Source organism: Atractosteus spatula, chromosome 2, assembly GCF_055471065.1.
Source record: "Atractosteus spatula isolate fAtrSpa1 chromosome 2, fAtrSpa1.hap1, whole genome shotgun sequence".
Taxonomy (NCBI): domain Eukaryota; kingdom Metazoa; phylum Chordata; class Actinopteri; order Semionotiformes; family Lepisosteidae; genus Atractosteus; species Atractosteus spatula.
In genome coordinates, this window is record NC_142707.1 from 68,952,195 (window position 1) to 69,024,283 (window position 72,089).

At 41.1% G+C, this 72,089-nt stretch overlaps 2 protein-coding genes across 6 annotated transcripts in view; one reads left to right on the plus strand and one right to left on the minus strand.

Annotated features, from left to right (window-relative positions):
- The first annotated feature begins 2,743 nt into the window (after positions 1-2,743).
- On the plus strand, positions 2,744-43,518 carry nt5e (5'-nucleotidase, ecto (CD73)). Its single transcript, XM_088909402.1, has 9 exons — positions 2,744-3,331; positions 5,220-5,442; positions 6,130-6,318; positions 27,487-27,684; positions 30,877-31,031; positions 32,332-32,440; positions 32,557-32,706; positions 33,861-34,061; positions 41,924-43,518. Exons 1-9 carry the CDS (start codon positions 2,981-2,983, stop codon positions 42,085-42,087), a joined length of 1,740 nt encoding a protein of 579 aa, XP_088765528.1. The 5' UTR covers positions 2,744-2,980; the 3' UTR covers positions 42,088-43,518.
- A 9,366-nt stretch (positions 43,519-52,884) lies between these two features.
- Positions 52,885-72,089, minus strand: part of snx14 (sorting nexin 14) — a 36,473-nt gene continuing 17,268 nt past the window's right edge. For 2 of the 5 annotated variants that reach the window (XM_088927435.1, XM_088927466.1), the window contains 16 exons: positions 70,998-71,122; positions 69,512-69,570; positions 68,661-68,687; positions 63,818-63,950; positions 63,169-63,355; positions 62,711-62,794; positions 62,336-62,436; positions 61,295-61,406; positions 61,123-61,163; positions 59,819-59,938; positions 59,058-59,172; positions 58,169-58,333; positions 57,817-57,912; positions 55,050-55,141; positions 54,443-54,499; positions 52,885-53,119 (listed from right to left, as the gene is read on the minus strand). In XM_088927435.1, coding sequence (XP_088783561.1) covers positions 53,078-53,119; positions 54,443-54,499; positions 55,050-55,141; positions 57,817-57,912; positions 58,169-58,333; positions 59,058-59,172; positions 59,819-59,938; positions 61,123-61,163; positions 61,295-61,406; positions 62,336-62,436; positions 62,711-62,794; positions 63,169-63,355; positions 63,818-63,950; positions 68,661-68,687; positions 69,512-69,570; positions 70,998-71,122 — 1,556 coding nt within the window. In that variant the 3' untranslated portion in view covers positions 52,885-53,077. The remainder of the gene's footprint in view (positions 53,120-54,442; positions 54,500-55,049; positions 55,142-57,816; positions 57,913-58,168; positions 58,334-59,057; positions 59,173-59,818; positions 59,939-61,122; positions 61,164-61,294; positions 61,407-62,335; positions 62,437-62,710; positions 62,795-63,168; positions 63,356-63,817; positions 63,951-68,660; positions 68,688-69,511; positions 69,571-70,997; positions 71,123-72,089) is intronic. The other 3 variants (XM_088927443.1, XM_088927458.1, XM_088927450.1) reach the window with 3 other exon arrangements.

Here is a 72,089-nt window from a genome sequence, read left to right on the forward strand (position 1 = left end):
CTTGAATAATGAATTTACACTGTAGTATTTAATAAAAGACTCCATTCTTCCATTCCCACTCTTCTGTGTGTTTATTGTCTGTGCTACTGTCGCAGGATGTGAGCCGTTGAAGCAGTAACAGACTGTGATTAATTGGGTTGTGTCGATGGCCAGGATTGTATCAATGGCTCTCGAACGCAGACAGTGGGTCGGGGAACAATTCGTAACAATTTTTTACACCCAGGTCATCCAGACAGGAAGTAATTAGGTGCCGACGCACGGAGATGTGAGGGGTTGCTGAGCCAGTTTGCACCAGACCAGGGGCGGAAGGTGGGAGCAGTAAAGCAAGGGAAGATAAGTGCCCATCACACCTAAGGACTCCCAGTTCTCAAACGGCCCAAGCTCCCTCCTCGTGACGTCCTGAGCACACCCGCCACTGACAGAGACAATGGGAAAGCCCCTGAGGGGGAGTGGCTTTCTTTCTCACGAAGAGGTGTTGCCATACCACACGGTGATCCTCACCAGCGGGATCACCGTGTGGTATGGCAACACCTCTTCGCGAGAAAGAAAGGCACTGCAGAGAATGGTCAATATGGCCCAGAAGATCATCGGCTGCAGTCTCACCGAGATTAAACAGCTCTATGAGGACCGCTGCCGTGGTAGAATTCTGGCCATCACAGAGGACAGTCACCACCCCGGGCATGAGCTCTTCACCCCACTGCCCTCAGGCAAGAGATATAAGAGCATACGGACACTGACCACCAGATTCTTCAATAGCTTCTATCCACAAGCAGTGAGATTGGCGAACACATTTAGCCATCCCCCTCGGACCACACCTATCACCATCTACCTCTTTATGATTTCTTATCTATTGCACATCTCCAGTCATTGTTTACATGTCTGTTTGTTTACATTCAAACTGTCTACATGTTTACTTGCACATTGTCTACTGTTTGTTTGTCTATTGTCTTGATGCACTGTTTGCACTTTGTTTTGTTTTTTACACTTGTTTTACAATCGAGAGACTTTCTGTAAGAATTCCATTGTACCGGTACCGGTTACATATGGCAATAAAGTTCAAGTTCAAGTTCAAGAAGGGATAAAAAGATCTGAGCCTGAACTGAGGGAGCGCTCTCTCCTCCTGAGCCCCATGACGGGAGACAGGCAAGCTGCAGCCCGTGAGACGGCAAGGGGAGATTGGCCCAGGACCTGCAGACTAAGGGAGTCATTGGCAGAGGAACGGAGGCACTGCGCAGAGATGTTTGATACTTGGAGGCAAGGAGCAAAGCAACTGGCCAGGTGAGTCGATCTGAACCAAGGGGAACATAGTGCAGCTTCAAGGAGGACTCCTGATATAGCCCAAATGGAGACTGGGGAAATTGGACTCTTTCTGTGCGTAGCTGTCCTCTGTAACACAAAGATTTCTAATGCCCTCTCCTCATCACCTAAAAGGATAGATGACCCTCATGAATTTATTATAACCCTTGGAAGCCCCTTTCATTGCTGCAAATGCTGTTTTCTTTATGTCGTGGGGTGATAGCAAATGTTGACGTACTTAGAAAATAAACAGGGCACTTATATATACTTATATGATACTTGCTTGTTGCTGGTCTGTGTGCGCATTTGGGATTCTGGGACGAACAGAAGCTATCGTTAAGTAGAGGGGGCCTAGCACCCCGTTTGTATTGCTAGGTGGCGTAGTCGTATAGGAGGCAGGTAATAATGTAGAGTAGAGCCGTGGTTATGGATCTGTGCCTGTGGCTGGAAGGTTGCTGGTTCAAATCCTGCAGCTGGCAGAGGAATCCTACCCTGTTGGGCTCCTGAGCAAGGCCCTTAAACCCAACTGCTCCTGTGCTCTGACCCCAGGCTCTCTCCCTATCTGTGTGTCTCATGGAGAGCAAGCTGGGGTATGTGAAAAGATAATTCCTAATGCAAGAAATTGTAAAGGGTTAATAAAGTGATGTTATGTTAATTATTGTTTGAATGGTCACCTCACTGTGACACTACATTATGTTTCTCATATTTGCATGAAAAGGCTGCACTTGTCAACATTAAAAATCATCTGCCCATTCCTGAATTTCTTCTTAATCTTTTTGAATTTACCTTACATCTTCTTAGTTCTGTAACTTTAGATGTAACAGAAGTAAGACTTGGCCTATAATTGCTACATTCAGTTCTGTCTTCCTGTTTTTGGATGGGTGCTACTTTAGCAATTTTCCAGTCAATGGGTACAACCTCTTTCTTGAGTGATTTTTGGTAGAAAACTGTGAGGAAAAAAAAATCTGTAATAAATTTCAAGTACCTTCTCAGGATAAAATTGAAATGAGAAAAGTCAAAGATTACGCATCTTTTTGGTCCTACTCATTATCAAAGTTCTACAAGTCCTAAATAATTAAAAGCTTTATTATCTTAACATATTTCGAGGACGCTATGAGATACTGAATAATAACTCACGTGTGTCAAACCCTCTGGAAAACTACTTTAGAACTACTGTATGTGTGGGAGAAGGAATTCTCTAATGGCGTAGTTTACATATACCTAAACAACTACAATTTGATTGATGATGCCTGCCACAGATGTAATGTGGGGGAGTTACGCGGTCCGACAGGGGAGTCCTGATACATGACGCATTAACTTTAAAAACACTTACTAGGAAGTCGCGTGCGCTGTGCAGACGCCTGCATTTACAGTGTCACGCGCGCGCGTGTTCCGAGTGATGCGCACCAGTGTTTAACACTTGACCACGTTTCCATGTCCCTGTACTATCCACAAGCAACGACCTTCGTACTGCTCTTACAGGCTCGACACAGCCTTCGGACTCGGCTATTGCGACTTGTCATTCACAGCGCTTAAGAGAAAGCACACGTTAAACCCGCGCGTCCCGCGGACCTTTTTCTCTGCCGACGCCTACTTTTTGCGCAGCCGGGTTTGGCGATTGAGGTCGACGACTCATACTGTAGTTCGTCCATTCTGCGTGAAATGCCTGATTACTAGCACTGGGATGGGAAGGTCGGCAGGACAGCGGCGGGCGACCGCTTTAGTTTGCGTTTTCCTGGGCGCAGCCGGCTGCCTGTGCGCCGTGGCTGGGTTCGAGCTCACCCTGCTTCACACCAACGACGTGCACGCCAGAGTGGAGGAGACGAACGTGGACTCGGGGGCTTGTACCGGCGACCGGCGAAAGTGCTTTGCTGGGGTGGCCAGGCGCTTTACCAAAATCGCCGAGATCAGGAACACGGGGCAGAACGTGCTGCTGCTGGATGCAGGCGACCAGTATCAGGGCACCGTGTGGTTTAACTTCTACAAAGGAGCAGAAGCGGCTTATTTTATGAACTTGCTGAAATACGATGCGATGGTGAGAAAGTTACCCATTCCACGTTTCATAACGCCTTTTTTTTGTGAGAAAAATAAAATACTGAGTTATTATGTTATGACTATTTTAATGCGTAACGATACCACAAAACTGTCTGCATCATCACCAGTTTTCAGCATTGATAGTATCAGTAGTCAAATGGTTGAATCATAAAAAGTAAAAAATGACAATCAGGAAGGCAGTGTAGTGAATACTAGTCTCTCTGAGACTGATCGTGGAATGAATAAAATTTAATTGTACTGCATTTTAAATCAGACGTTTCCATGCGTCTTACTGGGTTTTAGGGCATTTTAATGTGCTGTATGTGCTTTTTCTGCTGTGAACGATTTTACAGACCTGAATACTAAGAACAGAAGCTGATCATACTTAATATACTGTTTTATTTTGATGTATTTAAAGGACACAAATGTGGACTTGTACAAAACTAAGTTAGCGGATTGCAGCCAAAGAAAGAGCCCGAGAAAGAGAGAAACTTCTAAACATTCACAAACTCTTATAAAGTCAACATACCTTCAGCGACGAGACGCTTCGGTCTGTTTTCTGCTCTTAAGTCTAAAACCTGAAAAAATAACAAGCTGTTAGAACACAGCTACTGTACGCTGCCGAAAGATAATTATGGAAAGGGTATGGTTTTGCGAAATCTACCTCTAAACACAACAAAAGCCGATGTCTAGACAACAGCAGAAGATTGTCATAAAAAAACAAACAGTTGAGCTTTGAACTGCTGTAGATAATCACGATAGGGCATTTTATTAGGACTCTTGTACCGGTGCTGAAGATGATTCTGAGTGACGCGCTGCTCAAGTGAAATAGAACTGTGGTTGCCGAATGAAAAATGTTGTAACATGTAAAAGGTAAAAAGGTATTGCAGTAAAATAACTATCTTTTAGAGAATTATTTTTGTTTATGTTTATTCCCTTGTTGCCTTACAGGCTTCAATAAGTAAGTGTGAATATACCCTGTATTGTAATATCTAATTTGTGCATAGAAAAAAACCCCATAATGAGAGTCGCGCTGTGGTCTCTGTGAGACACAGACGCTGTGAGGGAGCTGCAGGAGTCCGGCTCACGCTCCGTCACGCACTGTGGACGGTGAGCACGTGCCCTTACACAAGATGCTGGGACGCCTGTGAACTTCTGAGCCGATCAGAACTCGGGGATTTGCGGGATCGGAACTGGTTAGAAATGGTTACATCTGCAAGTCGACCCCTCTGTGTTTACATCTGAGCCTTCTCCAGTGTGAGTTTCCACTGGTGCCTGTGCTGCTTTTTGGTGTGAGAGGTCTGGCTCCCATAGGTGGAAAACATGAGTCAGGTCATGTGCTGGAGGAGATTACTATTCTATTACTGTATACAGTATAAAGTATAAAGAGCGTGGGTAGGTTTATACAAATGCATCTACAGATGGGAACAATGAGAAAGACCCTTTGGGAAATCATGGAAAGGGCAGTGCTGTTTGAGTTTTAACTGAAGAGCTGACTTTCCCAGAACCTGCTCCCAGACTTTTTTCAGTTTACAAGTTTTCTCTTATATTGCTAAATTAACTTTTGGCAGCAATTTTGGGAGTACATTTCCATGCTTTCTTTTTAATGTCCTGTGATAAAAATGCCGTGGCCTGGAGTATAATCCATTTCCAAAACTGTACAACTGGGGATTGGGCATTTAAGCGCCTGTAATCTATATGAATTAAGTGCAAATGAGGGTGAAGTTTGATGCATTGATTTAAGAATTCATTAACTTTGTTTAAAATTGCAAATTTCAAATAATCTGTAATTTTCAACCTGTAAATCCTATATTAAGAAAGCCGAGGTATGAGATTATTGTTATGAAGTTTTTATTGTTGTTGTTCTTGCTCTTCCAATTAACCGTTAGGCTTTGGGAAACCATGAATTTGACAATGGACCAGAAGGATTAATCGACCCTTTTCTGAAGAATGTGACCTGCAAAGTAGTGAGTGCTAATATTAAGCCAGATGCGACGTTAGCTTCAAAAATAAGTGGACTTTACTTGCCCTATGTGATAATTAATGTTGGCTCTGAAAAAGTGGCAATTGTGGGATATACCTCAAAGGAAACACCAGCATTGTCGCAACCAGGTAAACACAAATTCATTCATTTCTTTTGTAGTTGTTGTGAGCCCATTAGACAGAATGACAGAATATTTACCTAAGCACAGTCCTTTGTGGGTTGTTCCATCCAGTTTTGTTTACACCAGCAGAACAGAGCATTGCCATTGTGCCTTCCAGTACAGTGCTTACTACATGTGATGTTGCTGTTACTGCAATTAGTGCATTTTATTTTCTAAAAATGAAGAATGGGGGGTGAACAGGGTATCAGTCTGCCATGTAGCGAAGGGGTACAGCAAACATAGGACTAATACATTAGCCATGAGATATGTGACGTACTGTAGCATACGTTACACTACATTTTGTGACCCCATTTGGTATTGAGTCGTTAGGGAAAAGGCAAACTTCAGAAAAAGAAATACATAAAGTTTGCATTGTCTGAAAAGTCCTGCATATAAAAAAGTGTTGCATGTGGGAGTTTTAAGGTATGTATTGAAGTTATCTGTTAATGTTAAATTGAGAAACTTCTAAAGTTGGCCCTTGGTGACTTTGTTACAAAAACCAATGTCGAACATTAAATAGAACAGTGAGAGGAATCCCTTTTTACAAAAAGATATGAAAAAAAGATATTATTTTAATTGCTATCTGCTTCTCCAGACATGACAAACCTAACTGTTCAGGAAAAGTGAAGTCTTATATTTGTGTCTGTTCCCGAAGGTCCCCATTTAGTTTTTGAAGATGAAATTCAAGCCCTGGAAGTACAGGTGCAGAAGTTAACAACACTGGGAATTAATAAAATCATCGCTCTGGGGCATTCTGGATTTGAGACTGACAAAATGATCGCCAAGAAAGTGAAGGGGATCGACGTGGTTGTTGGGGGACACACAAACACATTCCTGTACACAGGTATGGTCCGCATTCCACTTTTCGTTTCGGTTTTCTTGGTTGGCAGTTCTTTTAGTTCTTTTACAGAAACCAAAAGGTTCAGGTTCAAATAAACGTCGATATTTCTCCTGATGCAAAAACAAAGACCAGTAGCACAGAAGGTGATGAATTAGAGACCAGTTCTTACACGCAGACAGGCTCACTGAGTTTAACAGTACTGTGTAATGACTCATCTAGGTAAGGCCTTTAACCAGGGCAACAGACCGGATGCACACACATTCTAGGTTGAAATCCAAGTTAAACTACTCTGTCACTGTGGTTAAGCAGCTACAGCTAATCCTGCAAATGTCATGAGAATGACAGATTTAAGATTACCTCTTAGAATTTCTGATGTAATTACTGACTACTGAGACTAATTACTGACTGATAATTACTGATGAAAGAGAGCATTCCCAAGGATAGAATAGAAAGTACATATGCTTCACATTGACAGCAGTCAATGCAAGATCTCACCCGAACATGTCGGATCTCAGAATCACGTGGTCAATACAGGGAAGGGAGTTTTTCAGTCTGCTGATGTAACAAATGTAGTTGGACTAATGTGTCCCAGTCTTCCCTCTGGTCCAGGATTTCTACAAACAATGTATAGTGGCATTGGGTGCCACTTCTTCAAAGATGTGCCATTCTTCAAAGATGCCATTCTTCAGATGAGACATTTAAGTTGTGACCCTGAGTATGTTCAGTGGCTCTGTTTGTACGAGTGTCTTAAACTCGGAGCCCTGGGTAAACTCCAGTCTGAGCTAGCACAATCTATCCTATCTAAATTTTTCCCTTTAATTCAACTGGCGAAGTAATTTCTCTCTTCTCTACCTGATGTGAAATGTAGTTGTCAGGGAACCGATAGGTAGAATAGGAGGATCTTTATGCGTAACCATGAATCCTGCAGAGTGTGGAGTAGCACAGGGACAATATCTGAAACACGTAATCCAGGGGCTTGGTCGATCGGAGAAGCAATGAGTCCGGTAACCAGGGAAATCCGAGAAAGACAATCCGAAAAAGAGCGTGGTCGAAAAAGGCAGGAGCAAAGATTAGGAACCGGGAGATCAGTCAAAAAGGTTTAGAAACGCACACAAGAGAATACTACGGGAGGTTTCTCAATAGTGAGCATGGGTTGGTGCGTGAGGGAACTTTAAATACTGAAGGGAGAGGGACATGGTTGGATAATTGGTCCAGGAGTGAGAATCTGTGGAATCTGGTGCCTGTGGGAATGTGATGGGCTCAGTTAGGAATGGGATTGTGAAACAGTGGGTTTGGGAGTGTAACGGCGTTGGCGAGGGAGAGTGTGGGGAGTGACAGCAGTGTGGTTTATGGCACATCATGGCATCTGTACCTCACCCAGGTGCACTTCACTTCACTTTGCACTTCAGGAGTGGTGTATGTTAACTACATTAGAACTGGAAGTCCGTTCAGTCGGTACTTTCATTACATGTACTGGTCATATCACTGTAACTGACTTACAGAATCAATACATATAGTTTTCAATACAATACAGTTTCAGTTCAACATTTATTACCATCTGGGGGAAATTCATTTTGCAGCAGGGTCTGACACAACAATAGAACAGAAACAGACATACTGTATACAGTTCAGCGGTGTTTCAGGAAATGAGAGTTATTTTATACTGTTTAAGAGTGAGATTCAAGAGGGGACTAAATATTTTTTGAGTCTACTGTCATGATACTTGGGGACACACAGACGTCTGCCAGATGGGAGTAGTGTGAATTCACAGTGGAGAGGATGAGACTCACACTCCATAAGGCTCTGTCCCGGATGCTGATCATGTTTACCGATGTGAGGACTGCATCGTCTACTCCCTTCCTTTCTCTGTATGCAGGCTGAATGGGGTCAGTAGATTCTATGTGCTGCTTCACTATTCTCTCCAGACTTTACATTGGGAGAGATACAAAAGCAACTGGCATGTAGCTGTTGATAACGGATTTCTTCCACAGAGAGAGGGTGATTTGTGCATTTTAAAAAGCAGATCAAAAATGTCCTGATCTGCTCAAGATTGCAGAACTCTTCCATATACATTACCTGGACCTGCCATCTTCCATACATCCATCCTGCTAAATTGCCATGTAGATTTTAATACACTCTTTGGATACTGTGAAAACAGTATTGTGGGTTTCAATTCAAAATGGATAATAAATATATGTAAAGGAACAAGTAATAGGTTTATTCCATGCTGAAAAAAAGAAGAAAGAGAACACAACGTTTCGGCCGTGGAGCCTTCTTCAGGTGTGAGAGAGACAGGGCAGTAGGCAAAGGTAAAGTAGCGGGAGAACAAAGGTTGGGAGGGAGGAGGAGTGAGAGGCGGGAGCAGGGGACAGAAAGAGAGGCCAATCAAGAGGTGTGAAGTCAGAATGGGTGCAGAGAGGTGTGAAATGAAACTTCCAATGAATGGAGAAAATTTAAAAGAACAGTAGTCTGTCGTTAAGGGAAGGGAGAAGGTGTGATCCTAGCTGCAGAATAATTTTAGTTTCGGTGGTCTTTCTGATGTATGAGTTTGGAAAACCATCTTTGAGAACACAGACGGAGAGATTAGAGTGGTCGTGGCCGTCAGAGGTGAAATGAGAAACAATGGGCTTGGAGAGATCTTTAATCTTTACAGCCCTGACGTGTTCTCTGAAACGGCCTCCGAGTCTCCTTCCTGTTTCTCCAATGTAGATGGCTGGGCATTTACTGCAAGAGATACAGTAAATAAGGTTGCTGGAGGTACAAGATGCTGTCTGGGTGATCCGGAATTGTCCTGAGGGGCCTTGAATGAGTGTGGTGGTGGCTGTGTATTTGCAGGTGATACAGCGAGCTCTGTTGCAAGGGAAAGTGCCTGGTGTGGATGGTTGTTGAGGGCGGTCAAGGGAACTGTGAACAAGGAGGTTACGCAGATTAGGTGGTCGGCGATATGAGATGATAGGGCGATCAGAAAAGAGGGCCCCAATGGAGGGATCATCCTGTAGGATGGAAAAGTTGTGGTTAATGGTCCTGGGGATAGGAAGTGTGTTAGGGTGGTAAGGAAGCACCAGAGGAATGCGGTTGTTACGGCGGGAGTTCCTGATCGGGTTGATGGTCCGGGGGGTGTTTTTGGCTCGGGCAAGGGCCCTGTCAATCACACTGCTGGGGTATCCTCTGTTGATGAAAAATGAGTACATTTCGAGGGCTTGGTTCTCGAAGTCGATGTCGTCGCTGCATAATCGTCGTAACCTAAGGAACTGTGAAAAAGGAAGAGAGTTTTTAGTGTGGTTGGGGTGAAATGAGCTGTACAGGAGGTAGCTGTGTGAATCCGTGGGTTTGTAATAAACTGAAGTGGACAGTCGGGGGTAGTTGATAGACAAGTGGATGTCTAGAAACGGAAGAGTAGTGGAAGATACGTTAATCGTATATTTGAGGGACGGGTGGAAGTTGGTGAAATGGTGCAGGAAGAACTCAAGCTGATCGTTGGAGCATGTGGCGGCACCGACGCAGTCATCAATATATCGTTTGTAGAGGTCAGGGACATAGCCAGTGTAGGAAGCGAAGAAGCGTTCTTCTACCCAGCCGACAAAAATGTTGGCATAGCTGGGTCCCATTCTGGTGCCCATGGCAACTCCACTGACCTGTTGGTAAAAAAGATTATTGAAAGAGAATGCGTTCAGTGTGAGGACCAATTCTGCAAGGCGTACCAGGGTGTGGGTGGGTGGATCAAGCACTGTGCGTTTGTCCAGCATGTGCTTGAGTGCTGTAAGGCCATCATTATGGGGAATGACGGTGTACAGAGATGTGATGTCCATGGTAAAAATGTAGCATTCGGTACCCTGAAATTGGAAATCATTAAAAAGTTGGAGCGCGTGGTTGGTGTCTTTGATGTATGAGGGAAGATCTTCAACCAGCGGTCTCATGAGGCTGTCGAGAAAGGCTGAGATGTAAGTAGTTGGACAGTTACATGCTGATACGATGGGGCGTCCAGGGGTGTCCGGTTTGTGGATTTTGGGGAGGAGGTAAAATTGAGATACCTTTGGATGTTCCATGATGAGCCGGTTTGCCTCCTGGGGGAGCTCATTACTGCTGATAAGAAGAGAAATGGTGGATACCACTTCCTTTTGGTAGTCAGTGGTAGGGTCCTGTTGGAGAGGGAGGTAGGCAGAAGTGTCAGTTAGTTGTCTAGAGGCTTCAGAGATGTATAGATCCTTACGCCACACCACAACAGCGCCTCCTTTTTCCGCTGGTTTGATGACGAAATCATCCCTGTTGCGGAGAGACTGGAGCGCCTGATTTTCTCCTTGGGTGAGGTTAGACCTATGTTTACTGGGTATAGAGAGTGCCTTGGGAGCTTGATTAGTGCATTGGTTGATGAAATAATCAACTGGTGGAAAACGGCCAGAGGAGGGAGTCCAACAGCTCTGTTTGGGATTAATGTTGTTAATGACATCAATAACCGGACTGTTATCAGCTGCCTGTGAAGAGGAATTGTCGGCAAAATGTGCTCTGAGACGGATCCTGTGGTAAAAGCGGTTAAGGTCGACATTGGTCTGGGGGATGTCCAGCTTCCTGGGAACTGGTACAAAACTGAGCCCTTTGCTGAGGAGGGATCGCTCATCCTGTGAAAGGGAAAGGTCAGAAGGTATGGTGACAACAAGGTTAGGGTTGGTGAGGGTGTTCGGGGTGTTGATGGTTTTCTTCTGTAGAAGATGACTGAGTTTTTTGTCCTTCTCTGTAGTGAGAAACTGGTAGAGTTTAGAGTTGAGAGATCTAATGAGGTTAGTTATGAAGGGAAGATGATGTGGAGCTGTAAGCCGTAGAAATTCCTTAGCCTCTTTGATGTTGTTGTCGGAAAGGATAATCTGTTTTTTGAGGGAGAAAATGGTAGAGAGCATTAGTTTCCTAGAAAATTGTTTTAGAAGTCTCTGAGTGTTACTCTGGGTGGTATCAGAGTCAAAAGAAAAGGTATTAAATTTAAGGCGAAATCCTTTAGGGATGATATTATGTCGACGACATCTGTAAAGGAATAGAAGGTGGTTAGAAAGCCTGGTCTTGGAACAGATAGCTGTGAAGAGACGGAATGCTGGTTTAGTGAGAGAAGAGGGCAAGTGGCCCAGGGAGGAAGAGAAGGTATGACGAAGAGATCTAGAAAGAGATTTGGAGGAAGGCATAGTGGGTCGCAGCAGCTGTAGGTGGTAGTAGTTCAGGTGGGTAGCTGCGTCAGCATGCGTAGGCTGCAAAGGAACAAGTAATAGGTTTATTCCATGCTGAAAAAAAGAAGAAAGAGAACACAACGTTTCAGCCGTGGAGCCTTCTTCAGGTGTGAGAGAGACAGGGCAGTAGGCAAAGGTAAAGTAGCGGGAGAACAAAGGTTGGGAGGGAGGAGGAGTGAGAGGCGGGAGCAGGGGACAGAAAGAGAGGCCAATCAAGAGGTGTGAAGTCAGAATGGGTGCAGAGAGGTGTGAAATGAAACTTCCAATGAATGGAGAAAATTTAAAAGAACAGTAGTCTGTCGTTAAGGGAAGGGAGAAGGTGTGATCCTAGCTGCAGAATAATTTTAGTTTCGGTGGTCTTTCTGATGTATGAGTTTGGAAAACCGTCTTTGAGAACACAGACGGAGAGATTAGAGTGGTCGTGGCCGTCAGAGGTGAAATGAGAAACAATGGGCTTGGAGAGATCTTTAATCTTTACAGCCCTGACGTGTTCTCTGAAATGGTCTCCGAGTCTCCTTCCTGTTTTTCCAATGTAGATGGCTGGGCATTTACTGCAAGAGATACAGTAAATAAGGTTGCTGGAGGTACAAGATGCTGTCTGGGTGATCCGGAATTGTCCTGAGGGGCCTTGAATGAGTGTGGTGGTGGCTGTGTATTTGCAGGTGATACAGCGAGCTCTGTTGCAAGGGAAAGTGCCTGGTGTGGATGGTTGTTGAGGGCGGTCAAGGGAGCTGTGAACAAGGAGGTTACGCAGATTAGGTGGTCGGCGATATGAGATGATAGGGCGATCAGAAAAGAGGGCCCCAATGGAGGGATCATCCTGTAGGATGGAAACGTTGTGGTTAATGGTCCTGGGCATAGGAAGTGTGTTAGGGTGGTAAGGAAGCACCAGAGGAATGCGGTTGTTACGGCGGGAGTTCCTGATCGGGTTGATGGTCCGGGGGATGTTTTTGGCTCGGGCAAGGGCCCTGTCAATCACACTGCTGGGGTATCCTCTGTTGATGAAAAATGAGTACATTTCGAGGGCTTGGTTCTCGAAGTCGATGTCGTCGCTGCATAATCGTCGTAACCTAAGGAACTGTGAAAAAGGAAGAGAGTTTTTAGTGTGGTTGGGGTGAAATGAGCTGTACAGGAGGTAGCTGTGTGAATCCGTGGGTTTGTAATAAACTGAAGTGGACAGTCGGGGGTAGTTGATAGACAAGTGGATGTCTAGAAACGGAAGAGTAGTGGAAGATATGTTAATCGTATATTTGAGGGATGGGTGGAAGTTGGTGAAATGGTGCAGGAAGAACTCAAGCTGATCGTTGGAGCATGTGGCGGCACCGACGCAGTCATCAATATATCGTTTGTAGAGGTCAGGGACATAGCCAGTGTAGGAAGCGAAGAAGCGTTCTTCTACCCAGCCGACAAAAATGTTGGCATAGCTGGGTCCCATTCTGGTGCCCATGGCAACTCCACTGACCTGTTGGTAAAAAAGATTATTGAAAGAGAATGCGTTCAGTGTGAGGACCAATTCTGCAAGGCGTACCAGGGTGTGGGTGGGTGGATCAAGCACTGTGCGTTTGTCCAGCATGTGCTTGAGTGCTGTAAGGCCGTCATTATGGGGAATGAAGGTGTACAGAGATGTGATGTCCATGGTAAAAATGTAGCATTCGGTACCCTGAAATTGGAAATCATTAAAAAGTTGGAGCGCGTGGTTGGTGTCTTTGATGTATGAGGGAAGATCTTCAACCAGCGGTCTCATGAGGCTGTCGAGAAAGGCTGAGATGTAAGTAGTTGGACAGTTACATGCTGATACGATGGGGCGTCCAGGGGTGTCCGGTTTGTGGATTTTGGGGAGGAGGTAAAATTGAGATACCTGTGGATGTTCCATGATGAGCCGGTTTGCCTCCTGGGGGAGCTCATTACTGCTGATATATATATGTATATCATTTCCCAGGTGTTGCTCATCCATGCCATTAAACACAGGTTTGGTATTACCATTACATTTCTGAGATAAACTGACCAATGATTTAATGCACTGCCCTGCCATCCTGGTATCACCCATAGCACTGGTATTCTCTATTTTATTCTTGTACTGATCTCCCTTTTCATCTTTTTCTGTTCTACTGTCCTGAGCTCTGTGTCCCCTTGAGAAAGAAACAAGTTTCTTTTCCTAGGAGTACTCGATTGAGGCTCCTGGTTACTCCAAGTTTATTGGGAAATACCCCAGTTACCAATACCGCTTTTGGTAGGAATTATTGAGTCCACTCACCAAGAAATATACTGCGACACTGCAGTATCCTTCGATGTGTCCTTAAACACATCCCATTGTGTGCAGCATATCGGATTGTATATCAGTCTAAATGTGTGACAGTATTAGCTTTGAAGTAAAGACTTGGAATTGCTTTTATATATAAAGCTTGTACAGAAGTATAGCTAATCACGTATTCATAGAGGAGAACTATTGTAAAATGTCTTGAAAAATAGCATATGAATGGCAAGTTAAACAGCTGGGATAAGAGTGTACTGGGATGACTGAGAGTTGATCTAAGATTGTTTCAATGTTTGCGTTACCACCACTATTTTTTGTTCTTAAAGAATGTCATCTTAAAATGGGACAATTTTTTAAATTATGCGTTTCGAGAAGACACTAGTCACTAGGAAATAGTGGTGAGGACTCTGTGCAGAAAACCAGGGCGATCTCCAAAGGCATAGTCGAAAGAACAATCCGAGGTCCGAAAGCCGAAGATAAACTAGCCGGCGCAAAAGTGCAAAAACCAGAAGCGCAGCCGGAAGCCGTGAGGAAGCCGAGAGTCAAAAACCAGAACGAGAACTAAAGTAGAAAAAACCGAAACCAGGAGACGTAGACGGAGAAGGAAGCCAAAAACCAAGTAGTTAGTATTGTAGCGTTTACAGGTTCTTTTCAGAACAAAGGACCAGTGGAGACGCGATTAACAAACCAAGCGCTAGCTTTATTCATTAACAACCACACAGGATATACACGCACATGAGGAGACTGACGGAACACGTACACATCTTTAGGGTGGTAATTACTTAACAGCACGCTATACTTTTATAAGACTACACAGGGCACTAGAACTACTAGGACATTATTTACACAGGTAGGGTCAGCCGCTGGTCATCGTGCTGACCCTCAGACTCTCCCCGGCTACCACTCCCAGCATGCCCAGCGGTACTACGAGCGCCTAGGGGCGCTTCCTCCTCACCACCAGGCGAGGGCGTTACAGTATTAACGGAGTAGCTCTAGCCAGGAAAAACCCTAATACTGAGCACAGCGGAGAGTGTAAAGCAGCATTAAATAGGCTGGCGTAAATAGGCTAACACAGGCATATGGTTCACAGGAAATGTTGAGGATTTTGTGGTTGAAGACGTGCCTTCTAAATGCTGTATTTAATTTTCACCACGGGAAATTTAGAGATTTAGTTTTTGCAGTACCATTTTTTTTTCAAAAGCAAACATCTGTTAACTTCTAACAAGAATTGGCACTACTAATTTTCTCTAACTGTTCAGTTTTATTTTATTTAGTATTGTAACACAACAGGGTTCAGGTGGGTGCCCTTGCCTTCTGCCTACACAGGTCGGCCCCGCACCGTGGGGGACGCGAACCTGGGCCTCCGGCGTCACTCAACAGGGACCCAGCTTGGTGAGCTAAAGAGAGATCGCCGACGGTGTAGGGCCAACCTGATGTGGCAGCAGGTGAGGGTTCCCACCTGAACCCCGTTGCGTTACATTGGTGTCAGAAGCGGGGTGGGATAGCCCTTCGCCGGGGACGGCGAGTTAAGCGGGGGAGAGTGTAACACTTACGGCCGACAGGTACTGTGTAAGAGCCGGCTTACCAGAGCGGTGACGTCACCGCCCTTCCCTGTAATAGCAGGACCACAGCCGCTGGGTTGAGGGGAGATCTCTCTTTAGCTCAACAAGCTGGGTCCCTGTTGAGTGACGCCGGCGGCCCGGGTTCGCGTCCCCGACGGTGTGGGGCCGACTGTAAGCGGCGACGGCAAGGGTGCCCGCCTGAACCCTGTAGCGTTACAGTATGTTTCAGAACTATTGTTTTGTTTTGTTTTTTTAGAAAAGCGTTTTTGTGTCGCACTATGATGGTATACCCAGATATTTCATTTGCCAAGAGGCACATTTTACAGAAGAAATTTTCTCTGATGTTACAACCATTTGGTTCGATATTAGTCTCAGACGCAAACTTTGCCATTTTTTATTGCAAATATACTGACTTGCACCTTGAACCTTTTGTCTAGCATTTCTTTGAATTGATTCCTATAATGAGTGACAGTTGAAGTGCATTTAAAACCTATAGCAGTAGATGCGTATTTATCCAAAGGGCTGGAGGAGACTTGAACAAGCTCCCAACCTAGTTTTTGAAGCCGATATCCTGGCTTTGTTTAAGGAAGAGCTGGATGTGATCCTGGGGTAAGTGAACTACAAACTACTAACCAGGGTAGAGTTATCTTTGTTGAACTCTTCTGTTCTTATGACAGTAAGAGTTCTCCCAATCAGTGTTTGCAACAGCAGAAGAAAGGAGAAGAAAAATAAATAAAAAGTGATAGAGGGCAGAGTAGGTTTGCAACCTACCAAGCGGGGAATCTGCCAGCCAGCTGTTTGGTTCGTCAGGAATGCGAGCTGGAGACATTCATAACAGGACAGAATGTCCTCAAAAGGCAAAGTCAATGTAGTGGATTCAGAATGAGCAGTGAAAAATGAACCAAAGAGAGCAAGTGGAAACTATGTGGAACTAGGACTGGGCGATATGGCTTAAAATTTATATCACGGTATAATTTTAATTTTGAACAGTAACGATATATATCACGATATAGATTTGTTCTCATAATTTCAATAGAACATGCTTTAAAAAGAGTGCAAGACTTGGATAGTAAGTTTGTATTGGATAGAGTTAACTAGTAGGTTATTATTAACTGTTGGTTAGCTACCGTGTTGTTCCTTTAGTATTTTTGATATTTCACATTGAACTAAAGTAGAAGTCAAACATTTAAATAACATTTTTTTTGCAGAACTGAAACAATGCAATTAACTTATGAACATGAATTAAATAAGTAAATATGTAATACTTCAAATAAAATTCTTATAAACTTAAATATGTAATGCTTCTTAAAACAAAATAAAATAAGTTTAAAAAATATTCAAGTATTAAAGTAATAACTCCTCAAGTATTCAAACAGCTGCTTCATGTAAAAATTTGCGGTTTGGCTTACAGCCATCTCTCTCAGTGGTTTGGGATGGACACCATGTCCTTACACGGTGTCGTGGAATTATATCAAGAGCCAGGAGAGGTGATCTCATTCACTCAGTAAGGTCTTTATTCATATTGCAATGTGGGAAAAAGCCGTCACCCATCTGTGCAGAGAAGTGAAGGCTGATTCCAAAGCAAGCAGGGAGAGCCCTTGTTTTATATCTTTTTTAAGCTGATGCAACACTTCAAGGACAGGCAAAGCAGTAATTTTCCATTCCTTATAGGTTTTTGCTTTACGCAAAGAAGAGCAGTTATACAAATAGTTTCTAATACTCCCTTCTTCAAGCAGCAGAGATAAACATTATTAAATCATCCCGTGCCCTTGACAAGCTGGGTGCTATCACACTTTGTTCTGAGAATCCAGCTGCTTCTGCAACACAGCTCTGCCCGTAAACAACATTTTTAGGATAAAACACTTTTTCTCAGTAACTTTCCATCACAACAGGTACACCGTTATGGCGTGTGTAATGTCCTTCCACCGCTGGCTTTTCTTGTCATAAGGACAACGACTAGTTAATGACTCAGGCAGCAATGTCTGCTTTCTGGCTTTTCTTTTCACACCAACACTAGATCTGCTGGATTCGGGGCGCATTCTCGTACTTTCCTCATACTCGCATACATGTTTCATCTTTAGGCCCTTAGGTGCGGTGGCTCTGTGGCTAAGGATCTGTGCTTCCAGCAGGAAGGTTGCCAGTTCGTATCCCACAGCCGGCAAAGGAATCCTACTCCCTTGGGCCCCTGAGCAAGACCCTAAACCCCAGCTGCTCCAGGAGCACCATATAAATGGCTGACCCTGTGCTCTGACCCCAAGCTTCTCTCTCCCTGTCTGCGTGTCTTGGGGTATGTGAAAAAGACAAAATTCCTCATGCAAGAAATTGTACATGGCCAACACAGTGATCTTAGAAGAGGTTGTTTGTATTACCGCCTCTGGCTAAAATCGTCACCCGACCTCATCAGCAGATAACCGTTTTCTCCTCGTGGTACAACTTTTTAATTTCGAACCATTTCCCAACAACCGATGACGCACCCTCCTTTTCAACAATTTAGTCGCTTGTTCCCGTCTCGCTAACGGTGCCTCTCTCCATTTCTCCATGTATGTGTGTTTGCAGACGAGCGCACCGAACACGTGCGTTTGGTTTCACGGAAAATGGGAGAGGACGCCCGCCTGTTTTTATTGGCCACAATGACCTCAGATAACCCGGACGTCTGAACCACGAAGATCAATAATTCTGAACCTATCAGATTTCCAAATATCAGCAAGATGAACATTTTCAGAATGATATAATTGGAGCTAAAATACGGCAGAATTTGAAACTGTGATTGGTCAATAGTAAAAATTTCCAAACCCCGTTTTGCGACGATCCTGGCGGCGCAATCTGTAAACATCAAAATCCATTCTCTACCGGTATGAACGCTATAGCCAAATCCATATCGTGGCACAGTATACCATCTATACTGGTTATACCGCCCACCCCTATGTGGAACTGCATATAAAATCGCAAAAAAAGAAGGCTCTTCCTTACACAGAGATTTGTGAGAGTATGAAGCTAGCTACAAAGCCATGTTGTTGAAGCTGATACCCCAGCTTCATTCAAGAGACATCTGAACGAGATCCTCGAATCAAATAAATACTAACTAGCGCACGGGCTGCATAGACTGAATGGCTTCCTCCTGTTTATAACTGTTCTTTTTGTTCTTATATTAAAACTGTTACTAGTTTTTAATGTGTTTAGTAGTTTATGAATAGTTTATTTATAACTATATTAGTTCATAAGTGTGTTCTTATGTTAAAACTGTTACTGGCTGTTACTAGTATAGCATTTTTCAACTTGACAGGCAAATCACACAGTTCTTTAACACTGTCTGTAGCATGGTGGGTGTTTATGTGAGGAATGAAAAATGAGTAGAGAGTAGAGAATAAAGACCATTCTTATCAGGTTATTAAGTTGTACCTTCAGGGTGTGGTAAAGCAAACATGTCAGAGGATGTTAGTAATACTAAAAGGGAAAGGGGAGATTGAAGTTAATATCTGATGTAGTGTGCTGTATTTTTTTAGGTTTTGCTTAACAGTTGATATTGATCGCTAACACAATGCTAGAAGACCAGGAGAAACGTAATGAGCAGGATTACCTGCGACATGTGAAAGGCTTCCAAGTGTTTTAACTTGACTTGAGACACATCTGCTAGGGAGGAGTGTTTTTTTCTTGCGTGTTTTTGATGTCAAGCTGACTAAAAGAAACAATTACTTTGCATACAGTTCTTGTGTTGTTTTTGCTGTAAAGACAAGAAAATCGAATTTCCCTGCACAGCACAATAAACCACGTGTCACCTGATACAGCAAGACATATGACCAGACGTGGTTTGACTGAAATTGTTTAAAAGCTGCACCATGCACGTTTCCATGAGAACATGGGTGAGGATCATACTTCCCTGTCTTACATCATTCCCATAACTATATAGAATTGACTGTGTTCCTGTCTGTGGTTATTTCTTCAACCACAAAACTGATTCCATCATGCTCTCGTCATTACTTTAGTTTTATGTACAACAAAGGGGGAAACTCCCTAATCTGGAGAAACAGACAACCTAGTGAAGCAACAAAGCTTGCAACATTCTCTGTTCTCTGAGAATATTGCAAACCATTAAACATCTGCTGTATCCAGTATTTTAAAACCACTGAAAAAACATGTTTAATAAACAAAAAGATTAAGTTACCACGTTCCCTTCCAATCTACAGCACTAACACTCTAAGCACTGATGACATGACCACCAGACAAGCTGTCACCCATAAAAATGCACTGCAGAAAATAAGATGTGGCTGTTCTTGTGTTTTTGATAGGTAATGTTTACTGTAGAATATTTCCTAGAAGCCCGGTTATCTTGAGAGGGTGTGATATATCTTACCTGTGATATTTCAGAGCACCACACAACAGAAATTGAGAGGACTTTGACCAGCTGTGTCACTGTTTGGTTTGGGAATCGCAGCGCTTCAGACCACAAGACCCTGCAACGAGTTGTGGAAACAGCTGAAAAGACCTTTAGAGCCTCCCTCCCTTCCATTTCTGCCACCCGTCACAAACGCTGCACACACAGGGCCTCCAGTATAGTAGATGACCCCTCCCACCCCTCCCATAAACTTTTTGCCCACCTACCATCTGGGAAAAGATATGGCAGTGTACAGGCTAGCTCAACCAGACTCTGGAACAGCTTCTTCCCACAGGCTGTCAGGCTCCTCAACACCCTGGAATCTACTTGCACCCACCGCAATTCCAGAAACAGGGTCTAAATCCCCCCAGTGTGCTGTGTATATTGTATTATGTATTTACCTTAGTAATTTGCACTATCTGCACTTTGCACTATGTGTATCCTGTCTACAATGTCTAAGTCAGTGTCCTGTCTCTATTTGCACCATGGACAAGAAGGAAAGATATTTCGTTCCACTGTATACTTGTACAGTATATGGCTGGAATGACAAATAAACGTGAACTTGAACTTGCAACACAGGAGATATTAGAAGTTGTTGCTGTCTCAAGAGCGTATCATTTTGTATTTAGTGTGTGTATGTGATACATTGTACTTTTTTAAGCCCTCTTCCCTTGCTGTAACTCTGTTTTCCACCAGTTCACCAGATCTCAGTTCATCTGCATAGGGTTACCTTGGTTTCCTGCTTTCAGTTTGAGAATTTTCAGAGTTAACAATTATGTGGATCTTTGTCACAGACATTCTGAAAATGTCCATCTTTCCTTCTACTCATTTGTACTGTAGCTTGTTTGTTGGATGTAACGCTTTTGATAAAATCAACAATCATTTCAGTTCTATAAATTGCATTTGTATTAGTGTCAGTATAATTAAGAAAAATTTGTATTTTGTACATAGTATCTTGTGTACTCTGCTTCTTCAATTTATGTGAATCCCTCTACTATACAACGCCCCAGTATAAAGATAGCACATACACTGAAACAATACCATCATAATACCATGAAAACATACCATACTAATACAGCATAAGTCAGTATTCCTGGAGAAAATCCTGTTGCATGATAAAACACTTTTGGCCTCAAATATGTCTGGACTTACTGTAGTAAAAAAGCAGACAATATTGAGCAACACAATCACAAGACAGCATGTCTTCCTTTACAGCTTGCAAACCAATGGGAAAAAAATGCAAAATTAAAAGTGCATTCTAAGAAAAAGTCAGCCCAAATTTAAAGGAGATCTCATCTAACGTCATGAATGTCTTTAAGCAAGTCAGTGCAAATTTTAGACAATATATGTGGGATACTTTTAAATTAGGAATTGTTGGTCCTGTTTGTTATACCCACCTATTTTGAAAGAGCCATTTGATGTTTTTTTTTTACATGGCAGCTTGCAGCTATGAACCCTGCAGTCGCACACAGGGGAGAAAGTACAGTACGGTTAGTCAACCTGTCAAGGTGTTCCGAAGGTGCAGCAGCTAGTGCTGTCTAAAGTCCTCTTGTATTGCTCATACCGCTGATACAGAACTTTTAAATGTTCAAGTCTGAGAAGATACTTGGCAAATGACTTTTAAAGTGGTTAAATGCAAAATTGCATTCTCCAAATATCAAAAGGTCGTCAATGGCTTGGAGGAAGCAAAACACGAGAAAGATATTGAAGTTTATGTCTTACCATTATTTTAATCAGCTAGCCGAGTGGTCGCATATCTAAAAAAAATATTGTGAGTCGACTGTTTAAGAAGGTGACTCTTTTGTTGTACTGCTACACGTCTCTCAATTATGTTAGCATGTCTTTTATTTCTGTCATAATTACGGCCTTATTTCCAGACGAAGTGGTTAGATGTGGTTGACATCATCTCAAAAATATAATTTTTTGTCTTTGTTGTGGCCTGCTGACAAATGGTATGCGGATGACTGTTAATTAGATTGCTAACATCTTGTGGGTATCAGTCATTGGTAGTAGGTCCAAGCATCTAATATGTAATCCTGAAAACTGAATTGGTACTTTTTTCAATAAAATATATACAGGGCGTTTCCATTATACATCCACCCACCTTATGTCTCCCTAGACTTACATCTGACAGTTTTTATGACTATCAACATAAACTGACTCTCCCTTTACTTAGGTCAGCTGGATGCAAGTTGCTGGAAAATCTGTCTTGCTTAAGAGTTAAAAAGACAAATGGACTTTTCTCGCTAAACATCTTACAAATAGGCTTTGTAAAACGGTCAGAATCTTCCTCTCGTCCTTTCAACGATGACGGGAAAATGCAGCACTAGTAATAGCGCAAGTAAAATAGGTCCCTTTAAAGAAGATTTTAAAAGGTGAACGTGCCCCTGATGTCGTAAACAAATTGGGTCTCCCTTCAACCTTAAAGGACTATTTTCAAGAACAAAGACAAAAGAGAACAAAGACAGCATAATAAAAACTGCCCAACATGCTTTTATGCAAGATAACAAGAAGTAAATGTGAAATTATGGGAAACATGCAGAGGTATTTGGCTGTGTAGCTTAAGGATCTTTTCCAAAAACATACACCAGTAAGCTGTGCTGTCAAGCAGGTACAGGCTGTTAGCTTTGATAGGGAGAAGAAGGAAGAGGTGCCAGAGGAGGCAGAAAAACAGCTGGTGTTCAAGGCCACCCATGGATGGTTTCAACAATTTCAAAGGCACTGTGGTGGGAGTTACTAGTACACTGTCTGCTCTCTTCCGGCTTAAGTCGGTATCTTTCGCCTGGATGTTGTCATGTTCGTTGTTGTATTCAACACCGTTTCAGTAAACACGGTACATTGTCATTATTTTACACATCAGAAACATGGTTTCAGAAGTGGTCTAACCCTCACCCTACAGTCAATTTCAGTCAGCGGCGACACAGCTGAAATCAGCATCCACCCCGAGTGGTAACCATAGTGTACACTGAGACCCGAGTTGAGTTTGAAGATATCATTCTATGGACAAGGTCTGAAGACAGGCTGGAAGAAGTGCAGACAGACCCTCTAAGGCGATTGATGGGCAGTGAATGCTGCCATGTTAACAAACATAGCCTGAACCTCACTGAAGACCAGAAAATTATGTCAAGTCAATCCTGGATGCTTTACAACAATATTTTAAGCTAACAAAAAAATGGAAAGACTAGATCTAGACCACCAGAGAGCCTCAATCTATAACATAACAGACAGCTGGACATTTTGTTTGTTTTGATCAATTGTTCAACCAGTAGAAAGAACATTGATTTGAGGGGGTGGTTTAGCCCATTCAATGCCAAACCTGGTAAAAATGAAGAAACAAACACAGAATGGAACCAGCATGTGGTTGTCTGTAGTGCCTTTGTGCCACCAGCATGGTGGAGGCTGGACTGAATCACTTCTGTTGAATCAATCCTGGTGAATATGGTTATGGTTTTGTGCAGACCACCCTGATGGATGTCAACAAGTGTAGTTTGGACTTGCACAACAGTACAGTAGTTGTTATGTGGAACAGACCAATCAAAGTGAAGCTAATGAAGCGTGGAGGTACTACAGAACTATATCAATGATGCCAGCCTGACTCCATGGTGACACATTTATCAAGTGCCGGCGGCCGCGTTTCCTGCAGGCGTATCCTGTTGCTGCTTGTGTAACATCGGCTTTCGTGAGAGGCGAGAATGTGACGATTATGTGCGTGGCCTACACATCAGACATGAGCCGTGTTGGGTATCTTGAGGAAGAACTGGGACAACATGTGGTGAGGCCAGTGAAGAGGCACATCTTTGTTCAGGCTGCACAAGAGGAATGAAACAGAATCCCACAAGAGAGCATCTGCAGCCTGGCGCGGAACATGAATTGCAGATGTACAACTTGCACCGTTATGCATCAGGACCGACACATGCTACTAGCCCTGTGATCAGACCTGTTGATGACAAATGTTAATCCGAATGATGCATTTCCTAGCTCAAATGTCAATCTTTTGCACTTGCTGCAAAAAGATTTGGTCAGTTTCCTCACAGCAAATATTATTATCACATATTTCAACAGCATTACAGCAGTGAATCTCTCAGCTGTGGTCTGTTTTTATCTGGTCCAGTTTAGACCAGCTGGTAGTGATAATTTGTTGCAAAGGAACAAGTAAAGGTTTATTCTATGCTGAAAATAAAAGAAAGAAAATAATGTTTCGGCTGTGGAGCCTTCTTCCAACCTCATCAGATCCCTCAACTCCAAACGTTACGAGTTCCTCATTGCAAAGAAGGATAAACAACTTAACCATCTTCTACAGAAAAGAAAGAAGGCTCCACAGCCGAAATGTTGTGTTTCCTTTCTTCTCTTTTCAGCTGGAATAAACCTTGACTTGTTCCTTTGCAGCCTCCGCATGCTGACGCAGTTGCCTACTTGTGTTACGTAGTTTACAACAGCGAGCTGCACTGGGCAGGGGAAGCATTAATGTTTATGATCCTGAAGAAATCATGAGCAAATATATTGTTTTAGATTTAAGTTTGGATTGAGTCCATTGTCCATGTCGACAAGGAGTACTTGCAGTAGCAATGGCGCCATCCAAGGTAATTTGGCACTCAAAATGAAAACTTGGAAGTGGACTTTAAACTAGCAGAATTCTTTGAGAGAAAGTGCACTTAAGGTTTACAGTATGTAGAAGGCATTGACATTACTGTACATTAGCTGTATGTGTATCATTCAGGTAACAGCAACATCACATTTCTTTAGAAAGGCAAAATGTTTTTTTAACAAAAGCGCCTGCTACGAGATGATTGCATTACTATAGTAGTTTAGGTGGGGAACTGCATCAGCATGCTTAGCCTGCAAAGGAAAAGTGATAGGTTTATTCCAAGCTGAAAAGAGAAGAAAGAAAACATAACGTTTCGTTTGCTCACACCTGAAGAAGGCTCCACGGCCGAAACGTTGTGTTTTCTTTCTTCTCTTTTCAGCATGGGATAAACCTATCACTTGTTCCTTTACATTACTATAGTTTAATGTATTATAGACTTTAGTAGCCTGAATGGCCTCTTATTTGTACCTCTGTCTGTTTTCATAAGTTGTAGTTTATCATCTTCTCATTCATTTTTGTAGTTGGTATTCAATGAACCTCATCTTGTGATCAAACCTGCTCATTTTTACACATATTGCTATATTATTACATATTGGTTGGCCCCTGTACAACAACTTTCAATGTACAGAGGAATTTCCGTAGAGCCGTAGACTAGTTTGTGTTCTGACTTCATATTTCAACAGTTTTGTTTTTCCTATAATATAATTTATATTTATGTAAGTGAATCAGTTTGACTGTGTAAGATCAACTCTCATACAATTTGTGAAGTTTTGTCTCATTTTGTGTAAAAGAACTAATGTAATCAGCAGGACTGATCTTCATTGTGCTAGTTTTTATGAATGTTTTAAGGTTACAAGAAAAGACATTAATTATCATTTTATGAATCATTATTTTACAATAAAGTTCAGCGAAAAAATGCACATTGTACCCATAGTACATGCTTTAATTTTTAATATTCAGAATCTAGGAGATAATGTTGCTGTATTTTTGTTTTACCATATATCAAACCGAGAGAAAGGAGAACAGGAAGGGTACAGGAAGATGTTTTTTAGAAAGTGAAGTGTTTAAAAACATAAACATCTTAGAATAAAATAAGATTAATAATGTAAGAAAGATGAAGTCTTTCCATGTCTGTTTCATACAGAGAGGAGTTGGTATAATGGAGGGTTCTCCATTATAAATCATAGGTTGTAGGTGGCATATGTACTTGATGTATGCCATAAAATGATAAATGGATATAAAGACAAGAGATTAATTAAGACATCCACTGTAAAACACAACAGAACATCCCAGCTCACAATACCCCTGGCAGGAGTCAGGATCTCATCAAAGACACCAAGCATTCTGATCTAATTCAAATAATAATTTGTATCCCTCTATACTGTAGCTAAAGTATTTGAATGTACTAATTTAGCCAGCAGCCATATCACACCGCAGCTCATAACTGTCAGCCCCATGAAGCTCAGCAAGTGTGAGCCTGGCCAGTACCTGGATGGAGACCTCCTGGGAAAAACTAAGGTTGCTGCTGGAAGAGGTGTTAGTGGGGCCAGTAGGGGATGCTCACCCTACGGTCTGTGTGGGTCCTAATGCAGACACATTAGTGTAAAAAGACGCTGTCCTTTGGATGAGACGTAAAACCGTGGTCCTGACTCTCTGTGAATATTAAAAATCCCAGGGCGTTTCTCGAAAAGAGTAGGGGTGTAACCCCGGCGTCCTGGCCAAATGTCCCATTGGCCCTTACCAATCATGGCCTCCAAATAATCCCCATCTCTGAACTGGCTTCATTACTCTGCTCTCCTCCCCACTGAGAGCTGATGTGTGGGTAGAGTACTGGTGTGGACTGTTGGCCATCGAATCATCCAGGTGGGGCTGCACACTGGTGGTGGTGGAGGAGAGTCCACATTACCTGTAAGGAGCTTTGAGTGCAGTGTCCAGAAAAGTTCTATTTAAGTGGAAGGAATTGTTAATATACTAAAAAAGTAATGACGAGAAACTGAGAAGTCATAGTGTAGGCTGGAAAGTGACTTGTACAAACTGTGGAACTCCCGGCAAAACCCATTTTCAGGGACCAGTACCTGGAAGACATTGCTGATGGTGGAAATCCATGAAGTGGGCTTGTCGTGGGTGGGTACGCGGTCCTCCTTCATTTTGAAGAGGATTTCGTACCTGCTGCTGTGACAAGCAGAAACAACAGCCTCCTGGCTAGAGCAAAATCCTATTTTCCCAAAATGGACGTCCCACAGCCGGTCTCTCCCTCTGCAAGCAGCGCCGCAGAGCTAAGACCGCTTACTGTACATCCACAGCGGAGCGTTAACTCTTTTATACGCACAAACCCTTCATTTCTGTGTGGTTAAATGTGGAAAATTTCCATTTCCTTGTTATTGGGTTTTTTTTATTTTAGTTGTGTTGTGTCTTTCACAATACAGATTAGAAATAGTGTGCGGTAACTGATTAATTCAATCTGTAGCCACGATTATGAGACAGGAAATAGGAAAATGGTACATCATAAACTCTAGCTGCTTTAAGGTATATCTAGGAGGTGGTAAATGGAGTGCTTGCAGTATCCTTTGATATTTAAATTTACCCTGAAACATGTTTTTGTCATCATTCAATTTTGTTAAACGAGATACAATCTCTAGACATGAAATCTCCCTTTGGAAGAACGTGCTGTTAGTGAGACGCATGTTGTCATAGGGAGGATCCTGGGTCCATAAATATCTAATAGCAAGGAAGTGTTTATTTTCCTCTAACGCAGACCTGACCATATTGAAAGGCTGTGGTGACCCTGGCAATTATTTATTGTTTTTCTCATTTAATTCAGGTCTCTGACATATAATGTGGGGCACCAGGTTGAAATGTCAGCAGATAGGGTTCACTGTCGATACTAGTAATACTTACCACACGTTTTCTTCCCAACAGCATGAGGCGTCAAAGATGTGCAATGTAGTATGTTTTGGAATAATTACATAACTGATTACTAGCCTTGATTGCTGTTCCAAAATTTTTCTTTTAAAAATTAAAACCTGCCATTAACAATTGTGTGATAGTATAAAAAGACATGTAAAAATCAACCAATATCTAAGTGTGATTAGATAATGGTTGTATTCATTTTGCAATGAAACCTGTTATGTAAGAATTAATGTAAAAAAAGGATAAAATGACTGTTTTCCCTTTTTTTGTTTTTAAAGGTCAACCCCCATCAAAGGAAGTCCCAGCTGGCTCGTACCCCTTCATGGTAGATTCCGATGATGGTCGTAAAGTGCCTGTGGTCCAGGCCTACGCCTTTGGGAAATATCTGGGATACCTGAAGGTATCATTTGACGATAAGGGGAATGTCTTGAAGTCGTATGGGAACCCCATACTGCTGAACAGCAGCATACCAGAAGGTATTTGTTTTATGTTTGCATATTATGAAATGATAAAATAGTGGGAAAGGAAGGCACAACGGGGTTGTGGGTTAGCTCTACTGCTTACATCACCTGTGTCCTGGATCAGTTTGGGAACTTGAACTTGAACTTGAACTTTACTGCCATATGTAACCAGTACTGGTACAATGGAATTCTTACTTACAGAAAGTCTCTCGATTGTAAAACAAGTGTAAAAAACAAGACAAAGTGCAAACAGTGCATCAAGACAATGTACAAACAAACAATAGACAATGTGCAAGTAAACATGTAGACAGTTTGAATGTAAACAATACAGACGTGTAAACAATGACTGGAGATGTGCAATAGATAAGAAATCATAATGAGGTAGATGGTGATGGTGTAGGTGTGGTCCGAGGGGGATGGCTAAATGTGTTCGCCAATCTCACTGCTTGTGGGTAGAAGCTATTGAAGAATCTAGTGGTAATTGTCCGTATGCTCTTATATCTCTTGCCTGAGGGCAGTGGGGTGAAGAGCTCATGCCCGGGGTGGTGACTGTCCTCTGTGATGGCCAGAATTCTACCACGGCAGCGGTCCTCATAGAGCTGTTTAATCTCGGTGAGACTGCAGCCAATGATCTTCTGGGCCATATTGACCATTCTCTGCAGTGCCTTTCTTTCTCGCGAAGAGGTGTTGCCATACCACACGGTGATCCCGTTGGTGAGGACGCTCTCGATGGTGCAGCGGTAGAAGTTCACCAACACATGTATTGGCATCCCCCATCGCTTGAGGCACCTCAAGAAATAAAGGCGCTGCTGAGCCTTCTTCATGATAGAGTCAGTGTTCACAGTCCAGGTTAGATCTTTAGAGATGTGAATTCCCAAAAACCTAAAGCTGGTGACTGTTTCCACTTCCGTTCCATCAATACTGAGTGGGCTGTGAGTGTATGGCCTGTGTCTCCGAAAGTCCACTATTAGCTCTTTCGTTTTCTTTATGTTCAAGTCCAGGTTATTGCTATGACACCACCTAAGCAGCTGTACAACTTCATCCATGTAAGTGGACTCGTCATCATCACTGATCAGTCCTATTATAGTGGTGTCATCGGCAAACTTAATGATGCGGTTGTTGCTGTGTCTTGCTGTGCAGTCGTGAGTAAATAGGGAGTACAACCTTGGACTCAGACAGCAGCCTTGTGGGGTTCCAGTGCTCAGGGTGAGTGGTGTTGATGTTTTATTGCCTATCCGCACCACCTGTGGTCTCTCGATAAGAAAGTCCAGCAGCCAGTTGCAGACAGAGTTGCACAGACCTAATCCCCTGAGCTTTGTCACCAGTTGACTGGGACGTGTTTCCATTCTCCTCTCACACAGGCTTCATAAAATGGTGCCTCTGTATTATGCCAGTGTGCTTTTGTCTGCCCTGCAATGGACTGCACCCTGCTCCTGGGGGTAGCCCTGCCCTGCCCTGTGCCCTGTGCCCTGTGCCCTGTGCAGGACTGGCATCCTGTTTAGGGTGCAGCAGCACAGGGTTGGGGTGGCGCTGGAGCCTATCTGGGCAAACAATGGGCACAAGGCAGGACTTACCATAGATGGGACACTAGTCCATCACAGGGCACACGTAGACACAAACACACACACTCACACCAGGGCCAGTTTTCCCAAAAGCCCACTAACCCACCAGCATGTCTTTGGACCGCGGGAGGAAACTGGAGCACCTGGAGGAAACCCACGCAAACACAGGGAGAACATTCAAACTCCACACAGATAGCAACTCAGGAATTGAACACAGGGCCCCAGCTCTGCAAGGCAACACTGCTAACATTTGCACCACCCTTATATATACATTCTAAATGCAAAACTTACACTTGAATGCAATGATTTAAAATATTTCGTTAAAGAAAATAACTTTCAGGTAGAAGACCCTTGAGATTTTAAAGACTACAGCAGGTGACAGACTAACATTTTAGTATTTAATTCTATAACATACTGTTTTTATGTGGCTGTAGTTGTGCTTTAATGTTTCTTGTTTTAGTGATGGAATCAAGTCTTGCTACCAAGTTGCATAGGTACGATCTTATTAGAGAATGTCCAGTCTTTTTGGTACACACAGTAGCACGTGACTGTTAATTTTTAATGTCCATTCTGACACATTGCAAAATTAAATATTGTGAAAAGAGTTGGCAATTGAAAACAACCAAATAATACTCAAGTCGTATTATATAGATACACATTATACTTTATAGGTACATTTTTGACTGATTTTATACTTCCTGGTTTTGTCATGTAATGAAGTAATGAAATCCAAGGATTAAAACTATTTTTATTATAAAACAAGCACATCAAACCAGCAAAACAAGAAAATATCTTACTTAGTTTCTTCAATTTTGTACTATAAAATACATGTGTAACAGTGTAACAGTCAGTGCTCATAGGCAGAAAAGCAGGCTTTAAGAAAAAAGTAGGGCAGTTTTTATATTAACTGCACTTTCCCTGCATTATTTTCAGGTGACTTGGTGTGCTGTAAAAAATACGAGAGAAGAAACTCCAGTCTGTCAAACAGAGCTGCATTCCTGTTGTGCTCTGTTGCTAAAACAGTCATTTGCCTGTTGGGAGGCAAATGGTGTTGCGTATTTCTCCCTCTGCCCATGGCTCAGTAGCTACTGGCACTGGAGGGGAAGGGACAAAGATTAATAATAATGTAATAATAGTGAAATGTACATGAATAATAATTTAAAACTGTGATGTAATAATGATTAATAATTATAGCAAAGTGGCAAAAAATGCCTAATATGTAGATATCAGAGAACCAATATTTCCGAATGCCTGCATTGTACCTGGCCAGTTCTGTAGCTTAAATGTAAGAAAAAAACTATTTATTCTGAATGTAGTTATTAAAATGATTTTATATGTACTGCCTCACTTGATAATCTTTCATTTTTTATCAGCTTTTTTCCTGTTGCTGAAAATGGTTAATTTCGCCATACTTATTCTGGTTATTCTGGTTATTCTGTGTGGTTGACCTGGAAAAACATCTTTCAGGACGACAGAGCTGTATTTTTGTGTTTCAGATTTTAAAGGTTGGGTGATGCTATTTACCATACAGCTTTCACTAGGTCTGACAGTTGTTTAATTGTAGCTTGTAATTCTACCATTACATTTCAGTGCAGCCTCAATATTTTATTAATATTACGATTGTGTATTGTTTTTTTTGTTTCAGATACTAATGTGCGCGCAGAGGTTGATAGATGGAAAAAGGCACTCTCTAATTACTCCACCCAAATTATCGGAGAGACCCTGGTTTATCTTAATGGTACCTTTGAAGAGTGCCGCTTTCGGGAATGTAACCTTGGAAATTTAATTTGCGATGCAATGGTGAGGACATTCCTGGTTTTCAGTTCAAGGCTTCGACCTAAAACAATTCTCATAGAATCTTTGGTATTTACCACAGTTGTGACTTACATATATGCAGGGTAGAGCCACATGCTTTTCTGAACTTGTTTGTGTATTTCTTCTCAATGCTTTGACAAAGTTCAATCGTAAAGGTCGGTGGAAACAACAGGAAAACTACTGGTGCTACTGGGTAAATCATATGATACAAACATGAATTCTTCGAATAGTAGTAATAGAGTTATCCTTGATTGTTGTTTCTCTTAAAACCTTGTTGTGTATATTTCTGTACATTTCTACCATCCACATCTCAAATTGACTGAATTTGCTTTCCCCCTGTAAAGGCACAGTCACATGAAAAGTATTGTGTCATCAGTCACCTGTTGGGTCATTTGAATTTATTCCTGAAATAAAATGGGAGTAGCTCTTCTCCAGAGCACACATTCAGGTTTTTGCATCCTAGATTACAAAGGAATTTCATATGCTTTCTAGAGTCTTGGACCTAAGCTTTAGATGGGTTTTTGTTTCTTTTTAAGGACAAATTTAAAATAGTAGAATAAAAACTTAATATATTTGACTTAGATTTAATTGTCTATTCCTGGAGCTTAACATGCTACTGACTTTTAATAAACCCAAAGTATTTTTAAAGGACTCAAAGCCTCACAACTTTCTTGTGCTGTGAAAAGCTAAGAAGTTCAGCTAATGCTTTTTTTCAGCTCTGTTTTGCAGAAATCTAAGTTCAGTTTTAAATAATGGGAACAAAGAGGGCTGAACTCTCATTTGATGTTTTTAACATTGTGGTCTAATGTTTACGTCTTCTTTCCATATAGAACGGTGAATTAAAATACCTCTCAGAGATTGAAAGTCTTAACTTCAGAACTGAAACACCACTCCATTGTTTTATGATAACTGTTGTCATTGCTTTTCATTATCCTCCCATTTTTATTAATTTTGTTGGAATCTAAGATCAGGGAAATACATTGTTTTTTCAACCATTCAACCTAAGAAACTTTAGACTAACTTTTGTCCACTGTCCCACATGAATGGCTGTTGACAAAAATAAAGTATATTTTCTCACCATTCCCTGACTGTAACTATTACATTTTACATTAACATCTTACCCACATTGTACAAAACCTTTGACACTCTTCTTCAGAGAGATTTATTTGAAATTTGTTTTGTGTATGCCATTGGTTAAAACGTAAGTTACAGTAAACATAAAGTTAAGTAAAATAAGTTAAAACCTATCCTTTCGTTGTTTTGTTGTGTGTGATCATTTTTGTAGATTAATCATAATATCAGATATCCGAGCGAGCTACAGTGGAACCATGTCAGCGCCTGCATTCTGAATGGAGGCTCAATACGGTCGCCTATCGATGAGCGCACCAGAAACGGTACGTACAGTTTCCAAAAGTTAAAAGAAACAGGTAGATATTTCATTTTCATTTTTAATTTAAATTTCCTTGAAAGACATGAAGGTGGTCATCTTTGTGAAAAATGACAATTCCAGGTTCCATCACCATGGAGGATCTTATATCCGTCCTGCCATTTGGAAGTACTTTCGATTTAGTGGAACTGAAAGGATCGACACTAAGAAAAGCGTTTGAGCATTCGGTCAGGAGATATGGAGGAAACACCGGAGAATTTCTGCAAGTATCTGGTAAGAGGTTTACTTTGATAACATTTTAGTTTAGGTGGAGTAATGATGAAAAAAGTCCTGTGTCAATGTAATAAGTACTGAATGCCACCTAAAACAGAAAAACCCAAACCTGGGTGACACCAAAAGTGTCTGCAGCCCTGTTTCATTGTATTTTGTTGTACTGAAGTCATGATCATTTCCTGCTGGTGATGAGGGCCTCTCTGTTATACATGACAGTGCACTAGACTGTGATGTTAACACAAGAAGAGCTATTCATTTACGCCTCATTATCACATTCATGTTCCCCATTAGGATGGCTTAGCAGAGTCACAACTGTTTGCAAAGTTCTTTCAGCACCATGTCATGTCATGCACTTCCTAATTGTCAGCATGTTCCCAGCTCACCTCTGTCACACTCACGTTAAACTGGCAGCTGCAAAGAACGGACAGTATGCTATTGCTAAGCATAAGACTGTACACAGCCTTTGCTTTATAGGGCATGATAATGCACGGCTTATATGCATTTTACAGAATAACCCGTGGCAGTTCCTTTGCGATTGTTGACTTGCAGTGTTTTGCTCTTGGATTGTTATATGTTTGCAATGATAGTAATACAACTGTATTTGTATGTGCTTTGTAAAAAAAAAAAAACACTGTACAATACCACCCATGTAAAAGACAGAAGGACAACAACCAGGAACACTAAGTATTAAATTTAAAAAAAATCTGTCTTTGCGTATGATTTAAGCAGCTCTGAAGTTTCCAGTGGATTTGAGTAATGAGTTTCACACAGGTGAAGCTTCTTCATTGGAGCCTTGTCTTCTGTTGAGATAGAAGGCCTGAATGAGCAGGTCTCAGATGCTGAGAGTCCAACTATAAGTAACTTTTAAATAACCTGGCCCTTCCAGTGCATTATTCATGAGAATGGAAATCTTAAAGTCCACTTTAAATTTATTATGCTTTTACCGTACTTTATTGACTATAGTAAACTAAAAAAAAAGCGAGTCATTATGTAGCACTTAAAGGGTCCAATATGCATAGAAACAAACAACATCCAACTACTTACAGCAGGTTTTAGGTAGTTTGCATAGGCTCATAGCCTATGGCTGAAGGCTCAAGGTTTTGTCATTTTACCTACAAAATAACATTTAATCTTTATGTGTTATTATGTTCCAGGGATACGCGTTGAATTTGATCTTTCAAGACAATCCTGGGATCGTGTGACTGATATACAGATTCTTTGCACGAGCTGCCGAGTGCCAAAATACGAGCCGCTTGATTCAGACAAGACGTACAAGCTTGTTCTCCCATCCTACTTAGTTGAAGGGGGAGATGGTTTTACAATGATAAAGGATGAAAAGCTTAAGCACGACAGTGGTAAGTTTGTCAATGTCTTTCTTTTTCCCTTAGAAGTGTTTTATTTCTTTTTTTTATTGCTGTTGAATTTATGTTGAATATATCAATGACATGCTTTCGTAAATAGAATGAAGGCTTTTTCATTTAAATGTCTTTTGGTCATCGCCGTGGTTTCCCAGCTGCAGAGTGCCAGTCTCAGATCTGACTGTGTGTGTGGAGTCTGCATGCTCTCCCTGTGTTTGCATAGGTCTTGCCCTGCGTAGCTCAGTTTCCTCCCACAGTCGAAAGACATGCTGGCCAGGTTAACTGGTGTCTCTGAATTGCCAGAGAATCTGTGCGTCTGTGCACTCCGTTGCCCTCTTTGTGTTCTGTGCATGTCAGGTTAGGCTCCTGGTTACTGAGACCCTCTAGGGATAAAATGATAATTAAACAGGTAGGTAGGTCCCTTTTCAGGCCTTAAAGGCCCATGGGGAATGGGGGACAAGGGCCACCATTTTTCTTAACCATCCAACACTGGATCAACAGTATCACGCTCTGGCCAGCCTCTTACCTCCAGAAGGCTTAACCTCCAGTACTCACTTGGAAAGCAGGCTGAGTGGACCTGGGAGACATCTGGAAGGAATTAGAGCAAGCTACATCACTTGCCCCTACCTGGGATTGAACCCAGGACCGTCAGATCAGGAGCTAGACACCCTTGCTGTTTGAGCTACCACGGCTCCAGTGATAAAAAGACATAGATCAATGTCTCTTTAGTTGATATTCTGTCATTTGTAAGCTAAAGGTAAGATAAAATAGCACGATAACTTAGAAAAAATAGGCCCCCAGATACAGTATATAGGTTCAAAACATGCTGTTTTAGATATAAGAGCTTTTTTATATGTTTATTTCTGTAAACAATCAAGAAACAGCAATCAAAATGCTGAAGAAAACACACCCTCCCTCATGTCCCCACGCACAAAGCCATCCCACACCTAAAGAGAAGAAAACGAAAAAAAAGTCAACTGAATCAATAAGCCGCCGGCTGCAGCAATGATAAAGATGGAAAAAAATAAAAACTAAATCATTGATTAAACTATCACAACTGCAGCCATGACTTAATTTTCTGTATCTTGGTACCATGGATTTGGGTTATGGAAAGTGGCCACAACCAGAAAAGCCCATTGACAGCAGAGGCCAGCCAGCGCAGTGCTCTCATGTCTCCACTCATCATCCAATAAAAATGACGATGGTGAACAGGGGACTTCTTTCTCCGGACAAAGTGGAAGAGATTTTCTTCCAAAACCAAAACATGTGGACATCCCAACATTGTAACAGCTTTAAATAATGTGACCAATATTCCAGTGACACACTCCCCTACATCACGTCTACATGGTGTGTGGAGAGTGGTTGCTGACTTGCTGCCCAGTCAGCTAGCTGTCAGACTCCCTACCTCTAGTATCACCTCTCATTGCCTTGCACATTTTCTGGCGTATAAGGTTATTTTATTCCCCAAAGACCTGTGAAAATGATATAGAGAGCCGGTGGTGTTTTGTACATCTATTACTCTGGCCCACACCATAAAAATCCTCAATAGGAAGGAAACGGTGGCTGTGTTGAGCACTTGCCAAAAAAATTGAAATGAATTAAAAGAGTGAGCAAAAAAAATGGGGTCAACAGATGTCAAATTCTTGTGTCTCCCTTCCTCTCCTCTGTGTAGAATTGGTTTCTTGCACCCACAGCTCTTTTCTGACAGTGCTGTCATTTTCTAAGCCGGGAGATTGAATGTAGTGAGTACACTGTCCCTCTATATTCGTAAGCTTGTTTCATCGGTATTAGAATTTTTCTGAGCAGCTGCTCAGCGTTACATACAGTAGAGTTATGTAGAGATATGTAAAATGAGAACTGTTGTGAGTTTGAGAGGGTCATTGGTGACAAGACCACCTCATTTAATATCAAAAGCTTATTGATTATCAAATCTTAGTTGCAGGGCCCTCTTCCCCTATTTTCAATAGATTTTCTGTCTTGAGTTTCACTATTTCATCTTACACTGAGTTTTTCAAAATACACGTCCCTTGTCTGATTCAGAGTTCAACTGTATTTCAGTGAATTCATATGGACTACTGCCTGGTGAGCTGCTTTGTTCTCATCAGATGAAAACTGCAGCTGGAAAAATCCACCTTACTCATTAGAGTACACTGACTTCCCAGTTAAAAGTGTCAAAATGTTATGGAAATTGTGTTTGAACGAAGATTTTTTAAAAGTTTACGCTGGAGTGAAAACTCTCGAAAGCACAGGGTGGATTCTACAGTGCTCATATTGCTGCTCTGAAGCTACATACTGCATGTGATGGACTAGGACAGGGGTCAGCAACCTACAGCACGTGTGCCATCACTGGTTTTTTAATGGCCAATGACAATGAAAATGGTACATGCAAGAAAAGTCTAAAAAGCTACAAAGAAATGAAGTTGAAAAAACAATAAAAACTATGCTTGACTGTTCTGTAATTTTCTAAAATTTGCTATCCAATGAAAGTTCTTTGGCGTAGAAAAAAAACAAATCACTTTTAGCTCTGTTGCTAAGGATCTGTGCCTGTGGCTGGAAAGTTGCCGGTTTGTATCCCAGGGCCGACAGAGGAATCCTACTCCACTGGGCCCCTGAGCAAGGCCCTTAACCCCAACTGATCCAGGGGCGCCTTATAAATGGCTGACCCTGTGCTCTGACCCCAAGCTTCTCTCCTTGTCTGTGTGTCTCATAGAGAGCAAGTTGGGGTATGCATAAAGACAAATTCCTAATACAAGAAATTGTATATGGCCAATTAAGTAATCTAATCTTTCTACATTATTTTTGTGAAGCTGGCCTATTGTTTTCACAGGGAAGCTTGCAATCCGTGCCACTGATAGCTTTTTTCTTACTTTAGTATAAAGTCAAACATTTTGGACAAAATGGCAGTTGCTAAGAAAGCAAAGTTACTGTAGATCTTCACTTATTTCAGCCCTTTTAGAGAGATGAATACCAGTTTGTTCAACATAAAGTTTGTGCTCTGAGTGCATGGGAATAAATATTGTACCACGATAAGCAATTCTTGCGAGGCACTGTGACTCAGAATTTGAGATGGAATGCAAAGTGTGCTACCTAAAACCCATGCTTGGCACAACTACAAGGGAAGATACAGCTACTTTTATTAATCATTTTGAGAAAAGGAATGGACATCAAGAAAATATTTCTGTGACGGCTGACGGCACCCCTGCTGTGTTTGGGAAAACAGAAGGAATTCATAAAGCGGATTCATTCATTCATTCATTGCGGATCAGGAGAACCTTTGTGCCAGGATTTTGAATTCAGAGTTTAATAGTGTGTTGACGGCAGTAGTGAAAATAGTGAATGACCAGCGGCGCCTCGGAGCTCCTAGCCTCGTCATTCTGTTTTTGCTCCTTGTTCCTGTTCCAGATCCTGTTCCAGATTTTAACCTTGTCTCGTCTTCGATGGATTACCTGACTTTGGATTTTGGACTGTTCCCAGATTTCCCCCTTGGACTGTTTTGTACTTGTTTGCCTTCGCTCCCCCCTTGCACCTGGTCACAATCGGCACCGCCCCCCGTTCGCCATCCCTTCCTTTCCTGACTGTGTATTCCCCGTAGCCCTTTTCCAGTCACTTCCGGATTATACCCTCTGCACAGGGTCCTGAACTACACCCTACACGGGAGTCAGGACCGGCTCCCATAACACTATGAGCCTGAGACTGGAGATCTCAGCAGGGGAAAGCACGGCCAGGGAGCACACTAAATGATATGACGGGCATATTCATTTATGAACTTCCGAGATTATTATATTTTAGTATTAAGGTTTACTAATCAAACTGGACAGAGAGATATTATTGGCATTAAAAAGTATTCATGGCAGATGCATCCACCAAGTGCAGGAGCAAAGTCTTGTGGGACTCCCCTTTTGAATGGTTACTGATCCCAGGTCTAGGATTTTCTTTGAAGGTGGTGCAAAGCTGGCCAGGCACCACAGGGTTTAGTGGAGTTTGAAATTTCCCCAGCTTACTACGCATCAGCAATGTGTGATGTTCACTGGGCAGACATCTGTGTTGTGGATTTGCCAAGAGGCATGTGGCAGCCAGCAGGCTTGATAGTAATAATAATAATAATAATGATTGCTTACACTTATATAGCGCTTTTCTGGACACTCCACTCAAAGCGCTTTACAGGTAATGGGATCTCCCCTCCACCATCACCCATGTGCAGCCCCACCTGGATGATGCGACGGCAGCCATAGTGCGCCAGAACGCTCACCACACACCAGCTCTCAGTGGGGAGGAGAGCAGAGTAATGAAGCCAGTTCATAGACAGGGATTATTAGGAGGCCATGATTGGTAAGGGCCAATGGGAACACCCTTACGTAGTTACACCCCTACTCTTTTGAGAAACGCCCTGGGATTTTTAATGACCGCAGAGAGTCAGGACCTCGGTTTTATGTCTCATCCAAAGGACGGCGCTTATTTACAGTATAGTGTCCCCATCACTATACTGGGGAATTAGGACCCACATGGACCACTGGGTGAGCACCCCCTGGTGGCCCCACTAACACCTCTTCCAGCAGCAACCTTAGTTTTTCCCCAGGAGGTCTCCCATCCAGGTACTGACCAGGCTCACACCTGCTTAGCTTTAGTGGGTTGCCAGTTGTGAGTTGCAGGGTGATATGGCTGCATATAGTGTACAGAAACAAGTATCAGCCCAGTGCATTAACAGTAATGACGTATACGGGGTGGGGGGCTAAGAGAACAGCACTGTTCATCTCCACTTTCAGTTTTATCCGCCCATTATCAGAAAGCCATTTGTCCCAGAAGCATTCAGCACAAAGCAGGACTAAGAGCACATGACTGCTCACATGCAGAATGAGACACCAGTCCACCACAGAGCCACCGGAAACTTTGAACAGCCAATCAAGCCTGACCAGTGTCTCCTTGTGGGGGTGGGAGGAAACACCCAGGTAAACTCCACACGAATGCAGGGGAAATGGGCAAACTCCACTCAGAAAGCATCCCTTTTCAGATTCGGAGCCAGGACTGAAGAGCTACGAGACAGTAGTGCTAACCATCGCAGCACCACAATTTCTACATTCAATGTCAAAACAAACACATATCTAATTGTAACAGGCGTCTCAATCTGACACCAGGTTTTACTATCAGTGTCAGTGAGTCCAATTTGGAGCAAAACATTGAATGGAATGATGCTAAAATTCCAATGAGAAAACCAGGTCCAGATACTAGCAGGCCTTCCAAGTAAATGGTGAAGGTGTATAATTACACACTGCCTATTCTAAGAAAATGACAACCAGTAATTCAGCTGTTTTTGTTCCCAGCAAGATATCAGAGTAATGACGAAAAACTTTTTAAAATAGTTTAAATTTTTAAAAGAAAAACAAATATTTACAAGTATTAACAGAAACCCGTGTACTATTTACAATGCCTGTGAGTACTTGTGTCCAGCCTTTTTACAGAACAAAGAAACGGATCTCAACTCTGCAAATGAGTAATGATAACCTTTTCACAAGAACACTTATCTTATTTAGGTAAAGAGCCTGTTCAGTATGACGTTACTCTGTAAACAGATGGAAACCAAACCTTTCTACCTATACCATAATCAAAATACAAAAGAGATTTATGGTGCATGATGGACCCTCAAAAAGGAAATAAATATTCCCACAGCGATAAGACAATATAGCCTTTCCTAAATCCAAAATTTGTCTCTTCAGTGCTCACATTACTGCGTGTTTTCTGTAGTTTGTCCTGCAAAGTAGGAAGTCCCCCCACAGTGCCGTGTCTGTGGGTGGAAGATTTGAGAGAGCTCTTTCTTTCACATTTCTTTGAAAGAGTGCCTGTGCTCTTAATTACACTGTATTGAGGGGCTGCCTTTTTACTCTTCTGTCCCCTAAATGGTTGACTTTCTGGTGTGTGGTTCTGGTTGTTTTTTTAAGCCGGCAACAGTGGATGGGCCTCTGGCCAGTGTGACTGCCTCAGCTGCTAAGATAAGATAAGTAACAGCCCTGCCTCCAACACTCCAATGAAGCTCATTTTCTTGCTGTAAAGATAAGAAATACTGAGAGGTGTAGTTGAACTCTTGGTACCCTATCTGAACACAACAGTATCTAATGTAATATATCCCTGTATTTTCTTCCAAATTCAAACAAAGATGTGTTTTTAGCCTTTTTCTCGCGTTATTATTTAGTCCATGCAGGAGCACAAATATGTTAAGCTTTGATTGAACGTCTGTTCTTTGACTTTTGATCAATCTGTTATAATAATAATATCATATAAAAATAGTTATATAATCATATCTGCACATTTCTATTAAAGAAGCACTACCACCTGTATGTTTTTGAGCATCTACACAGCTGTCTCGTACGTCTGCTTTACTCTGTAGCATCTTCTTCGTACATCACATTTTCCCATTTGGTTTCAGTTCTTCATTATTTGTGTGAAGACGGGTCTTCCTTCACTGTTTTTAAGAACAATTTGTCAGTCTGTTTTTCTTATGTGTTGATAGTTAACTTTGAATGATTAACTAGAATGGGTGAAATTATTGTACCCATTAAAAAAACAAAATGTTTTGTCTGCCTGTTATCTGCACATTCAGCTTTTCAACTTCCAGCTAAGGCATTGCTTTTTCTCATCATAACTTGTTCACTTATCAGGAACTTTTCATTATGACCTTCCTTCTCAATACCAGTTATTGAGAAGTAGGACATTACTACAGAAACCTTTCGGTTATTTGCTTAAGGTAGTAAGCATTTCCTGTCACATATCTAAGTGAAAGTGCTGAGCAGGACCTGAGCAGAGGAAAAAAGAGCAGTGAAGAAGCTTTTGCATATATCTGTGTGACCTTCTTAAAATTCTCACAGGTTTTTCTAAATTGCAAAAATAAAAAGGTGATCTCTTAATATATCACTTTAAAGTAAAATGGATGTATAATTCTAAAATATCTGAATGTCTCTTGTTTATCAATTTTGTTGTACCTGATATTTGTAAATAAGTCATATTTCTAGTTAATCTGTAATTGTATCGGTTATTTAGCACAATGCTTTCCTATTGATGGTTGATTTGTGATGCCAAAAAGTGCTTCCAACAAGTAATGGGGAGGGTTAATTCTTATGGAATCAAAATATTGAAGCTTAGGATGTTTTTATGCAGTTTTTGCTGCTATTAAACTTTTTTCACATCAAAGTTTTTGCATTAGAGTTTTGGCTAAAATAATTACTTTGAAAAATGTGTACAGTATATTGGTTGTGAGCTGAATGGGATATCATTGAAAAGGGATTAATACATTTGCTTGGCCCTTTAGTTTTCTGCACTTCTGGTGTTTTAATTTTTGACTCGCAAAATCCCTTTACAGATTCTGTTTCCCAGTCAAAAACGTAAACATTTTTTTCTTTTCCCATCACAGCTGCTTAATGTGAGTTTTATAGAGTTTACAGGCGATGCTGATCACTAACCCCATGGTTTGACTCACATTTTACTCCTGCAGTTTACCAGGTCAGTGTCTCTTGGAGAAATAGGAGGAAGCCAGAACCAGTTCCACATGCATGATGCATCAGTTCAGAATCAAACCCAGGAGATCTGTATTTCAATTTCCAGAAAACCAGTCATCTTTGACCGCTGTTAAAATCTGTTGAACTAAAGGACCTTGTCGTAATTCTGAGATTTTAAGTCGCAACTGCGAGAAATAAATTTGTAAATCTGAGATACAATGTCACAATTGTGAGATACCATAGCGTGTTTTTTTTTACTCCCTGGCGGAGCGGGCTTCCATAGGGAAACAGATGTGAGTGTGAGTGAAATGCATTTTCCTGTAACTGCTAATGGTTCAGGGAGAAAATAAGGGTGTTCCATTTATTGTCTTTCAGGTGATCTTGACATAGCTGTAGTTTCGAGATACATTGCTGAACTGAAGAGGATCTATCCAACAGTGGAAGGACGTATTAAGATTGTAAACTTGGGAAATGCTAACAAAGGGAGTTTGAACATGCTGTTTCTTGCTCTGGCTTGTGCCTTGATTTATTGTCTCTAAGACTCCCAGGGCAGAAGCCCTCTTCCCCAGTTCACACTTCAGTGCACTCATCAGGAAGACATCTGTTTCATTCAGTTTTCAACAGTTCCCACTTCATAGTTTGCCAGGATTTTGTCCAGGATTTACTTTCATTTTGAATTGCTTTATTCATTTAATTGAAGTGAATCTGAATTGTTATGTAAGAGAAGACAAACTACTTTATTATTACAACTTCGGTTTAACCTACTTAGAACTTCTAAAGTCCCATCTAAAGACCAGTGTTTAAAAAAGTGGACATGAGTGTATCAGTAATATCTTAAACTTATCTGGGAAATATAATTTTAATACAAAATGATGTCTGCTCCCTGTAATCCTAGATCAATGGATTTATCATCAAAATATTGTTTTAGAGTAATTAATTTTGGTACTTATATTGATTTGTGTTTTTATGTTTTTAATGTTTGGAGCAAACTCTTTGAATGCTTTTTCTTCTAGGATACTTTCTCAATGATTTTGCTGCAAATAGTGATTTTCAAAAATCGCATACAAAAAAGAAATACAAGTTCTGTTCTCGTCCCACTTACAGAAATGCAGGTCTGGCTTCAAAATACAGTATCTGGTCAATGTAAATATTCTGTGTTTACAAATTGTACCTCAGTCACATGTTTTCAAGAGCCAGAAGTAGTATCTATAAGAGAAGTCCTTGGTTTTGAGTATTTATTCCTGTACTAGAATTAGTGATAACATGCTAACACTACACATGCTCGCCAAAGTAAATTAAGTGCTTTTTTATGTCGAGGATGCTAGTCACTATAGTTAAACTCTTTGGGGCTTGTCTTGCATCACAGAGAGGAGACTTTCCACACAAAGAGAAGTGAGACAGGTTGCAAGCTGCGGTTGCTTACACAATGTGGCCTTCCGTAAATACTGTTTCATGAAGTCCAAAAATTAAGTCCAGGAACAAAATGAAGACCTAATAGCATTTTACCTACCTAAACTTTAAACTACAGCTGTTTAAACAGCCAGATTGTTAGCCAATTTTTAGAATCTCAAAACATCTTTAAACCAATTTTTTTATCTAAGTTCCACAGATTCATGTAAATCCTTTCCCACATAAATCTTCAAATGGCGTGTATGTGTGCCTACCACACCCTTATATACTCTGAATGCATTATACATTTCAGTTGCATCAACTTACAAAAGTAGGTCACAGTGTGGTGTTATAAATGTGGTGCTTCAGTATTTTTTTACAGAACACTTGAAGAAGTGTGAGATTTTTCTAACAGTTTTCTAAATATTCAGAGAGGCTACAAGCCAGAAAAAACAGGAAATTATTTTTTCCTTTGTTGATATACATTTTATTGTATTTAATTATACTTAAATCACCAGTATTTACTGTTTGTATGCTTTTTTGGTTAAAAAATAAATAAAATAAATCTACTTCATAACAAATTTGTTGTGAATTCCTGGGTGTTTGTTATCCTCGGCGTGATGATGTTCTTTATTGTTCTTGACAATAGTACAGGGATGTAGAATCCCCTAACACCATTGTGAATCTTTTTGACTATGAATTATTCAAGTAGAAAATAAACATTCAAATATCCAAACCATTTTTTTAAAATACCCGAAAACACTGCACACATTAGTTACCCAAATTAGTTTGCACATGGTCAAATAGCCATTGGTCAGTCTTGCAGTACATTATGCCATCATGGCTTAGAAGATGTGTGGAGAATTTAATACATTGTACCGGCTATCTCAGTACATTGCTCATTTCAGAAGAGCTGGAGAAACAAGCAGAACTTGAACTTGAACTTTATTGCCATGTGTAACCAGTACTGGTACAATGGAATTCTTACTTACAGAAAGTCTCTCGATTGTAAAACAAGTGTAAAAAACAAGACAAAGTGCAAACAGTGCATCAAGACAATGTACAAACAAACAATAGACAATGTGCAAGTAAACATGTAGACAGTTTGAATGTAAACAATACAGACGTGTAAACAATGACTGGAGATGTGCAATAGATAAGAAATCATAAAGAGGTAGATGGTGATGGTGTAGGTGTGGTCCGAGGGGGATGGCTAAATGTGTTCGCCAGTCTCACTGCTTGTGGATAGAAGCTATTGAAGAATCTGGTGGTAATTGTCCGTATGCTCTTGTATCTCTTGCCTGAGGGCAGTGGGGTGAAGAGCTCATGCCCGGGGTGGTGACTGTCCTCTGTGATGGCCAGAATTCTACCACGGCAGCGGTCCTCATAGAGCTGTTTAATCTCGGTGAGACCGCAGCCGATGATCTTCTGGGCCGTATTGACCATTCTCTGCAGTGCCTTTCTTTCTCGCGAAGAGGTGTTGCTATACCACACGGTGATCCCGTTGGTGAGGACGCTCTCGATGGTGCAGCGGTAGAAGTTCACCAACACATGTATTGGCATCCCCCATCGCTTGAGGCACCTCAAGAAATAAAGGCGCTGCTGAGCCTTCTTCATGTTAGAGTCAGTGTTCACAGTCCAGGTTAGATCTTTAGAGATGTGAATTCCCAAAAACCTAAAGCTGGTGACTGTTTCCACTTCCGTTCCATCAATACTGAGTGGGCTGTGAGTGTATGGCCTGTGTCTCCGAAAGTCCACTATTAGCTCTTTCGTTTTCTTTATGTTCAAGTCCAGGTTATTGCTATGACACCACCTAAGCAGCTGTACAACTTCATCCATGTAAGTGGACTCATCATCATCACTGATCAGTCCTATTATAGTGGTGTCATCAGCAAACTTAATGATGCGGTTGTTGCTGTGTCTTGCTGTGCAGTCGTGAGTAAAAAGGGAGTACAACCTTGGACTCAGACAGCAGCCTTGTGGGGTTTCAGTGCTCAGGGTGAGTGGTGTTGATGTTTTATTGCCTATCCGCACCACCTGTGGTCTCTCGATAAGAAAGTCCAGCAGCCAGTTGCAGACAGAGTTGCACAGACCTAATCCCCTGAGCTTTGTCACCAGTTGACTGGGTATGATGGAATTGAATGCTGAACTGTAGTCCACAAACAGCATTCTCACATATGAGTTCTTAGTGTCCAGGTGTTCCAAGGCTGTATGCAGAGTCAGGGAGACAGCATCATCCACTGATCTGTTGTTCTGGTAGGCGAACTGCAAGGGGTCCAGGGACTCTGTGATGGAGGAGCTGATGTGTGACAACACCAGCTTCTCCAGGCATTTCATCACCACAGATGTTAATGCTACTGGGCGGTAATCGTTCAGGCACGTCACTTTTGTCTTTTTGGGGGTTGGAACAATAGTGGTTTTTTTGAAGCAGGTGGGGACCATGGACTGTGACAGGGAGGAGTTAAAGATGTCCGTAAACACTGTGGCCAGCGGTGCTGCACATGTCCTCAGGACGCGAGGTGGTATCCCATCAGGCCCTGCAGCCTTACGGATTTTCACCCTGCTCAGAGTCTTCTGCACGTCCTGCTCTGAGAGTTTCAGAACAAACTCACCCTGCACACTCGGGGTCTTCTCAGCATTGCCCGTGTTCAGAGCATCAAAGTGGGCATAGAAGTGGTTCAGCTCGTCCGGCAGGGATGCGTTGTTCGTGTTGATCTCCTGGCTGCAGCCCTTGTAGCCTGTGATTGACTGTAATCCCTGCCACAGCCTCCAGGTGTCAGCGCACTGCGTTTCAAGCCGTACTCTGTAGCTCCGTTTGGCGCGTTTTATGGCTTCCTCTAATGCATACCGTGATTTCTTGTACAGCTCTTTGTCCCCCGATTTGAACGCGATGGATCTATCTTTTATTTTATTGCGAATGTCGTTGTTGAACCACGGTTTCTGATTGGGAAATGACCTAATATAGCTGGTGACCGCGTCCGTATACTCATTTAAATCTGTGTCGGGAGCTCTGAATGCGTCCCAGTCTGTACTATCAAAGCAGTCTATTAACTTGCTTTCCGCCTCCTCAGACCAACAACGCACTGCAACAAAGCAGGAGATGGGATTCCACTTAAACCAATTTAATCAGCATGAATGCAAGTGAAAATTGAGTGTGTCCGTATTCAGTGCTTTTTAGCATCAGCCAGGTGAGAATAAGTGAAGAACGCAAGGCGATCGTGGCGTGTGCTGGGACCTCAGTATATTGTTAGATTGAAAAGAGCTGGAGATCCCACAAACAGGACACACAGCGAAGACTGAAGAAGCAGACCGGTGGCTATGGGAAAGTTATTTCTTTTCGTGTTGCAGATCCTCCTCCTTCCAACTCAGAGCTCCAGTTTCCTTCTATGCTAAACTATTTCAGCCAGCGGCCCTATCACCCTGCAGCTCACAACTGACAACAGAGTCATGAAGAATTATGACGCCAGTTCAGAGATGGGGATTATTAGGAGGCCATGATTGGAAAGGCCAGGAGGAAATTTAGCCAGGACACCGGGACAACACCCCTACTCTTTTTGAGAATCGTCCTGAAATTTTAAACGAATATGGAAGGCCAGGAACTCAACTTTATGTCTCATCAGAAGAATGGCACAACTTTACAGTATAGTGTCCCCAGCATTATAATGGGGCATTAAGACCCACCCCACAGGGTGAGCACCCCCTACAGACCCCACTAACACCTCTTCCAGCAGCAACCTTAGTTTCTCCCAGGTGTCTCCCATTCAGGTACTGGCCAGGCTCACACCTGCTGAGCTTCAGTGGCTAGTTGTAAGTTGCAGGGTGATATAGCTGTTGAAAATCTACAGGTACTGTATATCAGTGTACTAAACTGAAGTCTGGGAACAGCCTGAGCTCCTGACCCAATATTGTTTATTTCTATATCAATGATCTAGCAGAGGTGTTGGCACAGTCTGCAGCCTCTGGCCTCACACTACACAACACAGAGATCAAGCTCCAGCCCTGGACTGGTCCTGCTGCCACCCACAGAACAGGGGCTGCAAGATCAGAGTCATGGTCTTGCAGAAGAAAGCCACATCTCAGATAAAGAAGCACCACTGAGGAGAGTGTATGATTCTCAAACATTTGAAACTGTAATCCAACCCACTGCCCTATATTGCAGTGAAATGTCAGGTTCAATTGGAAACCAGGATTGTACTAAATAAGACAAACACCCTGCATAAAGACTTCAATAGAAACATTCTCCATGAGAAGAGGAAAACACCAAGCACAAAGGTTGTATACAGCATTTAGAAACCAGTGATTAATAAAGTTTACACTCTGCTGTTAAATTACAATATCTCATAATCACCTTAATCAAAGAGAAGCCATGTTCTGTATACATTCTTTTTTTAAACCGCATTTAATAAGTTTCATTTCTCATTGCAGCTAAAATCAAAAGTGAACAAGGGCATGCTAAAATACTTGTGTTCCGGTGGATGAAGCTTTTTCCCCACTTACACTGAACACCGCAACACAAATTCTTCACAACACTTCTGTTCTCACCCTATAATCACTTTAAAGTTCGAGTTATTTCATTCTGAAATACTGATTTGCAAACCACATAAACATGTACCTTTTGGATCATTGTAGTCGACGTGTAGTCGAATACTGCTGATTATTATAATTATTAGGATTATTATTGTAGCGCCCACGTGGGGCGCTGTAGCCATGCACACGCAAGGCAGGCTGGGAACGGCGGCTGAGGGGCGGGACTAACCGCCCATATATAGTGGGACGAGGGCTGGAGACGCCCTCTTCCCTCTTGTGTCTGTGTAGGTGTGGTGCAGTGCTGTATCTCCCCTGTCCCTGTGTGTGTAACCCCCCTCAGCGTCTTTAATAAATGTCCTGCCATCCCGCGCCAGAGCCTCCGGCCTGTTTCTTTCCATCGCCAAACCCTGTGAGCGTTACATGATAATTGTGTGGTGAGTGTACTGGCACACATTGGGTGCTATCACATCATACAGGTGGGGCTACACATTGTTGGCGGTGGAGGACAGTCCCCTTTACCTGTAAAGCGCTTTGAGTGTAAGTGTAAGGATTATTACTATAGGATTATTATTAATGACATTATAGAACAGGGACACACGTATCACACTTTACCAGCTGTAAAAGCATTTTGTAAATGCAATTTTCCCAACATGGAATATACAATCTCTAATAATTTGTTAAATATACCTGTCTGTGAGAGGTCCCACCCCAACTAGCTCTGTGAGTAGAGCATGAGACTCATTATCTCTGGATAGTGGGTTCATGTCCCATGTTGGGCGCCAGGTTCTCTAATAACCCATGCTGGGCAGCAGTGGTGTTGGCGGTGGAGTATCATGTTTTCGTGACAACGGCAACAACACGCGCTATCTGTGTGAAAGAAAAGCCTGGAATATAGTTCTGTATCCTGCCATGAAAACTCTGACAGTGATAGGGGAACTCGACACCAACTCAACGGCACTCATCCCATCCCCACGGGAGGTCCCACAGGCGATTACTAAAGCTCACAAAAAATACATCATGAAGTCAAAGGAACATTCAAACCAAATTCAGGATAGGGTTCTTAAAATCACAGTGGAAAGGTAGCAGGAAATTTCCAAGACAGTGAATATCCCTCAAAGCACAGTAAAGTCCATTATAGATGGGGCAGAGTGGTGGCTCTGTGGCTAAGGATCTGCACCTGTGGCTGGAAGGTTGCCAGTTCAAATCTCGCAGCTGGCAGAGGAATCCTACTTTGACCTTAGGGTTGTAAGCAACTTATGATGAGACTCTCTCTTGGAATCTCCCAGACAGTAAGGCGCCAGAGATGACCACTTATTAGGGTGGCTGGTGAATTTCAGCCTTGGGAGTTGTTCCTTATCAGGAAGCTCTATCAGCTAGAAAAACACCTTAAATGTGAACCAAATGGAATGGCCTCTCTGTATCCAGCACCACTGAGATGAGGGAGAGAGAGACTGGCAGGGGAGCAGCAAACTTAATTCCTGTATTTTTAATAAGCCTTGCCGCTACAGCAGAAATATCTTTTTGTCATGTATACACAATATCATAAATGAGGCCTTGTACAATATTACCATATCATCACTTATTTTAAATTCTAAACATTTCACTATCTTCACATTTTGCTTGCCTTTTTAATGGCTTCCCTACATTGTCTGGAAGTCGGAAATGATGCATCAATGTAAACACACAAGTCCTTTTCAGGAGTAGCCACATCCAGATCAGCATTTCCCGTTTATATTTATAATTTATGATGACCTCAATTCATGCAGCTTAAACTGACCACATTTTTTTTCTGTTCCTGAACTTTTAAACAAAAAGGACCATACTGTCCTAACGACATTAGTGATGCACAAAATAGCCTTTCTTCACTGAGCATTGGAGGGTATCTCATTATCTGTGCACATATTTCCTCACAATTACAGATGTCTACAGCTAACAAAGTTGGTACTGGTAGTTAAATAATTTCGAATTAAATGCATCCTGTGTCGAGATCAGCTGGCAATAAAACATGCTCCCTAGCGAGGACACAGACAGCTATCAAACCACTAAAAGATCCCTGCCTTGATGATAAATTATTTCCAGGCTACTTTCCGGAAAACACATCTGTAATTTAAAATTTTGAACATTTTAACACGTAAGGATGCTCTTGTTGGCAATGTATGTGCATCAACCTATCAGAAATGCATGTAGAACCGTTTTTGTTTCTAGAATCAGTAACAAATCATTACTGAATTTTAAATCTTTCAATGAATGGAGTTTGGTAGCAACACCTGCATCCTGTTGCATACTGTTCTTTAAATTGCAAAAACTACACTTTATAAGTACATGTACTAAAGAAATACTGAAGAGAATAGAAACGTTATTGCATCCTCAAAACAACATACTACAGTATGTAAAAAGATCTTTCAACAGTCATTATGATGTTATACATATAGGCAAAAACCCCACTGAGCATTTCTACATGACATAATCATACGATTACGATTATGAGTCATATGACTCATATGAAATCATTTAGCATCAAAGTGTTTTAAATTAATAATAATAATTCCTTACACTTTGCTGGACACTCCACTCAAAGCGCTTCACAGGTAATGGGGACTCCCCTCCACCAGACTGTACCCAGAGTCCAGAGTATCACAGATTTGACGATCTAGCAAAGGCAGTCATATCTGTGTCTTCAGAGGTCAAGGTGTGCCCTCACGCTGTTTTCTACACCAAGGACTGACCAGAAACACAAAGATAAAAGGACTGTGAGGTCATCGTTTCATGTTTGCGCCCCCTTTAAATACAAACACGTTGAAATTTCCAGTTTTTCAAAGAACCTAGATATATGTTCACTTCTGTTCTTGAAAATAAACGTATTTTCCAATATTGCCGCGGTCTGCATGTGTGAGATGGTCTCTTGTTTCTCGGATGTGTTATGAACTGTGTAAACATTGTACTGGTTCCTTTTCACGTTGGTGAATGTGCTTTGCATAAAAAAGAGCAACAATGGTTCAGAAAGTTGCAAATTCAAATCCTTTTAAATACGTGACTCGACAAACAGGTCGAATCTTCACACGTCCCTTGATGCCTGTGTTTATTTAAGAAGGAGACAATGCAAAACTGATTCCTTCTTCAGATGTTTAAAAAAGGACACCCCTACGAGGTATTAAAACGTGTTCGTTAAAGCCTCTTTGTAAGAACATACAATTGTTTGCTAATGTTCGCTTTTTAAGGCTACACTCGCAACTCTTTTGACTCGGGTATGATATTGGAGACAAATTCAATTTTCCTGTTCACACAATTGACAGTAACAATTGTTACTGTCGCGCTGTTAACAGAGCGCTTGAACGGTCAAAGGTCACCATGCATGGTCAACGTGATCACCGGAAACCCAAGGCGCTATATCTAGGAAACGAAAGCAGCACAAACGCAGCACTAATGGATGAGGTGGGTTTCATCGTTTGTGCTGTCTGTAGGGGGGCCAACTTCACAGAGCTTCAACAATTACATTGAAAAATACAAAACAAATGCAAAAGGAGAAAGAGAAGTTTATGGCACAGTCAAACCACACACATCTAGTCAAATATGCCTTAATTTTGTTCAGTATAATACATACATTTAGGCCTGGAATTATATCTGGTTGCTCTTCTCTGAACTGATACAATATTTTAGAATGGTATGACCAAAAAGTACACAATATTCTCAGTGAGGCCTTATCAGTGCATTATACAATTTTAGCAGAACATCCCTCCTCAAGCTCAGCGTTTCCCATTTTGTATTTATATAGTCTGTTATTGCTATCCGTATGTATTGTTCTGCACTTGCCTCCCGGCAAACCTGTGCAGTTACACATATAAAAACTTCATGAGAGTAAATAATTTAAAAAATGACAAATACAGTGCAATCAGCACTTCATTGCTTTTAATGTGTGTTTTGCAAAATCTTGAAGGGAGTAAAAAATGGTGTTAGAATAGAGCATGCAGTCTTCACAGCATTTTAAGGAACAGAGAACAATTACAAAATGTCTTTTTAAACATCAGACTAAAACAAAGGCTTGAATCTTGTGACCTGGCAGTGTGAGTGGATTTTAGGAAGGCAGCTGGAAACATCACAAAGCCCTGCTCATGTTATCACATTGTAAAAGGGTCTTAGGAATGCTCTAGTCTGGCGTCCTGTCAGGCGATACCTGTATGTAGATTTTTTTTCTACTTATGTTCATGAAGTTACACATTACGGCTCATCTGTAGCTAGGCGCTATGTTGTCCCTTTGGTCTTCTGTATATAGCCTTCGCTCAGCTGATTCTGGTTTACTGCATGTTCCCCTGTTTGTCTACAATCCGTGGGAAACAAAGCCTTTTGTCTCCATGTTCCAAACTCTGGAACAACATCGCTAAAGAAAACGGCACTGAGCCACATCGGTCGCTTTCAAAATTCAGCCAAAAAACATGAAAGCTTTTAGCATGTTTTGTTAACCGACTCTTTAATCTTGTTTGAAAGCTTTGTGTTCAGCGTTGTGTAAGTTTCTTTTACTTCGAGTGCGTGCTTTTTCTGTGTGGTGTTGCGAGATGATCACTTTTAAATGAACTGTATAAAATGATTAATTACTATACAGCAGCGGTCTCTTCTTCCTTCAACTTTCCGCTCAGAACTTTACAGACCACCCTCACATTGGTGGAAAGTCACAAAATCATTTGGTCTGCTTTTTCACTCACTTGCCCTTTTCTGGTATTTCTAACAAACGCTGTGCCTAGTTCAGTGCTGGTTTGGATTGTTAATTATATGGTAAGAACATGCCATACAACACTGAGTCTAAAATAGCAGTCTGGGTCAGATGAATTGTAGGTCTTACCAGAAAGCAGCCACACCCTCCCCCCCTCAGAATGTTTATTTGTGCTCATTTCCCTCATTTAAAAAAGTAAGATTACCTCCCTGATAAAATAATGACATTCTATTAAGTTTCCATCATGGTTTATTTTCTTATACAAATGAAAAAATATTCGGATTTTAGCAACTTCTGAAATAAAATGTTACATCCAATGGAGCGGAACTACAAATTACTCTTTACAAGATATTTGATTGTTAGAAATGAACTTAAATTTTCTTTAGATTATTTAACAATTCAGAGGGGAACAGGAATCTGCTTAAAGCCTCAGCACACAATAATTTGAGCCAACTGTGGTATGAAAAACCAATTTTAACAACTGGATTCCCTCCAGCTCTGCCCTGGAAAACTTTCCATCTTCATCTGCAAATTAGAACAAATTCAGCCAAGCTCTCATAAGGCCTGGCCCCCTGTATGGATACAGTGTAATACCGGACCACAGCTGTAACAGTTTGGTTTGTGGCATAAATGCTGCTGGTCACCATACACTTTGTTCCATTTTATAAAATGAATTTCCACCCAATGTATATATACAAAGAACTCAAGACACCTCTTCAAATCAATAAATATGCTTTATTAGTGCAATATAATACATGGTTGTTAATGTAGTCAACAGGTCTTTTTCTTCTCGTCACATTGAAATTTAAAAGCTCTGTGCAGGAGGTCCAGGTCTTTAAGATGTGTTTGCACTATTTACAACACAGTATAGTGCACATCCTTTGGATCAAGCTGCGGCTACTTGCCTTCTACATCCAAGGTGCCATAGTGGAGACTTCCTTTTGTACCTGCTGGAGACAGCAAGTGATTTCATTAGAACAACCTTGAAACTTTTAAACCTTCTGAGGTAAACGTCCAATAAATGGGTCGTCACAGTACAGTTTGGATGCAGGAAAAGGAGAGCTTTCTTTTCTTTACAAAGAAATGAAAGGTGTCCATGTTGCCAGGCACTAACATGCACCTTTGTATCCATCCATACAGCCATCTCTTAACCACTTCATCCAATACAGCACCGCAAGGGAGGGGGGGCAGCAGGCGCAGAGCAGGGTACACCCCACACAGCACGCCGATCCGTCACAGGGCACACACTCTCACCAGGGCCAGTCTCCCAGAGGCGTGTCTTTGGGATGAGGGAGGAAACGGGGGCACCTCGAGGACACCCACGCGAACACGGGGAGAACATGCACACTCCACGCCGACTGCACCCCAGGAATGGAGCCCAGGGCCCCAGCACAACAAGGCAGCAATGCACTATGTTCCTTTGTAGTTTATAGTGTAAAAAACAGGAAATATTGATTTTGCTGACAAAACATTGCATTTAACAGGCTTAATCAATCCCCATTTTGGTAGCCAGCAGCCATGTCACCCTGCAACACACAACTGGCAGCCCACTGAAGCTCAGCAGGTGTGAGCCTGGCCAGTACCTGGATGGGAGACCTCCAGGGAAAAACTAAGGCTGCTGCTGGAAGATGTGTTTGTTGGGCCAGCAGGGGGCGCTCACCCTGTGGTCTGTGTGGGTCCTACTGCCCCAGTATAGTGACGGGGACAGTATACTGTAAAAAGGCGCCATCCTTTGGATGAGACATAAAACCCGAGGTCCTTACTCTCTGTGGTGATTATAAATCCCAGGGCGTTTCTCTGAAAGAGTACAGGTGTAACCCCAGTGTCCTGGCCGAATTTCCCTCTGGCCTTTTACCAGTCAGGGCCTCCTAATAATCTGAACTGGCTTCATCACTCCTCCTCACTGAGAGCTGGTGTGTGGTGAGTGTTCTGGAGCACTATGGCTGCCATCATCATCCAGGTGGGGCTAAGACGGCAGTACAACATTATTTTTAAACTATTTCTGAAAATCTGATATTTTCCAAAGAGTATGGCATTCTCTTTATTGAGCGTTTTCACTTTCCTCAATAGTCATTCACAGCTTCTGGGTGGGTGCAATCCAGCTTTTTTAAAGGATACCGGGCATGATAAAGAAATGTATGCTTGAAGTTCATATATCTTTGAAAACCATATGAGTATAAAATTTCCATTAATTTAATTAATCTCTTAATACATGAGTGTCAAAGAGTGTCTTTTTTTCTCACACTTTGGCAAGATTTAAAAGCATTGGGTACCTTATTTAGCTCGGGGAAAAGCTCTTGTACAGCAATATCCAGCAGTACATAGGTCAGCTGCAAAAACAAAGCAAAGAACACCACCTTAAAAATGTTTTTTTTTTTACAAGACAAAAGGAGGAGAGAGTGAGCACAGTGTTGCCTATTTCCAAATTTGCACGAGTTACAACTTGATTTTTTTACCCGATCCATACTGCTTTGACTTGCTTTTTCCCCATATTTTACTGCTACACAAAATGAGTCATGGATACAAGGAAAAACAGTATCAAACCCTTATCCAATTCAACCCTGTCTAAACAACATATTAGCTCCCTAAACAGACAGGCATTTGGCGTTTTTTAGGCAATGAATACCAGTTAGACATGAACACTAATGGGTTTCACTTCACCTTCCAGGGAGTCTATCAACACAGATAATTCCATCCATGACTATTTCCAGAAAAAAAACCAATATATTAAAATGCACACTCTCTGATATGTTCCATAATTCCAAAAAGCAACACAGATGACCATACAAACACTCTTCACACAACAGAATCAGTGGTTTATTTTAAGGTCCAAAAAAAGAGTGGACATACCTACATTCACACCCACTACCACACTCTTACCTGCTTATTGAGAATGGGCTGCTGTAGCCCATCGAAGAGCAGCCTGATTCCCTCATACTTGGCCTCTTCTCCAATGCACTTCCCCAGGAAGTCTGAGCGGAATAAGAAAAAAATAATCATTAAGAATTACTTCAAGAAATTCAAAAAACATATCACATATGACTGAAGAAAAAAAGACAAGCACAGAAAACAGGTCTAGTGCATGTAAAAGTCCAGCTCAATGATACATTTTAAGATTCAGTGAAAAACATGTTTTAAAAATGTCAGTTTTTAAAAAGTGACAACAAGTGACTAATTTAGAGTCTCTAATGGATTTGGGCTATAAGTCCTATAGACAATAAGTTCCACTGTACAGGTGAATGCTCTGTTGTCCATTTTGTGAAGCCTGGTTCACAGTTCGACAATAGAGTTGGACAATACTTGCTATAAATCTGATCAAATTATAACAAATTTGGAGCTAGACTATTCCATGCAGGGAACCTTAAAGTCAACTCACATTTCACCTGGTATGAGAACAAAAGATAAATATGCTAACAGAGTATTCTGTTTAGAGAGGTACTTTCCTCAATTTTGCTTTACCTGAAAACATAATAATGTTGCTATATCTTGTAGATAACTAAGTAAAAGGGATCATACCAGTATTTATTTTTGTTTTGTACAAATCAAAAATGAATTCCAACTCCCCCCTTCCACCCTACACTTCAACTTTATAATTCAAATTGTGTATCCAGCAACAAAATCACCCAGTTAATGTTGACCTTAATGCTTTTTCAATAATCCATTTCTCACCAACTAAAAACCCCACGCTCAAACAAAAGCTGATTAATGGAGTATTTTCATTATGTGAGTACCTTAACAAATGTAATCATGCCATACACATTAGAATGGCAGTATTGTTTTTTTTAATAAAAAGCACGGAGGTTTCCAAAATGAGGTGACACAAACTGTACCATAAGCTGTTGATATTGTGGAAATGTATTATTTAATTTAAAAAAACAATAAAAGACCACAGTGGGAGCAATGCTCCAGGATGCGTGAGACTTTGCAACCTCGTGCTATTCTTACGTGACAAGAGTACTTCTGTGTCCATTTCTTCAGGTATTATTGATGCAGAGTTTAATTCACCTTAAACAAGCCTACTGAATCTACAGATCACTGTATATTGTGGATATGTAGCAGCCCAGTTTTAGAAGACTGAAAAACCACAGAAAGAACAAAGTATGTCCCTTAAGGTCATAAAATTCTGAACATATGCTAGAACCATCAGAATACATGTGAAATGCAAGAGAGGGTCTTCTGAAGAAAATCTCTCAGCCCCTGATCAGGCCACAAGCAGTAATGGAGGACAAAGCTGTTGGCATTTAAAGAAAAAAATGTTCAAGTGGGCAGCTGGGTCAGCAAGCACAGACCGCAAAGGAGCAAGTCAAGGTTAATTCCATGCTGAAAAACAGAGGAAAAATGCAACATTTCAACTGTAGAGCCTTCTTTATGTATAACACCTTTATTTGCTTATTTGAAAACAATGATACTTACAGTATAAAAGACTTATAAAAATGAAAACAATGCTGAAGATAAAAAGTATTAGTTCTCTAAATGGCTCCTATGCATTGATGAACTCTGGTGAATGTGTTTGGCTATAATCAATGCAGTAGGTCATATTGTAAAACAGACCTCTTTAATTAAACATTGCTTTTAGAATGCTGAACCTTGTAAATGTACAATAATTTGAACAAACTGCTTATAAAATCGATGGATGTCATATACTGTATACTTGTGAAGTCCCAAAGCTTAGCTAGTAGCATCTTAATAGACTAGAGAGATGTGGATTTATCAGCTAACACTTACAATATTGCCAGTTTGACTGACTTCAACTGAATTCAGACTTTTTGGGTTTTATTTGTCCCCTTGCAAAAATTAATATCCTTCCTCTTAAAATTCCTATACCAGGCTTCAAGAACAGAAATGTACATTTACATCCAAGCATGTGTTCACCATTGGCTCTTTAGTTTCTATATACTATTTGTGTGCTGAAGGACAAGGAACAAAATGAACAGCAGTTACTATGTAGGAAAGGGGATGTTAAATATGTTGACAGGTGGCATTTCTTAACAATAGCACAGGTCATGTCAAAGGAAAGTCTTAAGTAAACCCATTTAGAAAATGAACAGAAAAATGATTTGTTAAGAAAACAGTAATAGGCATTGTTTTGAGGTGCTGTGGAAAAATATTGAGAATTTATGCCTCAGGTATTAAAGTTGGTAAATTAAAACTAGCATTATCCTCTAAGTTATTGTCTTACTGTTACAAAAGTTATTTTAAAGATTTTCTTTACTAATACAGCGTGTTCATGGAAGCTTTTCAGACTCCAAAATGGGGTGGCTCATTTAAAAAACGTCCGAAACGGTGTGTTTTCTTTCGTCTTTTTTTCAGCATGGAGTAAACCTATTTCTTGTTCTTTGCAGCCTACGCATGCTGACGCAGCTCCCCACCTCATTTAAAAAATGATATTTTCCATACGCGCCATGCACCTCCACATGAAAAGCAGTAAGCCACCAATTACGAATGATTCCCTGCGAATTTTGGTGTTCAGACATTACTGTGCCAGATGATTAAAACTGGACATAAGGCTGACCACAACATGAGAACGAAGTTTATAAATGAGGGGCGGTCATTCAGCCCATCTGTCTTGTGTGGTAGCTAGTAGTTCATTGAGCTCATCCAGCCATTTCCTGAAAGCAGCCGGGGTATCGATAACAGTGGTACTAACCAGGAATGTAGTTCATCATTTCTTCAAAGGTCTTCTTGGCTCTCTTTTGTTTGTCTTCAAAACTGCGAGGCTCACTGTTTTCACAAAACACGGCGTCTAGGAAGGGAATAACAAGAGTCCGTGTAAAAGGTAACACAGAAGACACCGAATGAGCAGGTAATCAACTGCCTTTGACATTCAAAACTACTATTTCAGAATTTAAAAGAAATAGAGGGCTGGAGAGAGTTTGCTTAGAAAGAACAAAATCTTACGTATGCGAGTAGTGGTTCATGGACAGAACACAAGCTTAGGACTATTGATCAAGGTGAAGAAACAAATCTTCACATTTTACCACGGATCTCACATAACCCACCTCTTAGCAATGTTATCAGAGAGACAACCCTGTGCTCCTGAAGGACTTGGTCTAACTTGTACTGTAGGTAGTAGTCAGTGTAGGCTTCAAGTGTGTTCTTAAACAGGATCCGGCCACCAGTCAGCAAATGGTGCAGCCAGTCAGGGATGTGAAACACCACTCGGCCTGCAGTTCAAAACACAGACATAAAACCAGCAGCCAAAACAACACCAGTTTCTGTCACAACAGCGCCATCTAGACGTGAAAATAAAAAACACCATTTATGGGTTAACAGAAACCTAAAATAATAATAAACCAATGTTTATTACTAGTGTGACTATACACTGACATGTACATCAATGAAAGGAAACGCAGAACAATGATTCCCATCAGCTATGAAACCATGAAGTTCGTTAATCTAAGGCAGTGGTGGTTCCCAGGCCTTGTACTGGAGGGTAACTGCATCTGTTAGCTCTCGCTCCAGCTGGGCTCTAACGCTCTAGTGCTCACCGATGACTTAATTGATCATCTTGCTTGTTCAGACCTTTGTTTAACTGTTTCTTCAGATGGTCCCGATTGTCAGAAATACCCAACTTCAAGAGTACTATTTAAAGTACCTTCAGCACACAAAACTTCTCTTTGCTTGCTGCTATTTCTGACTAAATAGATCTTACTTCCATAAGTGATCAATTGATGATGCACAGACAGAGGTAGAAATGAGACTGTATCATACAATCCCACAATATGTTTTTTGCTTCTGCAGTGGTCCTCTTGGTGACATTTCAGGCAATGCACCTGAATAAGGGCAATCCTGGAACTAAGAATTTGATATAGAGCTAAAAGCAATCACAGTACACATCCTGCTCTGTGTGGACCCACTGGTCTAAGGACATCACGCACTGTGACGTACCAACATACAGCAGGTAGTCATACACGCCCTCTACTGTGATCTTCTCCATGAAACAGTTCTGATTGTACTTCTTCTCAGAGCGGCCAGCATTATTTTTGAACAGATCATTGAAAAGCTGCAAAGGTAGAAGAAAAAAATATCACATTTTAAATGATGTAACCACAGTATACTATATGAATATTAATATATTGATATAAGAATGAGAATGCCCGTAGTCCCCAAGGGACTGAAAACTTACAACAATTTTGAAAAATGTTTTATCCCCCCTATCTGCCACCAGTAACCATACAAATTGGAAAAAAAAAATCTCAGAAGAGATCATCATTTTTTGAAAGGATCCTTGCAAAAGCAATCTAGATTTTGACATTAGTCCTCCCTGTGATTTTGGTATACACCTTCAGCCATAATCTTTCAGAAGACATTTATAAAAAGATGAGATAAGAATAATAAGAAACTGGAACCTGTTATGAGGGAAAAACATACCTTGCTTGGAAAGGCAGATTCCTTCAAAACCACCTGCCTAAGTCTAAACTGAAGCTTTCATTTTAAATTACACGAAAAAAAATATAATTACAGAGCACTAATCATACATTTGGAGGTGTTACCAGAATACAGGAAAATTTCTTAATGACTTGCCTGATGCAAACTATGCAACTCCGTAAAAGAGAGAACACGTTAAGAAGATACCTGCCTGACTTCCACTTCAATTATAAGTAAGTGCTTCACTCAATACGAGTACAGTGCAAGCAGCATTAACCCACCTTCTTGTTGTTTTCAGAAGTGGGACTCAGGATGGTCAGCTCCGGGCGGCTCGGCTTGGGTTTGGGAGATTCGCACGAATTGAAGAAGGACAGAATAAAAGGCTCCAGGTGCTGGCCTTTCTGGAAAACCAAGATTTCCTCAGATACATTCGTGCTCCGTGCGGCTTTATCCTAAAAGGTTTATAACGCTGCACACTTCACTAACTACACACTACTAACTTACAGTGGCCTCCACAAGAATTGAGACAGCAAAGTCAAACTTTTTTTTTTTGTCTTAAATGGCTAAAGATGGCAACAGCAGCAGGAATTCTGGGTGGTACACAAAATGTGCTTTTGCTATAGGATGTAAATGTAAACAAAATTAGACAAAACTGAAATGTACAGTCTACTACATTGTACCTTTGTATATGGTAATGTACTTGTACATAGTATCTCTTCATGAGAACACATGGCGACTCGATCCAACTTAAGAAATAAAACAGCACATTTCCAGCCTAAGCAGGGCAAAGAGATAACGGTAAACAAGATATCAGGCAAAAGGATGGGGGAGAGGTGGGGAAAACTGGAATCCTGGGTTCAGGTGGTTCGTGAAAATTATTCATACTGTCCCTTGAATACGATTATCCACCACCACTCTCCCGATAACTTGAGTGGTCCTTCTGCTTCTGCCTGCCCTTTACAGCCACAGTCCTGCAGCTCCTCAGCCCACACGGTCACCGCTGTGCTGCAGCAGCTCCTCAGCCCACACGGTCACCGCTGTCCAGCAGCAGCTCCTAAGCCCACACGGTCACCGCTGTCCTGCAGCAGCTCCTCAGCCCACACGGTCATCGCTGTCCTGCAGCAGCTCCTCAGCCCACATGGTCATCGCTGTGCTGCAGCAGCTCCTCAGCCCACATGGTCATCGCTGTGCTGCAGCAGCTCCTCAGCCCACACGGTCACCGCTGTGCTGCAGCAGCTCCTCAGCCCACATGGTCATCGCTGTGCTGCAGCAGCTCCTCAGCCCACATGGTCATCGCTGTGCTGCAGCAGCTCCTCAGCCCACACGGTCACCGCTGTGCTGCAGCAGCTCCTCAGCCCACACGGTCACCGCTGTCCAGCAGCAGCTCCTAAGCCCACACAGTCACCGCTGTCCAGCAGCAGCTCCTCAGCTGACATCACTCCATTTTTACCATCTTCCTCCTTTCTAGGTTTCAATAGTATCATCTGGTCCGTGTTCGAGAAATGGATATCAAACCATCCTAAAGTTACCTCAAAATATTTATATGCTTATTTTGGTATAGATATATCAGATAAACAGGACTTACTTCTTTTATCAGTTTTCCAGGAACAGATTTAATAATCTTCCCTGCAAGAAAAAAAAAGAAAACTGTTTCACAATTTATAAAGTCTCAGAAACCAATGAACTGAAACCAACTGAAACATTTTCTGTACCTCTTTACCATTACTGAATGCTTTGATAGTAATAACTCAACTTACCAAGATTAACATCTGGCAGCATCTTATCATGAAACTGTGATTCAATGCTGTGGGGTGATAAAAAATCTGCTAACAACTGACTGTTGCTAAGCTCCGGATGCTGCAAAAGTTTCTAAAGAGTAAAACAAACAGGGTTCAGAAATTTCGAATAAGTATGAATTCCTCCGATTTGCAACAATGAACCACTTTGCAATGTGCGAACACAGTTATAACTGTTCTGCCCCAAGTTTAAACTATTAAGCATTTTCATTCAATTGATTGTAATTTTGCTTGCCCCTTTAAAAAGAATATAAACGTCAGAAAGATAAGAATCAAGCAGTAGTATAATTTTGTTGTGCCGCAATTTATGGTCAATGATGTGCTAAAATGTCTCTATTATCTTTTGGTATTCTCTGTAACAATTTTTCATTCTTACTAAAATCATATGCCCAATTTTAACCTAATGTAGATTTTAATGCATTGAAGCTAAGCATATCTTTGTATTGAATTACATTAAAACAACTATCAGGACATTAAAGCCTCAAAGCACACTAATTACTCCAAATGCATCATTACATAAACACTTATAAAGGGAAATTAATACCCTCCTTCCCACTGCCTGCTATAAAACTTTGAAATGAAACAAATAGGTTTGAAAAAAAGTTTGAAAACATATACTGGCTATGCACCCGCAATGACGTGTCCCAGTGGTTTCCCTGAAGATTAGCCCCAGACCTGCCACCAACTGCATGTACTATTCTGAACAGGTCACTTAACCCCCTTCTGATCCATCTGCCAAATGAGTGGTGAACCGATGTCCTCCTGCAAGTGAGTCTGCAGCACCAGCTGCTGGAATTCATCCACTAAGCACTCTGAACAACACGGCTAGGGCAACGCCCGCTAAATTAAATTACTTTATTCATGAAAAGCAATGCACTGATGCAACAAAATACTCGACTGTACTTTTGATTCCTCTGAAAACGGACAATAACTTGCTCTACTGGTGTTCAGTGGTCACCCTTGTTGGCTCTGACTGGACTGCTGGTCACGGAGGAATAATACCTGCAGGTATTCCTGGAATTCTTCTCGCTTGGACATTAAGAATTCATAGTTCTTTGGGCCAATAATTCTTTTGGAGGGAAGCTGGGCATCTGGAAACGAACCTTGACAGATGGAGATAAAGAGTAGCTAGTTGAAAATATAATAGCTTTGTAATAGGTTACAATGATATATACAATGGATATAGTATTGCCTTTGCTAATTCAGTCATTTCATCTCAACTGAACCCATCTACAGTACAATACTTGTAGGTGTTACTAATAGATATATCAGTAATATAGTAATTGTATTATGTATTTAAACATCTGTCAAGGGAAGCCACATTTGTTAACATTTTCTGAAATCTCTGCAATCATAAACAATAAAAAATGTGTTTACCATGGAATTCTGTCAGCTTTGATTCCAGAACATAGAATTGAAGGTATCTTCTGTACACAGACCAATGCTCGGTTTCATGACCAACTAGAATGCAGGGGGGAAAAATGAACGCCATTAATAACAGCAAAATTCCCTAAAATTCAGATACTGCTAAATCAGACAACTGTTGGAGATTATCATCTCCAGAGAACACTTTTGTTCAGGTATCGTGTTTTTTTTTTTAACGAACTTGACATGGAAAAAATGGTTATATTCACAAATGCAGCATTTTAATAGAAATAACAGCAGGCAAAAAGAATTAACATGCAATTTAGTCTTTCCGCGCAACATGCTACAAAGTGTTAGAAAGTGCTTTATATCCTTTAGGGGATAACAGACACTTCAGGTACATCTTTAAAGTTATAAAGAGCCCCCACACCTGAAGAAGACTCCACGGCCGAAACACTCCCCCCCCTTACCTGCTTTCCTGTCATTGCGCTCCACGTCGATACAGAACACTGGAAACCTCTCTTTCTTGACTTCGTCATCAAACAGGTCCACGTAGGGGATGGTGATCTTCCAGGCGGACAGATTGCGGGGCGTGCTGGGAGTGCTGATCGCCTCCACCGGGGAGTCATCCTCCATCACCATGGTGGCTTCTTCAACCTGCAGGGCAAATCGCAGCCATGAAACAATACGTCAGCACGTTAGGGTTAGGGTTATCGTCTTCCCAATACATGAACTCGCCTTGGACTGCAGTGAGCCGCGACACTGTGGAATGACAAAGGTCTCTGCAAAGGTTTGTTATTCACAAGCAACACTAAGGCCTATGGGTCCCCAGCCAACGTTCAGATCAACTCTATCGTTTGTACTTGTAAATGTACTCTAGTTTTAGGCACACACCAGGACGTAATAAAAACTACAGATATTTGTTACCCGATAAAAGTATTAGAATGTCAGAAAAAGACAAAACTACAAAAAAGAAACATTGGTGTAATTCCAAATGACCTGTAATTTAATACAGGTATCCGATTTGTGTTCGTGCAAAATTCAGCACAATGTTCCAGTCCTTTTGTGTATTATTTAGGGGTATCACAACAGCAAGATCCTAGTAAGACTCCAACTTACCATGTCATCTTCCCCTTCTGCTAACCCAGAGGATGGAAGCATAGCGCCTTCCATAGTCGTGCTTTTAAAGACGCCCTTTATTTTACTGCCAATGCGGCTGATTCCAAAGGTCTCCCCACGTTTAGAGGTATTTCTAAACATTAAATACAACAAAACCACTGTCAGCATGTCAGCGGGACTTGACACATTCAGCAAAAAACGCCAAATACATCACACATGCATAATGGGAGCAAAGCACAGCCAACAGGAAGGCGACGATCTGTAAGCAGCAGGCAGGAACCTAAAGGTCTTGTTTTATACAGTATATAACTCGATGTCCACCTTCTGAAGACAGTTGCAGACTCTTAGTGCACACTATAAACGATATGCAGTATACCCATCACACTACTAAAAGATTTACAACATTTTTACAACTAACATTTAAATGCTAAGAACCTTAGCATTGAAACGATACTTCAAACAGGATCTAGTGTTTATATTTAGTGATGTACCTTCAGAACATCCAAATAATTTCATCTGAGAGAACCTGTTGATTCTTAAAATAGCATCTAATCATCATTCGTCAAGTTAATGCAATGATTATCGCTGCTCAAAACCAAAGAACTAGGCCCAAACTTTTTATACAAGGTGTATTTAATAAACGATCTCCAGACACATACTCTAAACATTAAAAACATACTACAAAAAGCATTCTACAATACATGTTACTTAAGCTGCAACTCAGCCATCTGAATAACTTAAATGAACAACTTTAACTGCAGAGCAAAAGTAAGGGCTAAGACACTTCAAGTTCCAGTAATGAATGACAAACAATAATAACAACAACAATAAAGAAACAAATAAAACGCCACCAACATATTCAAGTGCAGCAGAGTCTCAACAGTTGCGAGTTTGATGCAGAGAACTATCGCAAATAGCCAAATTCACATATAACAAAGTCCACACATATACCGTGGCATAATAAACTACAGTATATGGCACTGTGTGGTTAAATAACACAAGTACCACTTACTTTATATTGTAAGTACAGAACAGATGCATTTGCTTTAAAATAACACTGATAAACTACAACTATATAGCTAAAATATAAATTTAATAATCAGCTAAAATAAACATGAATCCCTCCTCCGTGTCTAGCGGATGCCTGGCCTTTCTCTCTCTGCTCTCTGCCTATGTGATTAGCACGCCCCACTGTAATGAAATGGTCAGTGAGCCTGTAGTGTCATCTCCAGCCTGCCATTCTCCACTCTGCTGACACAGAACCTGGAGTGTTTGATGCAACACAAAAACAAAACGACATTGAGATGTGAATGCTGGGTAGTGTGTACTTGGGCAAGTAGCTGGGAGAAGCTCACTCACTGGCTAGATTTGTCACGGATCCTAGTCTGTTGCACTGCTAAACTGAAAGTTGCGATGATCAACTTTGAGCTCGGCTTCATATTCTCCTACTCTTCTTCAACCGTCGGCCAGACCAAATTGTGAATAAGCAAAATTTGCAAATGTTCACAAATATCGAGACACTCCTGTATAAGCAAAACACTTTCCAATAGATGTGAAAATTACCATAACTTATGTTAACGGTAACGACTAGCTATTTGAAATAAAATTGAACTTTTATTAAAAATACTTTGAAAAATATTTTTTATTCATGCTTGATCTGAATTAAAACACTTTTCTATAATATGTAACAGTTACGAAAGATGTTATATTTTATAATGATTCTGTTCTCAATGCTTCTGTTCTTGCCAATAAACTGCTCAATGAGCTGTGGAAGTACAGACATACTGCCCAGGTATGTTGTTAAAGACAATACCTTAATCAACTACACTAACTACCAAACAAGCAAGGCTAGACTTGCCTCCTCTCAATTGAAACTGTTCTTTTGTTCTATTTAGAGCTATTAAAAAGTTCAAAGGAAACAATTTCATATGTTTCAAAGAAAATAATATAATTATAATTGTAAGGATAATTTAGAAATAATAATACATAATTAACATCATCCATAAGTACAAAATTTCTATTCATGGGAAAAATAAGAATGTTAATCTGATGTGATTGTCATCACCTGAACATCTCAGTTTAGGAAATAATGGTTTTAATGACAGGTTTTTATATTAGAAAACTATTCTGGAGCATAAACATTAGTGGGTAGCTCACAAAGATTTTTAGCACTCAGACATATTGATGGTTTGAACTCCCATAACACTTAAATCTATGCTATGTACCACAGGATCAAGTCTGTTTTCTGCTAGGTAACTGCTATAGTATCCTATATCCATACAGTAGTTGACAGGGCCCTCATGGTAATGGGTTTCAAACTCCATGAATACTGACTTTGCTTACTGTAGTTGTTTAAGACAGTGCTCACTAACTTCGTGTAATTGAGGTCAGCCATTGACGTCAAGGAAAAACAGCATAGGGAAGGATTTTTCATCTAGTTTTTAGATCAGATCATCAGATCTAGTCTTCATAAAATATACATGATTTACTATTAATTTATTATACGATTAAAAAACACACATACGTACTGTAACTAATCTAACTTTATGTTTGTTAGAAACACTCCCAGCAGAGGTCACTATGCTGCAAAATGAGAATTTGTGCAACACATGAGAACTCAACAAAAGGCAGGTTAAGAACAAAATCTAGTATTCAGATTGAGATAGTTATCTATACATCTCTTGGACTCTGTCATCTGTCCTCACATCAGATATACATTACTTCACAGATAATACAACCCACTTACATCTTACAGTTCACTTATGCTAAGCATCTGAGCTTTATGTACAAAAATGGAGAGGACACCAATGATAAAATAACACGAAGACAAACATACAACTTACTAAATGGACAGGGGATCAATATTTTTCAGTGGCTAATGAACAAGATTTACAATTTTAGTACAGTAGTCATAAACTAGTGCACTGTTTTTCCTTCACTGGGAAATGTAAAACCTAACCCCATTCACTATAATCTCTCAAATATAAATAGGAGAAATTATAAAGTTAAAAAAATGACAAAAATGGTATATGCGTGACCCTTTTGGTCAAATCAAATAACGTGGAAGGTGACATTTTTTAAAAAATTGAAAAGGGTAAGGAAATGTACGTTCAGTAAGATGTCCAAAAGACACCCTTCGTTAGTGCAGGGAATCATGCTTGAGCAAACACACAAACACAAGTCTGTAAATGGCACGTATTACAAAGACCCATGCGCTGTGGGGGGGGGCACGTGGTTTGTAATGGACCCTGACTTACTTTAAAGCAGCAGGGAGAGAAGGGAAAATGCCAGATGGGAGTGTGAGAGCTGACTGGACATGAGGGAAAACGGATGCAGGTGAAGGCCCTTGGCTCACAGCCGCAGCTTGTGCTATGGATGAAGGCGCGGAGCCCTGCATGTTATCCTGTTCACAGCTAGTGCCATTTTGTATAAAAAACAATATGTCCAAGTGGCAGCAATCATTTGTGAGAGAAAGACAGACATATTAGCTCAAAGGCCTGCATTCAAAGACAGGGATGATGCCACACAGCCACTCCAAGTCTTGCATTCGACTCCTTTTTCACCAGCTTCCAAGCTCATGCTGCCGTAAGTACTACCTTTGCAACAAAAAGAGCACAATTTCCCCGTTCTGATTGTAGTGCTCTTTACTACAATCGTGTACCCCATCATACAAACAAAACAGAATGTGTCTTAAGACTTAGCTTCCCCTTTCAAAATAGAATCCAGCTGCACTGTAATTTTCCATCGACATATATTTTATACAGATAATTTAGCATAATATACATTTGTCAATGAGTGCAATGCTCAAAAACATCTGGGTTATATTATACAGATGCTAGTCTCTCTCAACAGATGTGCGGTCTCAAAATTTAATACAAAATTAAATTAAAAACTCAAAATCCATGAAAACGCAGTGAAGACATCAAATTTGAAAAAAAAAACACTCATTACTTTTGATGTTTTCTTTTTTGCGGGTCAAAATACTGCAAACTGCAAACTAACAGGGTTTTATTACTAACAAAAAAATACATAAGGATAGCTCTCGATTTCCTGTAGGAATGCATGTAAATCTGTGTGAAATCCCAAATAAAACAATTACACACATTAATTCATGTAATGTTTAAATAGTTGTACTTAAACATTGCTGTGTGTAAAATGATTCAATTTCAAGTAAAATGTTCAAAAACTGACAAAAAGACTTCAAAACCGGGGAGAGACTGCATAAATCAAAGTGTATGTGTGAGCCAGTCGAAAAATAAAATCTGTGCTTGTCTCATACGGTTAAAGTTAGGCCTATCTTACAAATGATCTGTGAACTTTTTTTTAACAATAATTTTTTTACCCATCTTTTTGTCAGCTCGTCTAATTGAGAACAGCCAAATGCACAGATCACGTCTCTCCGCAGGGCTCTGAGAAACGGGGAGAATGAGGAAGTGTGAGGAGACTCCTCCGACCCGCCCGCCTTTGAGCTGCTCATTTCTGAGCACGTCACAGGCACCACAGCCCCCTACAGGTGGCTAGAGGGGAGGCGTGTCCCCTTGCGGACAGCATCTCAATCCTCAGAGCTTCCTGATGCTGCTAGGAGCCGAGAGAGTCTATCCCCACCCTCCCCTCAGCGACCCCGCCACACTCATTGCACGTCACACTACAGCGATTTGGGATCAAGCGCGACCCTCCCATCATCCGTTTAAATAAGAATCCCATTTAACTCATTAATATTTGTTACAAAGGCAGACTTGTTTGTTTAAACTGCATTCCATCAAGTATAGTTACATATCTTGGGAGCAGTGTTAAAAAGGCAGCTGAGTGACATTAACGCGCATCATGCTGGTGACATACTTACCGGATGTCATCCATACTCAGGCTATTTCTGGAATAATAGGCACAAGGCATTACAACAGGCCAGGACACATACTAACCCCATGACAAGAAACAAACACAGTCACATAAGACAAACACGTCGATTTCAATGAGAAAAGGAGTAGTGCATGAACAGAGCTCTGTCATTCTGAAAACTGTCTTACTGCCTCGTGCACCTGTATTTAAGTAAAGCTAAGACCTTGAAATCATAACAACACTATCATCTGTTTGCTGCAACTTTTAAAATGATCAGACGACAGCGCTTTTGAAAAAGGCTGTCAGAGAAAAGGAAATGAAATTTATCAGGACGATACACTCCAACACTGTATTTTTACAAGTTTGGGGATGGGTTTGTGTTGATCAGTCCAATTTTAAAAAATGAAGCCATGTGATTTTTTCTATAGAAACCATGCTTTATTGCTTGACGTGCAACAAGCCACTCTTATCCATCTATTTTCGAAATCTTTCCTCCAATTGTGGGTTGCGGGGGAGCCGAAGCCCATCCCGGCAAGCAACAGGCGCAAGGCAGGGCACACCATGGACAGGGCACCGGTCCATCGCAGGGCAGACACACACTCACGTCTGGGCCAATTTTCTCTGAATCCAATTAACCTGTAAATATGGTCTTTGGAGAGTAGGAGGAAACCAGAGCACCTGGAAGAAACCCACGCAAACTGGGGAAGAACATACAAACTCCCCGCAGATAGCACCCCAGGAATTGAACCCAGGGCCCCAGTGCCGTGAGGCAGAGATGCTAACCCACTATGCAACCATGTCGCCTTCTATTCTAAATATTGGACAACAAACGGTAAAACAGGACAGTCAAACACGTACCTGCTTAGTTTTGAATTCCGTGCTGGGGACTCTGCTCCCCTTAACAGATGCCTAAAATACTGAAACAAAATTACACTTGAAATTGATAACTTAAATTTCAATGTAATTTCAACCTTATCTGTTACTCTTTTTCATCAATCAGCTGTATAATAAATTACCTAGTTACTGACCAGAGGATCATGCAGTGCACAAGGTAATTTCATACCTAGAAACATATTGATTGTGGGCATGCCTTTATCAATTGCATTCACTCCCCAAAATATCACTAATTCTTTACCTCAGTAAATTGATCAGTATTGTCATAAGAATGTCAGTAATGACTCAAGCAGCACTTGTGTATATACTGTTTGGAAAAACAGCCCACTGTACATAAATTGTTTGTGAAAAACACCACTGAACAAGTATTTTAGTTTCTCTCCCTCTACTGGCAGACTTGATCAGACATGTGAAAAGATATAACCCTGCTGCTTTATAAAAGGTAAGTCTTAAATGTTATGAACAACAAGCTAAATAAGCCTACAACAGAAGATATATTTGTGACTGCATACATTGAAGAGGTTTGTGTATGCCTGACAACTAAAGCATTCAGAAAGCAGCACAGCCTGACTTGGGATCAGTGTAATGTTACTATTAGGCCTAATTAAAGCCAGGATCAGGCACACATTATACGTCAAAGATAAACACAATCTGCTTTTCAAATCATCTTAATACAACAAGTGATGATAACAACTCCGAATTTCAAAGATGTATTGTAACAGTGTTAACATGTTATACTATCTCGCAATCACAGCCTTGCCTATCTGAGTGCTATCTTAACTCTGGTTTTAAACCCACTACAAAAAATACACATTTATGCTTTTAGCATATTTTCGGTTTCTAAAGACTCTAGAGAAGGTTCTAAGAATAAACTGACTTTAAAAATACAATTATCAAGTATGTAAAAATATTTAATATATTTATAATAATATTGTAATAATAGCCATTGACCTATGTACCATGTTTTTATTTACATTTTTAATTACTTCTACAATTAAATATTATAAGCAGAAAAACAGACTACACCTGTGTTAAAACCTCATGGATATGTGCAGCCTTTTCTAGGTTTAAATCCTGGGTGGGACAAAGCTGTTACACCCCTAAGCAAGGTAGTTTCCCTGAGATACAGTTGGGCCTTTTACTGAAGCATTCATCAGCAGACAAGTAGGTTCCTTTGGATACAGATGGCATCTGAACAAATGACTTATTTGATTCATCTGTTGATTTTCCCAGATTACCTTAGTGGCTCAGGGTATTTTTACTAAAACATTAACATGGCCCTATTAAGAAAATACTTGCTCTGTTAAGAAAATACTTGCTTTTGTTTAGATATGGTCACATAAAAAAAGTCTAATTGTGTTTTAGTGCCTGGATTTGAAAACATCAACAAACAAGGAAACGCTGTAATGCTGCAGCTCGTAAAGCACAATACCGGAACATGGAGACTTACCTCGTCGCTGTGGCAAAACATGGGTGTGAAGACATTTTCCAACAGAGATAAAACATGCTCATAGGCCTCGAAAAGACAGCGCATGGTCTGCAGCTTCACAACATCAACGTAGGACCCTTCCGCAACTGTAAGTGAGAAACAGTGAAAGGATTCTTCACATTACCTTGTGTTTCTAAAGTAGTGTATGTGCCCAACTCATTCTGGGCTTGATGACACTCTCCTCCAACACACCCAACCTGCCAGAGCCATTCATCTTTTCACTCGCAGTAAAATCTGCTGAATCTTGTGGAAGAATGAGAAGAATAGGAGAAGAGGCCTCTGTCTCGCTGCCACTGCAAGCCTACAGGCGTAAGGAAAGCCACAGGACTCCCTGTTTCACTAAAGGTTAAGAAGACCTGGTCTCTACCCAGTGAACCCCTGCAGACGATGTGAATCATCTCTTCACATGTTTGAACTGAACTGATTGACGCATCAGAATTCGCACTGACCAGCTCTACCACTTGACTTCTTATGCTGTTATCTAGTTATCCTTAGCGGTTGTTTTAACTGCTAGACAAAAAAAGAAGAAATGATAAAGCACAGTGAAGAAAATCAAGAAAACCTAAAGGACATTCAGTGCCTTGCAAAAGTATTCAGACTCTTACAGAGTTTTCAAATTTTATTAAATGTAGAGTTTGCAGTCATGACACTTTGAAGCAGCAATTAAAATGCGTTATACACACAAGCTTATTCACACATTTAACATAAAAAAGTAAAACATGTAAATAGAAAAAAGTTATGTTAAATATTAAAGCTGTGGCAAATTTAAATTAAGGTGCACAAAATTACCTTAACAAGGTAATTGTTTGTCTAAAATAACTGTGAATCATAATTTCAGAATACACCTCTCCCTGTCCTTCCAAACAATTCAGCCAGGCGAGGAGGAAAGTGGTTAGGGATGCCATCTCGAGATCAACAGCAACAGAGTTATAGACTTCAGATAGCCTGAGATGGATAACTCCATTCATGGATCAACAACATCCCTGGCAATGCAGAGAGAGCTTGTATGGAACTGAAAACACGTCTCAAATACCACATGGAGTTTGCAACCAA

Excerpts from the sequence above, each read along its gene's own strand:
- nt5e (XM_088909402.1), top strand. The coding sequence starts at position 2,981 with ATGGGAAGGTCGGCAGGACAGCGGCGGGCGACCGCTTTAGTTTGCGTT. Across the intron at positions 5,443-6,129 it reads ACCAGCATTGTCGCAACCAG|GTCCCCATTTAGTTTTTGAA; the intron begins GTAAACACAAAT and ends CTGTTCCCGAAG. Across the intron at positions 34,062-41,923 it reads AAAGCTTAAGCACGACAGTG|GTGATCTTGACATAGCTGTA; the intron begins GTAAGTTTGTCA and ends ATTGTCTTTCAG.